Below are 72,089 nucleotides of genomic sequence, written 5' to 3'. Positions count from 1 at the left end.
TATTTTGTGATGTCATTAATGACACGAAACTGATGATCCCGGGCACGAATCTCTTCCTTCAAGGTCAAGAGAGACCTCAAAGTGTTAGTGTGGAATCCCGTTGAATTACGATCAAACACTTATTAATAAATGTTGAAAGGCTTCTTTTAATTTGGCTAAATAAGGGTGGTTTCGCTTTGATTCATCAATTCTATTCTTGATATAAGAAAGAAAGTAAACAAAGTACTTGTGAGACCGGTGTAGCCTGTTGAACAAGTAGGTAGGAATTGATTTTGTATTGGCTTGGATTAATATAAAATCTCAGATAAAAATTTAAAACTGGATCCCTTGGGAAGAAATGTTATGGTGTGTAACAATTTCATGGGAATCACGCAAAAGAAAATTTGAGATTTCATGAGAGTACATTCGTCAATTCATAGGTGAAAACTTGAGCAAATTATTTGTTCACCGTCAATTCGTTGGTGTTGAATTTTGGGTTTCACTTAGCTCGTAGTGGCACGAAACTAAGATCATAAACACAGAGGTTGTGTAACCATAAACCTCAGTGGTAGTTTCTGAGAGTCTCAAGGGTTACGATAATGAAACGAACGTAGTGGAGAAGAGTAATGGGGATGGTGTAAGAAGATATAGTACCTCTGCTGCGAAAATAGGGACCAAGCAGGAAACTCTTAACTCATGTGAGAAAAGAGTGAGGTAGCTGACGATTAGAATAAATAGGTTAGCCTTTTTGGGAAGACAAGGTTTGTGTATACCAGGTCATGAAGGCTATTATTCAAAATCTTATGAGGCTTGGGACACATACAACAGCATGCTTCTAGGGACACTTAAGTAAGTTATCAAATATATCCCCATAAACGAATGAGCACACAAATAAATAAATAAAATATTTTTGGAGTTTTTGAAATTTATAATAAAAAAAAATAATAAAAAAATTAGAAGAAGAAAAAAAAGAAAAAAAAAATAAGACTTAAAAAAAACTTTGGAAGAAGAAAAAAATGAAAAACCGAACCCGAACGTTCGATTGGTTTCGGTTGGGAAAAAGTTGAAAAACCGAACCCGAGCGTTCGGTTGGTTTCGGTTCTAGAAAATTTTGAAAAACCGAACCCGAACCTTCGGTTGGTTTCGGTTCCACAAAATTTTGAAAAACCAAACCCGAACCTTCGGTAGGTTTCGGTTTTGGAAAATTTTGAGAAACTAAGGAATTTAGACATGCAAGAGATAAATACTTTTAACATAAAGAAAAACAAAATTGTACAAGAAATATACAACACAGAAAAACTACCTTTGAAGTAATGAGCGAGTCAGATGGTTGAACCGAACCCGAACGTTCGGTTGGTTTCGCTTCTTACGTTTGAGGTTGAGAGGTAGTGTGAGGCACTGACTCTGATTCCATCATACCTAGCCCTTGCAATATTTTATTGAATGATGCTTCTGGAAGAGCTTTGGTAAAGACGTCAGCCAGTTGATCAGTGGTTCTTACGAAGTGAACTTCGACATTTCCATCTTCCACATGATCTTTGATGAAGTGATACCTCAGTGCTATGTGTTTGGTTTTAGAGTGTTGCACTGGGTTATGACAGATCCTAATTGCACTTTCAGAGTCACAATATAGTGGGATCTTCTTCATATTGAGTCCATAGTCTCGAAGTTGACTCTGGATCCAAATCACTTGTGATGTGCAGGATGCAGCGGCAATGTATTCCGCTTCGGCAGTAGACAGCGACACACACGTTTGTTTCTTGGATTGCCAGCTGACCAACTTCCCGTCAAGGAATTGACAGCCACCAGTTGTGCTTTTACGGTCGAGTCCACATCCTCCAAGGTCAGCATCAGAATAGGCTTGAACGAAGAAGCCTGAGTTGGATGGATACCATAGACCTAAGGAGGCGGTTCGCTTGAGATACCGTAAGATGTTCTTCACTGCAAGCATGTGAGGTTCGCGTGGGTTTGCCTGAAATCTAGCATAATAACACACAGAAAACATGATATCAGGCCTGCTAGCAGTTAGATACATCAGTGAGCCTATCATTTGACGATAGAGCGTGATATCGACAGCCGGTTTGTCTAGAGATGGGTTAAGCTTGGTGCTGAATGCCATTGGGACTTTGACTTTTGAGTCTCCCATCATGCCAAACTTCGCTAGGAGAGTCTTCGTGTAAGCTTCCTGATTTATAAAGATGCCTTCGGGTCCCTGTCTTATGTTTAAACCAAGGAAAAAGTTAATAGGACCCATTGAGCTCATTTCAAACTTAGTCTCCATCAGCTTTCTGAATTCAGCTGTTAAGCTGGGATTCGTGGAGCCAAAAATGATGTCATCGACATAAATTTGAACTATCATAAGGTGGTCACCTGCCTTTTTGCGAAAGAAGGTTGGGTCAACCGAACCTTGTTTAAATTTAGACATCTTTAAAAATTTTGTAAGTGTTTCATACCAGGCTCTCGGAGCTTGTTTGAGGCCGTACACAGCTTTATCCAGAATATAGCAATGATTTGGATACTTTTCGTTCACGAACCCAGGAGGTTGCTCCACATACACAGTTTCTTCGAGTTCTCCATTGAGAAATGCACACTTGACATCCATTTGGAAAACCTCAAAGTTTTTGTGAGCAGCATAGGCCAGGAATATTCTAACTGATTCTAGCCTAGCAACTGGAGCGAAAGTCTCTTCATAGTCTATCCCTTCCTCCTGACAGTATCCCTTAACCACCAGACGAGCCTTGTTCCTTATGACATTACCTTCCTTGTCCATTTTGTTCCTAAAAACCCATTTGAGACCAACAACCGAAGCATCTGGAGGAGTTGGAATGAGGCGCCAGACTTTGTTCCTTTCAAATTCGTTCAGTTCGTCTTGCATTGCTTGAACCCAATCAGAGTGATCGAGGGCAGTGTTCACTGTCTTCGGTTCAACTTATGATACAAATGAGTTAAACATACAAAACTCAACCTTTGAAAATAAGGATGTCTGTTTTGCCTTCAGTTGAGATCGGGTCAGAACCTTTTCAGATACATCACCAACTACTTGAGAGATAGGATGATCTCTGGTCCATTTGGTAAGAGGAGGATAATTCGGATCAAAGGTTGGGTCTAGTTCAGCGTTGATCATTTCTTCTGGCTCAGATTGGCTATCGTAATCAAGCGTCATATCATCATGCTCCCCCTTAATTGATGAGTCTTGAGAAACATGAGGTTCAGGGGTTTCTTGTGGTGCTGGGCTTTCAGGCGTTGAAGCACCTTCGTTTGGAGGGGCATCTTCGGTTGGAGAGGCACCTTCGGTTGAAGTTGTAGAGTTTGGCTCCCCCTGGACTTGTGAGCTTGGCTCCCCCTCAACATGAGAACTTGGCTCCCCCTCGACTGAAGCATTGTTGGGTGGAGATTCATGAGTGGACGATTCTCCTTCATGCATTCTTCTTGCAGCATCTTCGACAATCTGCTTCATATGATCAACTTTGTTGTCAGCTGCACCTGCTTCTGAGAGAGAAGCTTTTTCCGGTTCGTCAAAGAGTTCCAGAAAATTCTCGTATAAATTGGCGATCGAGACTGTGACTTGGCCAGTTTGAGGAAAGATTTCCGCGGCAGTGTCTTCTATGGCCTGTAGCTTCTTGACATAGCTATCGTCAAAGGTCACATAGTATGTCTCTTCAATCCTTCTTGAACGTTTGTTTAGGACCCTGTACGCCTTGGATGTGAGCGAGTAACCCAGAAAGATTCCCTCGTCGACTTTGACATCAAACTTGTTGCGGTGTTCTTTAGAGTTAAAGATGAAACACCTTGAGCCAAACACATGGAAAAATTTCACATTGGGCTTTCTGTTGTTTATTATCTCATATGGTGTGAGCATGAAGCGCTTGTTGAGATAGGACATGTTCTGTGTAAAACAAGCAGCAGAAATAGCGTCAGCCCAAAAATAAAGAGGTAAGGAAGCGAAACTTAGCATAGTTCGGGCAACTTCACACAAAGACTGGTTTCGCCTTTCGACTATTCCGTTCTGTTGTGGTGTGTAGGGAGCTGAGAAATTGTGACTAATTCCCTTTTTTGCAAGAAACTCTTCAAACTCCCTGTTCTTGAATTCAAGGCCATTATCGCTCCTGATGTTGCGAACGACATTCTTGAGCTGGACTTCGATTTGCTTGATAAACACTTTCAGCTTTTGAGTCGCTTCAGATTTAAGCTTTAGAAAGAACACCCACGTAAATCGTGAAAATTCATCAACGATAACAAGAATATACTTGATACCACCGATGCTTTCGATAGATGAAAGACCACACAAATCGATATTAAGTAATTCGAGTGGTTCAACAACTTTTGTGTTGATTACAGATGGGTGACTTTGACGACTCTGCTTCCCCATTTCGCATGCAGCACACAAATGCTCTCTGTCGAACTTGAGCAATGGAAGACCCCTAACATGACCTCCAGTGACAAGTCGGTTGATATCCTTGAAATTGAGATGAGAGAGTCTTCGGTGCCACAACCAGCTTTCGTCGGATTGAGCTTTTGATAACAGGCATATGGCTGGGTTTCCTTTGATGGGTTTTATGTTTAGAGGAAACATTTCACCCTTTCGCTCTGACTTTAGAATCACTTTCTTTGTCTTTTTCTCTATGATTTCAGAACCTTCATCATCGAATGAGACTTTGAGACATGTACCTCCAACAAGCTGAGATACACTGATGAGGTTGTGTTGGAGTCCTTCCACATAAGCCACCTTCCTTATAGTGAAGTCTCCATTTGTTATCATTCCATATCCCTTTATGATGCCGAAAGAGTTATTTCCAAACTTGACGTTGCCACCATGTGCAAGAGATCTGTATTCCCTGAGCTCCTCTTTCCTCCCTGTCATGTGACGCGAGCAGCCACTATCAATGTACCATTCTTCGTTAAACTGCTCGTCACTTATAACCTGCAAAAAATTAAGCAGATTTAGGAACCCAAAGTTTCTTGGGTCCATGCGAGCTTTTCATGGGAACGGGAACAGTAAGAGAGATGTCAACTAGATATGTTCGTTTTATTAGAGTTGTTTCATCTTTCTTTTTAATGGTAAAGACTTTTATTTTGTTAGGATTGGGTGGGTTCGTTTTGGACTCTGGTTTGGATTCATTGACCTTCTGCTTTCCCTTTTGTTCAGCTGATGAATGAGATTTTTGAGAACAAGCGGAATTATCTTTAGAGTAAGATGGAGATGAATCGGTGGAAGTAGAGGAATTAGAAGAACGAGAAGAATTAGAAAGAGAGGATTTGGATGGAGAAGACTTCCTTGCTGGTGACTCTAGGTGACCCTTTCGCTTTTGATCATTGGAGGGACTGACCTTAGAGTCTTGTTTTCTTTTGACTTCAGAACCGAACCTCTGCGTTTGGTTGGAGTTGTTCTTGGAACCGAACCTTTGGTTTCGGTTGAAGTCTTTTTCAGAACCGAACCTTTGCCTTCGGTTGGTATTTTCTTGTGAACTGAACCTTGGCTTTCGGTTGTTGGAACATTCAGGCTTTCTTACAGGATTGTTTTCATACTTCAGATTCTTGTCTTGGTGTGAGTAGTATGCATTCTGGGAGTGCCAAAATTGTTTCCTTTCAGAAAGGTTCTTCCTGTATCTTTGGTTCCTTTCAATCTTCCTATCCCTCATCTGCTTAGGTTGATGATGAACATTAGCTTTCGTTTTCAGTTTCTCCTTGGCGGGTTCCTTTTGAACTTCAGGAGTTTTACTTTGAGCCGAGGGAGCAGAGGGAATATCCGAAGAAGATTCAGTTTGTACTGAGGGAGTAGAAGGACTGTCTTCTTTTGCTGAACGATCATCCTCCTGAGGAATATCTTTCGTACCACTGGTGCTTGGCTCACTGAAATTATCGGGCTTATTCAATGGTTCAGGTATGTATCTCCCTTTTCTCATCCAGGAGGTCCTTTCAGATAGGCCAACGGTTTCGTTTCCATTATCTATTGGAGCTTCCCAGAAGTACTCATCACAGCCATCAGCATTGTCTTCGTTTACAATATCTGTGAGCTCAGCTGTTTGATGTTCGGTTACTCCAGTCACTTTGTATACTTGATTCGGAGTGGTCCTGACCTTTTGATACACAACTGCTTTCTCTACTAATTTCGGGGACTTTTGTTGGGACAATCGAGCGAACTCCACAGAATTTTCAGAAATTAGATTTTTGTGGTTTTCAGTTTCGCTTTTAACAAATTCTGAGCAGTCAACCGTATCCTCTACAGAAATTTCACTCATGTTTTCGACCTCGTTAAGCTCAGATGCATTTTCAACATCAATTTTGTTTTCTGAGCTTACGTTGGCGTTTAAAGAGTCAAATTTTTGTATAGTTTCGGTTCTCAGTTTAAGTTTGTCATTTTCGTCCAAAAGATTTTTGAGCATGTCCTTGTGGTCTTTGGATTTAATGAAGGACTCAATTTTGTCCAGTCCATACATGTAGGTCGGATTGACATCATCAGACGATATCACACTCTCACAATTATAGGCTTCGGCATCGATTTCATCCTCCTTAAACTCTAGGAAGGGTAAAATCATGCGATGGATCTTTTGGCCTATTTCACAATCTAAGTGAAGCTGAGTAATATTGGAATATAATCGTTTGGCAATTAAACAAAAAACATTTCGTTGTTTTAACAATTTTAAATTGTCTCTCTGTAAATAAATGTTTTCGTCTTTAACTTTAACTAATTCCGACTCTTTTAACTCAATCCACATTCGCCGCTCCTCACTCTTCGACGCCACCCTGCTTAATTGATCAGTCAGGTTAGAATTGGTGACACGAGTTTGAGTTAAGCTACTATCTAAATGAGAAATTCTTGTATTAACATTTTTTAGTTCTTTCTCATATGAGGATGGTGGTACTTTAGATGAAATAAAAACAGATTGTACCTTCTTTATCAGTTCATCGAGCTCATTGAACTGCTGGCTGAGTGGTTTGGCCGTAAAGCACATATCCTCCTGTACCTTCGGTCCATTGCTTCCTCCATCGGTGTTGTATCCCCTCATTTGAGATACGTCAGTCACCATGAAGCATTTTCCTCCACTGCTTTCCTCCTTAGCCACATAAGCCTTTCCATGGGTAGGCTTCCTCACTTCATCATCTTCTGAGTCAGTAGACCAAACTTCAGTGCTACCAAACTCATCATCATTAACCGAACCCTGCACAATAAGAGCATTAATAGAAGGGTTAGCGGTAGACTTCTTCTTTCTCAACTCATCCAGTCTCTTCTGCAGCATGGCTTCCTCATCATTTCCATCGTCCTTTTCAGCCATCTTCTTAAGAACACAGTCCTTAGCATAGTGGTTCTTGCCACCACAGTAGAAACAGCTTACTCCGGAATCGCCATCTGCCTTCGGTTCCTTCTTGGGCTCCTCAGCCTTCGGTTCATTATTCACCTTTTTAGAACTGTAACTCCCCTGCCAGTTTCGGTTTTTGTTGCTGGGGAATCTCTTCTTTATGAACCTCTTGGGATTGGACACCATCATGGCATAATCCTCAGATGTGAGGTCATATTCTTCTAAGTTGAGGTCTTCATCCTCCATCACAGCTTTACTTTTAGATAGGAGGGCCAACGAACCAAGACTAGAAACAACGTTCTTCTCTTGCAGCATAATCTTCTCCTGGGACTTGAGAATACCCACCAGTTTCGCCAAAGAGTATGATTTAAACTGCTCATGGGCTTTGACTGTGGAAACCACTGCTCTCCATTCAGACCTTAATCCATTCAAGAAAGTAACCTTCTGCTCGATAAGCTTCCTTTCAATATCGTGTTTGATCATCTTGCTGAGAAGATGATTGAAGCGATCGAACGTTTGGGTCACTGTTTCTTCGGTCCCTTGCCTGAATTCACCAAACTCAGATAAGAGCAAGGTTTGGATAGAATGTTCAAGATCCTCGTCTGTAGAATACAATTCACGAAGTCTATCCCATACTTCCTTTGCCGTCGTACATGAGCTAACCAATCTGAATGTGTCGGACTGAAGGGCGAATCTGATCAACCTTAACGCCTTAATATTACACTGGAATTTGTCCTTTTCATCTTGTGCAATATCCTTCACATCCTTCAGCAGATCGTTGTATTCCTTTTGCGTCTTAATGATTCTGGACGTTGCTGAATGAGAAAACGGTCCATTGATGATAGCTTCCCATATGAGGTACCCATTATCCTCCGATCCAATCACGTAGTCTTCAAAGTGATGCGCCCATACTTCATAGTCATGGGTGTATAAGATTGGAATCTTTGTCGTCGAACCAATGCTGTTGGAAATATTAATAGGGTTTGATTGCGTCTCGTCCATTATGATCGTAAAAACCTGTTCAAAGATCAGACTTGTAATAACTCAGATTAGGGCAAAACAATAAATATCAAGATACGTCAATAATGAGATGACGGCTCAATAAATATTATTAATTGCGGAAAAACCCTAATGGAAATCTTTTTCACAGTAAAGATGTGTATCGATTACACATCCTCCTGCTCTGATACCAATTGATGGGATTAAAACAACCTTTAATCTATGAAGATCAATTAGATCTTGAACAAGTATATAAATATAAAACAGTAAAAACTTAATAAAAAGAACAAGACAAGATTGAATCAAACGAGTCGAATGATTAAAACAAAATCCTCAGAAGAGCTCGATTAAGAACATCAACTGTAGAGGATTGGTAGGTTACAAGAACGATTAAAGAAAACCTTGAAATTACTATCGTTAAGCTCTCTATCGTTATTCTCTAAATCGTTAACCTAATATGCATGCAAGCATTAACTTATATACAATACATAAAAGGCTCTCGGTTGGACAGGCCCAAACCGGAGTGTACATGGCTAAACTAACGAGCCCAAAAGACGCAACATCAAAATAAAACTTCAGCCCAACACCAGGGAAACCAATAGTCCCTAATGCTCGAATGATCCTACACCCAAATATTTAAGTCCAAAGATAGATGCTCCAACTAATGTCTCAGCAATGAGCTACTTCCCTTGGCGCTTTCTTCCGCAAATCAATAATGGTTACTAAAACCACTGAGTCCTAGCAAAGTTGAATAACCATCCTGTGGGACCCTGTCCGTAGACCTCCCATAAAATACCCTTCTTCCCAAAGTACTCTAACAAATCTCCCACTCTCGGCTCTAGGAATCATATCATTCAGGGTCTCGCACCTTAACTCACTCAACAGATCGATCATCCACAGTTGAACTGCAGTAGCTGAAACAGCCTCTGCCCTAAACTGGCCACAAACTTCTCCCAAGACATAGTCTCCAATCCCCATAAGTGCAATAGATCGCGCAATCAATCCTTACTGCTCGAATGCAACAGATCCAAGGCAAATTGAACCTCATAAATACTTATACCACATCGACCCACCTGTGCTCACCGGCGCTGAAATAATGTTGCCTATCCCTGCTACCAACTGACCCGAGCTGGAACACAACCTAATCCTAGGGTCCTAAGTCTGCTCCCTCCTTCGAGCTCGAAAACTGAAAGGGCACAATCCTAGCCCTATAAAACGACATTCCAATCCACCAATTAACCATTTTACTTCCAGCTGCAAAACCCCAGCTGAACATAATCATCACTCCTTTCCGAAGTCCTTGCGACTCACATTCCGGCCTCGAGCAAAACCCCCGAAGCCTCAAATCTAGAACTCATGTTCTAGACTCTCCCAATTAACCCGCGAAATGTAACGAGTACAGAATATCTCCCTGATCCCAAATAACTGCATCCCTCTGCTCATCAGAAAATTTACCAGTAACAAGTCCCGGTGCTGGAAAGCTCGACCAGCTCCTCTCCCTGCCATCGTTACAGCTGATGCGGTAGCCGTCTCAACAAGAGCTGCATTGCGCTTGTAGAAATACTCAACCATGGAAGTCTTGAAAGACCCAAACATCTCCGGAATCTGTCGACGAACGATCTCGATTACCTCCTCCCGGATGATCTCCCTGACATGATCCTCTAACATTATTGGCCTATCCCGGCTACTAGCTCTCGATCCTGATTCGGATCCGGTCTCAAAAAATCTCGAAAAATCCATACAATAACAGGGAACCAACTTCCAACTAAACCCTAAGGGTTGTGACTTCCTTGCTATGCGTATGGGTCTTGTGCTTTCAGTAGTACGGGCCCATACTACCTTCCACACCTACACATATTTGTCTCAAGTATCACCACAACACCCTAACAATATATATGCTCATGGTGGTTGCTCAACCTCACTCTTAGAGGAAGGCTAACTGTCTCACAACTGACCTACTGGTCCCACACAACACACCCACCCATGAAACTTCCACCAACCCTGCAACACTAGTGTATGCTAACCATACATAACGCTGGACCATATAGATTTTTGAATATCTACCCTATGCCCTAATCAGAACGTCAGGCCAAATCGAACATTCTCGGGCTATAAGATCTTAATTATGTACAACCGTGATACATACACAAGTAACTACAGTAATGATGTCAATCTCATATAAGGAAAACCCTAGTCTAGCAGGCATCATGTAATCAGGAAATTCTATCATGCAATTCCTAAAAATCCCTAGCCTAGTACTAGCAAGTTGTTCTAACATATCAAATAATCAAATAATTGTATGGTATTTTGAGGTTTACTTATTGGCTCAGACTGATCGTACACCCTGCATCCTCCTTTATTTATTTTGAAAACCATTTAAAACCATTTTGAAAATCTTTCCTCCAATTCACACGAATGTTCCTCTAATTCAGTCAAACTAAGGCTCTGATACCAACTTGTAACACCCATAAAATTCATGCCAAATATAAACTTTTAAAAACATTTCAAATCTTTTAACCCCTACAAAAGTTGTTTTCAAAATGTATCATATCAGAGTATCCCATAAACAAAGTCATAAAAAGTGAGGAGCTGTGCGATCAGGCCTTTACCTTGCCACGATCTCCTGATATACCAGAAACAATAAACTGAAACTATAAGCCCGAAAGCTTAGTGAGTTCCCCCAAAATATCTATACCCATAACAATACACATATAATCATAAACAACATATTATGGGTCCAGTCAACCATCGGGTTAGAACACCCTAGCCCGCAACCAACAGGTTGGAATGCCCATGTACTATGAGTCCAATCTGTTGGAATAGTGTCTAAGGCTGCAACTATATTAGGCAAGTATTTGACCCGGTTGTGCATGGTCCTTTTGGGTTGCCTTCACCATAGCAACTTGACAGGATGATTTATTATGAAAGAAGAAATATTATTAATATATTATGAGAATAATATAAGGAATAATAATATTATTATTTGATTAATATAAGTCATAAATTAATTAGGAATTAATTTGGTGACTTAAAGAGATTAATTGAATAAAGGGGTATAAATTGTCAATTGTATGATAGTTGTACTTTGGGCTATAAATCCCTTATGGATAATGGTGGACGATTTCTAGGGCTTAGGATAGGCTTAGAATTCGTTCAAAGGCTTATCAATTAGGGTATTGGATTGCTTAGGGCCTAAGTTATCCAATTAGGGTTTAAGGGTGAAACCCTATGAGCCTTACAAGTATAAATAGACCCCAAGGGTTAAGGAAATCGGCACTTGTGCTTTAGAAAGAAACCATGGCTGATTTTGATCCCCTCTTCTCTCTCTCTCAAATCATCCTCTTGCTAGTTGGTGTTTGTAAGCCATTAGAGGAGTGACAATTGTGACTCTAAAGCTCCAAGGACAAGAAGATCAAGCAAGTGATTCAAGGTAAACTTCTAATTCTGATTTCTTATGTTATTATACTCTATTAGTCATTAGAAGTCTTGGATTCAATGCATGTTTAATTAGAGAAACCTAGATCCAAGCATTAGGGGTTTGCATGTGCACATAGGAATGTTCATATGGCTAAAACCCATCAGTGGTATCAGAGCATAGATTGGTTTCTATTGAATTGATGCTTGTTAAATTCGAATTTTATGTTTCTATCTGATGGACTCGGCGAGCCCATAGTGGACTCGACGAGTAGGCTCGACTCGGCGAGTCCATTGGGGTACTCGGCGAGTCCAAGCGTCAGAAAGAGCAAATATCGGGATTTCTTGATTATTATCTTTGAGATACTTGCCTTTATCATATTAGATCAATATAAATCCGAGTTTATGATATATATGAGTATATTCTTGATCTAATTGAAGATATTTATCAATTAATAAAATATTTATTTCCTTATGTGATAATTGATTAATTATTTTGATTAAATTGGTAAATTGTTTTGCAAGAAATTATTAAATAAATCAAATATGGATAATTATGTGATTAAATGTTAATTTAGATTATTTGTTATTTGATCCCCTATGTTTTGAAAAGTTTAAAACTTGCCCTCAAGTTTTGAAGTTTATGTTCTGTGATTAAAAGTTTAATTTAGACAATTTAAATTTCAAACCCTAGAATTTTACAAGTTTAAAATTCAACCCTATACTAATATAATATTACAAGATTAATATATATATATATATATATATATATATAATTAAAATGCTAGTCTTACCGTTAGTAGGCCTCATTCACGAAGCCGGTCTATAATGTGGGTATAAGGTTGTTGCCTATAAAATGGCGCTTAATGGGTGTACACTCACACCCACCGCTTGCTTGATCGGTGGAGGGTCGTTAGCCGAACGGGTAGGATAGGGCAACCTCATCTCCTCATTAAAAGTATAATATGAAATACAAAGTAACTACATGTTTTTCAAAATTCCCAATCCTAGTTACTTTAGGAAAAGTGAATTGATGCAATCCCATGAAATTACACTTTGCACCCTTGCTAAGAAGTTAGTGGAGCGTGTGTGGTTTACCGGCACACTAATTGGTTCTAAGCAAAGGTGGCAAAGGGTGATTCATTGTTTATCATAGTTCGATGGAGCGTGTGTGGTTTACCGGCACATCGAATAGGTGATTGTTACAATGAAGGCACCATGTGAATTTGCATGGTAATTCACACCCACTTTGTGATCCTCGGTATCCCAGTCACAAACGAGAGGGGCATATCGAGATTTAAACATGCCATTGAAAAGTTTCAATGAATCTCATCCAAACCTAGGAATTCTCAATACATTTAGAACTTAAAGTTATGTTTTCGTGATGGAGAATTAGTGAATCGTCATTCACTTACCTTCAAATTGTTTGCATGTTAGATTACGGCATCCCTTTTCTAATATGTAAATATTGTTGTTGGATCCTAGCCCTAATTTTTCTTATTGGGTGATAATTAGGGATTCAAATTCTAATCTATCTTTGTCCTTTCTATTTGTAGATGTCGAACACGAACAACGCTGCTGCTAGTTCGTTTACATTGATGAGCCTTTGTCAAAAGGTGACTTTCGATGGAACAAACTTTAGCGAATGGATAAGATACATTCACACAATTGCTCGCTATGAGGAAAAGGAGTATGTCCTCGGTGAGAAGCTCGAGAAGATCAACCCAGAAATCGCTACTCCGGCTTAAATGACTGCTTTTGAGACTCATGTACGTGATGCAACGAAGGTTCATTGCATCATGATAGCCACAATGAACACCGAATTCCAAAAGTCCTATGAGGACATGTATCCGTACGAAATGCACCAAGACTTGTTGGAGAGATACCACCAAAACGCGAGGCAAGAGCGTTACGAGATTTTCACTAACATGATTTCCACCAAAATGGGTCATGGAGAATCTCTTACCGTGCACCTGCAAAAGATGCAAAGGTATGTCGATCGTCTTCGCAAGTTGAATGTTGACTTTGGGGAAGACTTGGCGATCGACATGGTACTTCACTCTTTGCCTCCGTGTTACAAACAATTTAGGATGACCTACCACATGAACAAAGAAGAGGTCACCCTAAGTAAGCTCCAAGGTCTCCTTAGGGTTGCTGAAAGCAACCTCAAGGACAAGTCTGTTGCACCCACTCCCAATCCACCCGCTGCTCCTGTTTTGGCCATTGGGCAAGGAAGAGCCAAGAAGAGGAAGGCTCCATCTAATAGCCACCGCAAGGGAAAGTCCCGAGATGGTTCCTCTTCTAGTGGAACCAAAGTTGATCCTGCTAAGCCTAACCCTAACCCGAAGGAGGCAGAGTGCCACCACTGCCACAAAATAGGGCATTGGAAGAGAAGCTGCCCAGACTACCTGCAAGCCATAAGGGAAGGAAAGATCAAGTCGTCTTTCGCAGGTATATACACAATTAAATCTAACGATTCATCTCATGCTATTTCTTGGGTCCTTGATACTAGTTGTGGTTACCATATTTGTTCTGAATTGTAGGGACTAAGAAGAAATAGGGATGTGGAGCATGGAAGAATAAATCTAATCATGGGGAACAGAAGATCGTCGCCTGTGACCAAGATTAGAGTGTATTCTTTAGTGCTTAGGAATGGTTTATGTTTAGATTTGAACAATTGTTGCTATTCGCCAGAAATGGCAAGAAACATCATTTCATTTCATGGTTTGTTTAGACAAGGTTTTAGATTTTCTTTTAATAATGAGAATGGTTCTATTCTTTCTTATCTAAATGGTGTCTTATATTTTGAAGCAATACCGTGTAATGGAATTTATGAAACTGTTATGATTGTAGATAACTTAGGAAATGATGTTTTATGCATGGATTCTTCCAATGGTATGGATAGAGCATCCTTGTGGCATTGTCGTCTTGGACATGTCAACAAGAAGCGCATAGCCCAACTCCAAAAGGATGGAGTGTTGGTGTCATTCGACCTTAGGGAAGATGACACATGCGAGTCTTGTTTGCTTGGAAAGATGACTAAGTCACCCTTCACTAGTACGTGTGAAAGGGTTGAGGGTCTATTGGACCTCATACATACTGATGTATGTGGACCGTTTAGATCAACCACGAAGGATGGAAACCGCTTCTATGTGACTTTTACCGATGACTATAGTAGATATGGGTATATCTACTTAATCAAGTAAAAGTCAGAAACGTTTGAAAAGTTCAAAGAGTTCAAGAATGAAGTGGAGAATCAATTGGGCATGAAAATCAAGATGCTTCGATCCGATCAAGGAGGAGAGTACCTAAGTCTTGAATTCCACGACTATCTCAAGGAGTGTGGAATAGTTTCACAATTGACGCCACCTAGGACAACGTAGTTGAATGGTGTGGCAGAAAGGCGTAATCGAACCTTGTTGTACATGGTTCGCTCTATGATGAGTCGTGCTTCACTACCTATCTCATTCTGGGGGTATGCCTTAAAGACTGTTGCCCATATCCTTAACCGAGTCCCTACTAAGAAGGTTGCCAAAACACCTCACGAGATGTGGACAGGGAAAGCTCCCTCGTTAGCACATATCAAGGTTTAGGGTTGCGAGGCTTTCGTAAGACGAGATACTCACGACAAGCTCGAACCTCGTAGTGAGCGATGTATTTTCATCGGCTACCCGCAGAAATCCTTTGGATATCTCTTCTATAGACCGAAGGACAATGTTGTCTTTGTTGCGAGGAGAGGAGTTTTCCGAGAGCGAGAAATCATAAGCCAAGGAGACAGTGGGAGGCAAATCGAGCTTGAAGAGATTCAAGAGTCGATAGATGAAGGAACTGTTGGATAAGGTGTCTAAGTCCATAACTATTTCGGGTGTGTACTTGACCCGACCCGGCATGGTCCATTTGGGTTGCATGGCACCATGCAATTGGATAGACTAAATGAGAGAAATAACACTTGGAGATTATTAATATATTATAAGTTCTAATATATTAATAATATTATTTGATTAGTTTGATCAAAGAATTAACTTGGAATTAATTATGTGATCAAAGGATAACTAATTAAATATATGGGTTGATTATGTAAATCATTCATATCTTGTATAGTGGGCTAATAGGCTCCATGGATTATCAAGTCGGGTTCTACCCATAGGATGCTCCATGGGAGTTACAAACCCATGGGTCATGGAAATGAAGAGTCATGACACATTAGGGTTTACATGGTGTAACCCTAGATGTGTCAACACTATATAAGGATCCCATTCTCCACCAAAATCGGCTAGACATAAGAAACTAGAGGGCTTGGCCGATTTTAAGAAGTGTGTATTATCTCAAAGGTCTTTCCAAGAGCATTTGGTGTTGTGTGAAGCATTTTAGGCATCACACTTGGGGTGCTAGGCTCACAAGGTTTCAAGGAACATAAGCAACAACAAGGTAAGTTATTCTATCTTTCATTCAAGTTAAAATTGTTCCCCATGTATGCTAGATAGGAATATAACCTTGGAAATTCAACTTTGCATGATAATTAGACAAACATAGATCCAAGGTTATTAGGGTTGCATGTACACTTAGGAAGGGTTAGAATGCTCAAAACCCATCAGTGGTATCAAAGCCTAGGCTTGTTTGTTTGTTATTTGTGCTTAAAAGTTGAAGAAAGTCAAAAAACTTGTTGTCTAACTGCTGGACTCGGCGAGTCCATGGGGGGACTCGTCGAGTTCACTTGAATCTTCAACCTACTCGGCGAGTAGGTTCATGCACTCGGCGAGTAGGGTCGACAAAGTGCAGATTTTCGACTTGAGTTGCTGGAAATGGATTAGAAACATTACCCTAAACTGTTTTGGTACTTGAAAACTTGTTTTAGATGGTGTAATGTCTTGCTAATTCATTTACAACAACTAGTTATCAAAATTACAAAGTTTTAAGTGTAGTTTTGATTCATGAAAATGCTTATGTTCATGTTCTTGTTCTTATGATGTTTAGATGATCATAGGAATTATTTGTAACCTATGTGGTAGTTTAATTCTTGATCATAATGTGTTTTAATGGAGTCCATAACTTGTTCTCAAGTTATGGAAAACCAAAAGTCACTTGAGTTAAAAAACCATTAAAAGAACACAAGAGTTAGAAAAATGAAGAGTCTTCATTTTATTACTCTATTAAACTCATAAGTTACAAAAAATGAAAAGTTTTGAAAGTTTACAAAACTTGCCCTCAAGTTTTGGAACAAGTAAAGTTAAGTTAAAACTTTAGTTCCAACCCTTAGAATTTTAAAAGTTAAAATTCAACCCTTATACTTATATTATTATGATTTAATAATTATATATATATATATATATATATATATATATATATATATATATATATATATATATATATATATATATATATATATATATGTATGTATAAGAACAAAGTCGTCTTACCGCTAGTACGCCTCATTCACGAAGCCGGTCTATAAGGTGGGTATAAGGTTGTTGCCTATAAAATGGTGACTTAATGGGTGTCCATTCTCACCCACCGCTTGCTTGATCGGTGGAGGGTCGTTAGCCGAACGGGTAAGACAAGGACTTATAAATTCTCATTAAAATTATGATGAATATTATAAAGTAACTAAATGTTTTATTAAATTCCCAATCTTAGTTACTTTAGGGAAAATGTGAATAAGGTGCTAATCCATGAAATTACACTTTACACTTTGTTTAAGTCGTTGGTGGAGCGTGTGTGGTTAACCGACACACTAACTTGGACTTAACAAGGTAGGTAAAGGGTGACTTAAGGTTTATTATAGTATCGATGGAGCGTGTGTGGTTTACCGGCACATCGATTGAGTGATAAACTTTAAGGGTACCAAGTGATTTGCATGGTTACTTCACACCTCGTTTTGTGATCCTCGGTATCCCAGTCACAAAACTTGGAGGGCACACTCGAGATTGAAACATGCCTTTGAAAAGTTCATTGAATCTCAAAGAATCTAGGAATTTCTAAGAACCAATCAAAAAACCTAATATTTAATATTTCGTTTTTCGTGGTGGAAATTGGTGAATCGTCATTCACCTACCTTTCAAATGTGTTATAGCTTGGATTACGGCATACCTCTTCCAAGTTATAATATATTGTGATTGGATCCTAGCCTTAATATTACATTTGGGTGTTTTATTAAGGACTCTCCTAATATCTAAACAAATCTTGTCCTCTTCTTTCATATGTCTTCAAACAATGCTGGCTCTAACCCTAACAGCTCCTTTACCCTTATGAACTTGTGTGGGAAAGTCACCTTTGATGGATCCAACTTCAATGAGTGGATTAGAAACATCAGGATGATTACCCGCTACGAGGACAAAGAATATGTCCTTGACAAGGAGCTTAAGGAGATTGATGAGACCACTGCAACTCCTCGGGAGATCGCTGACTTTCAGGCACATGAAAGGGATGCTACGAAAGTAGCTTGCATCATGATGGCCACGATGACAGCGGAACTCCAAAAGTCTTATGAGGATTTCTACCCTTATGAAATGCACCAAGATTTGATGGAAAGATACCATCAAAGTGCAAGACAAGAGAGGTATGAAATCATTTGCTCCATGATAACAACCATGATGAAGGACGGGGAATCCGTCACGAGCCACATGCAGAAAATGCAAAGGTATGTGGATCGTTTGCTGAAGCTTAATGTGAACTTCCCTGAGGATCTTGCAATAGATATCATTTTGCACTCCTTACCATCGTGCTATGATCAATTCCGCATGACATATCACATGAATAAGGAAGAGGTCACACTCAGCAAACTTCAGGGACTTCTCAAGACCGCAGAAACAGGTCTTAAGGGGAAGTCGGTTGTTAACACTCCTACTCAAAACTCTACTCCGGTTTTGGCAATCGGGAAAAGTCGAGGGAAGAAGAGAAAGAGCTCTTCTAAGGGTACCAAGGCTCGGACCCTTGATGGCTCTTCTTCAAGTGGAACCAAGAAAGGTTTCATCACTCCTTCTTCTGACCCAAAAGAGGCTAAATGCTTCTATTGCCATGAAAAATCACATTGGAAGCGGAACTGCCCAAAATACCAGCAAGATGTGAAGGATGGGAAAGTTAAACCCAACCATGCAGGTATTTACACTATCATTTCTAATAACTCACCCCATTCTAAATCTTGGGTCCTTGATACCGGGTGTGGTATTCATATTTGCTGTGACTTGCAGGGACTAAGAAGAAGTGAGAATGTGGAGCAAGGAAGAATAAACTTGATCATGGGGAATAGGAAAGCTCTACCTGTTACCAAGATTGGAGTTTATACTTTATCGCTAAGTAGTGGGTTTAATTTAGATTTGAATAAATGTTGTTACTCGCCAGGAATGGCAAGAAATATTATTTCCTTTCATGCTTTGTACAAACAAGGGTTTACCTTTTCATTTAATAATGAAGTTGGTTCTATTGATGCGTTCTTTAATAATGTTCTTTATTTTAAAGCATTACCTTGTGATGGTGTGTATGAAGCTGTATCTGTTGTAGATAACTTAGGAAATAATGTTTTGTGTATTGATTCTATGAATAATAATAACTTGGATAAAGCATCATTATGGCATTGTCGTCTTGGACATATAAGCAAGAAACACATAGGCCAACTCCAAAAGGATGGAGTCTTGGAGTCATTTGACCTAAAGTCAGATGATAGTTGCGAATCATGCTTACTTGGAAAAATGACAAAGTCACCCTTCATAGGTTCGTGTGAGAGGGGTGAAGGTTTGTTGGACCTTATACACACGGATGTGTGTGGACCATTCAAACATGCCACAAGGGATGCTAATCGTTATTATTTGACTTTTACTGATGATTATAGTAGATATGGATATGTCTACTTGATCAAGCATAAGTCAGAGACTTTCGAAAGGTTTAAGGAATTTAAACAGGAAGTCGAGAATCAATTGGGCAGGAACATTAAGATGCTTTGATCCGATCGTGGTGGTGAGTATCTTAGTTCAGAGTTCCTTGACTATCTAAGGGAATGTGGGATAGTCTCACAATTGACACCTCCCAGGACACCACAGTTGAATGGTGTGGCTGAGAGGCGTAATCGAACCTTGTTAGATATGGTTCGTTACTATGGATTCCATATTACTGCAGAAGGAGATACACTTATCAGTGATGAGACACTGATAGGTTTGGATGAACCTAACAGTTATGCGGAAGCCATGGCAGGCCCTGAGTCAGCCAAGTGGAAAGAGGCAATGGACAGTGAAATACAGTCCATGTATGAAAATCAAGTTTGGAACTTGGTTGAGAATGTACCAGGTCGTAAGACAGTAGGGTGCAAATGGGTCTTCAAGAAGAAGACCGGCATGGATGGAAATGTACACACATATAAGGCTAGACTGGTTGCAAAGGGTTTCTCTCAAATTCCTGGAGTGGACTATGATGAGACCTTTTCCCCAGTAGCCAAGATTAAGTCTATTCGGGTTCTGTTGGCCATAGCTGCATTTCATGACTATGAAATATGGCAAATGGATGTCAAAACCGCTTTCCTTAATGGAAAGTTGGCTGAAGATGTTTACATGAGTCAGCCAGAGGGTTTTGTCAGCAACGAGTACCCTAATAGAGTGTGTAAGCTTGAGAAATCCATTTATGGATTGAAGCAAGCACCTCGCAGATGGAATCTTTGCTTTGATGAAAAGGTCAAGGAATTTGGCTTTTCTAGGAGTGAAGATGAGTCTTGCGTGTATGTCAAGGCTAGTGGGAGTATAGTTAGCTTTTTGGTGTTGTATGTGGATGACATACTACTCATAGGAAATGACATCCCAACTCTGCAGGAAGTTAAGTCCTGGCTTGGGAAGTGTTTCTCTATGAAGGACCTAGGAGAAGCTACCTATATTCTAGGGATAAGGATCTTGAGAGATCGGAGTAAAAGACTAATTGGACTTAGTCAGAGTACCTACTTGGATAAGGTGCTGAAGAGATTCAGCATGCAGGATTCCAAGAAAGGAGAGTTACCCATCCAGAGTAACACCAGATTGAGTAAGACACAAAGCCCTAGCACTGAGGCTGAGATAGCAGAAATGAGTCGAACACCTTATGCTTCGGCTGTAGGATCGATCATGTATGCTATGACGTGTACTCGACCCGATGTAGCTTTTGCTTTGAGCATGGTTAGCAGGTATCAGGCGAACTCTGGCAAGGCACACTGGACTGCGGTAAAGAATATCCTCAAGTACCTACGGAGGACTAAGGACTGGGTTCTTACCCTCGGTGGGAGTGATGACTTGAGAGTTGTAGGGTATAGTGATGCTAGCTTCCAGACTGATAGGGATAATTTCCGCTCTCAGTCGGGCTGGGTCTTTACCCAAAATGGAGGAGCAATCTCTTGGAAGAGTTCCAAGCAAGAGACAGTGGCTGATTCAACTTGTGAATCAGAGTATATTGCAGCTAGCGAAGCGGCAAAGGAGGCGATATGGCTGAAGAACTTCATTGGAGACCTTGGAGTTGTACCAGCCATCAAAGAGCCAATGGAGATTTTCTGTGATAGTGAAAGTGTTGTTGCCTTAGCCAAAGAACCAAGGGATCACGGGAGATCTAGACACATCGACATAAAATACCATTTTATCAGACATCGAATAGAAGAAGGACTCCTCGTGGCAAAGAGGGTATCATCGGATGAGAACCCAGCAGATCCCCTCACGAAGGGACTGACTCGGGTTAAGCATCTCCAGCATGCTCGGAGCATAGGGCTGAAGGATGATATTAGATTCAATAGTTAGATAACCCAGAAATTTGTAAAGTGTAATTGACATTAGATGATGAATAAAAGGAGTTTTATTTATGAGTAAAGTGTTGCTATCTCTTGTCGATCGTTTACTATATTTCTTTTGCATGTTTTGACTTCCAGAATAATTTTGTTTGGTATAACATATTATTCAAACCTCCACAGTCGGTCATATGTCGGAAGTAGTTATGAATCAAGACTGTCATGATGGGTTGTAGAGGTCTAAGGTGTTGGACAAGGCTACAACAATCATGAGTGCTCATAAGTTCTGAGTATTGGACTCAACCCACGCTCACTAGAATCACTTCATGGAATTCTATCTCGAGTGATCGTGAGACGGTAATATCATATAAGTCTTCAAACCTAGAGATATGATTTGTTACTTACAAGTTGGTTATGCATTGACTGTACGAAAACGCATTGGTAACTCGATGTTATAAAACGTGCTTTTGTGTGTAATTCAATGAGTGGTAGAACAAACATATGAGTCGAAGTTTATCTGTTCCTTCTTGGATTAGAAGCTGATATCTGGGCCCCTCGATGATTTTGTTTTGACCTATGTACCGGGCCCGGTCAGAACTAAGTTGATGTGTTCAATTAAGTTCTTTGTCAAACAAATCGGAAATCGGGAAACAAACTGCTGGACAATAAGTAAGACATTGTTACATGTATTTGTCCGGCTGATATCTAGAACGGAGGATTATATGATCCCTTATCTTAAATGGCGTACCATCATCTTCTCAGTTCCGAGAGACCTTGAAAGAGCTACGATTGCCGGTCGGTTCCTGAAGTACTAGAGATATAGTTATTAGACTTATCCAAGTGGGAGACTGTTGGATAAGGTGTCTAAGTCCATAACTATTTCGGGTGTGTACTTGACCCGACCCGGCATGGTCCATTTGGGTTGCATGGCACCATGCAATTGGATAGACTAAATGAGAGAAATAACACTTGGAGATTATTAATATATTATAAGTTCTAATATATTAATAATATTATTTGATTAGTTTGATCAAAGAATTAACTTGGAATTAATTATGTGATCAAAGGATAACTAATTAAATATATGGGTTGATTATGTAAATCATTCATATCTTGTATAGTGGGCTAATAGGCTCCATGGATTATCAAGTCGGGTTCTACCCATAGGATGCTCCATGGGAGTTACAAACCCATGGGTCATGGAAATGAAGAGTCATGACACATTAGGGTTTACATGGTGTAACCCTAGATGTGTCAACACTATATAAGGATCCCATTCTCCACCAAAATCGGCTAGACATAAGAAACTAGAGGGCTTGGCCGATTTTAAGAAGTGTGTATTATCTCAAAGGTCTTTCCAAGAGCATTTGGTGTTGTGTGAAGCATTTGAGGCATCACACTTGGGGTGCTAGGCTCACAAGGTTTCAAGGAACATAAGCAACAACAAGGTAAGTTATTCTATCTTTCATTCAAGTTAAAATTGTTCCCCATATATGCTAGATAGGAATATAAACTTGGAAATTCAACTTTGCATGATAATTAGACAAACATAGATCCAAGGTTATTAGGGTTGCATGTACACTTAGGAAGTGTTAGAATGCTCAAAACCCATCAGGAACCTCTACCGCTGGCACTCAACCCGAGGAGGAAACTCCGGTTGAACCGATTGAGGAGTCCTTACCTCTTAGACGATCCGAAAGAGTTAGAGTTCAACCCCAGTTTAATGGTTTTCATATTACTACCGAAGGGGATACGTATATTAGTGATGGTACACTAATAAATCTAGATGAACCTAATAGCTATAAGGAAGCCATGGCAGGCCTGGAGTCTGCGAAATGGAAAGAGGCAATGGACAGCGAGATCCAATCCATGTATGACAACCAAGTTTGGAATTTGGTTGATAATGTGCCCGGACGTAAGACCGTTGGGTGCAAATGGATCTTCAAGAAGAAGACCGACGTGGATGGAAACGTACACACATATAAGGTGCGATTGGTTGCAAAGGGCTTTACTCAAACTCCCGGAGTTAACTATGATGAGACCTTCTCACCAGTTGCGAAAATAAAGTCTATTAGAGTGATGCTAGCTATTGCCGCATTTCATGATTATGAGATTTGGCAAATGGATGTCAAAACCGCTTTCCTTAATGGGAAGTTGGCTGAGGATGTTTACATGGCTCAGCCATAGGGTTTTGTCGATCCGAAGCATCCAAATAGAGTGTGTAAGCTTGAGAAGTCCATTTATGGACTTAAGCAAGCGTCTCGCAGATGGAATCTTTGCTTCGATGAGAAAGTCAAGGAGTTTGGATTTGTATGAAGCGAAGATGAATCATGTGTATATGTCAAAGCCAGTGGGAGTATAGTAAGATTCCTCGTTCTGTATGTCGATGACATACTACTCATAGGAAATGACGTCCCGAATCTGCAGGAGGTTAAGTCCTGGCTCGGGAAGTGCTTCGCTATGAAGGACCTCGGAGAGGCTTCCTATATTCTGGGAATATCGATAGTGAGAGAACGAAGTAAGAGACTAATAGGACTTAGTCAGAACACTTACTTAGATAAAGTACTAAAACGTTTTAGTATGGAAAACTCGAAGAAGGGAGAATTACCGATACAAAGTAATGCTAAGTTGAGTAAGACTCAAAGTTCGAGTACCGAAGCTGAAATAGCAGAAATGAGCCGAGTTCCATATGCTTCCGTTGTTGGCTCAATCATGTATGCTATGACTTGTACTCGCCCTGATGTAGCCTTTCTTTGAGCATGGTTAGTAGATATCAAGGGAACCCTGGCAGAGCCCATTGGATTGCGGTCAAGAATATCCTTAAGTACCTTCGGAGGATGAAGGAATGCTTCTTAGTCCTCGGAGGGAGTGATGACTTGAAGGTGCGAGGGTATAGTGACGCTAACTTTCAGACCGACAGGGACAACTACCATTCGCATTCTGGCTGGGTCTTTACCCTGAATGGAGGATCAGTAACTTGGAAAAGTTCCAAGCAGGAAACCGTAGCTGATTCAACGTGCGAATCAGAGTACATTGCAGCGTGCGAAGCGTCGAAGGAGGCAATATGGTTGAAGAACTTCATCGGTGATCTTGGAGTTGCAACCGCCATAAAGGAGCCCATGGAGATTTTCTGTGATAATGAAGGAGCGGTTGCCTTGACCAAGGAACCGAGGGATCATGGTAGATCTCGACATATCGACAGAAAATATCACTTTCTTAGACATTGTGTAGAAGAAGGACAACTCGTAGTGAAGAGGATATCATCAGAAGATAACCCAGCAGATCCGCTTACGAAGGGACTGAGTAGGGTTAAGCACTTGCAGCATGCTAGGAGTATTGGGCTGAAGGATGATATTAGTATAGATTAGATAGTATTAGAAACGTGTAATAGATAAATGTAACTAACATTTGATGATTAAATAAAAGAGTATTATTTATGAGTAATGTTACTGTCTTATGTTAATTGTTTAACTATTGTTTCTCTTTGCATGTTTTGACTTCCATAATAATTGAGTTTATTAAGAATAATCGAATTATTCAAATTGTCCACAATCGTTCATATGTTGGAAGTAGGTATGAATGAATATTTTCATGAATTGGTGTGTAGATTATCTAAATGGTATTAGACATAGCAAAAGTTTGTTGCAACATTCATGAGTGCTTATGAACTAGTTTTGAGCATTGGAACAAACCCGCGCTTGCTGGAATCACCTTATGGAATGTGATAAAAAGGGTAATCGCAAGACGATAATATCATATAGTCTTAAAACCTAGATATATGGTTTGTTATTTGTTAATTGGTTGTACATTGATAATGCGAAACCGCATCAGTAACTTGATGTTATAAAACGCATTGTTGTGTATAGTTGATTAATGAATAAGTAAATGCATATAAGTCGAAGTTTATCTGTTACTTTTATCCTAAGAGGGTAAAGGCGATATCTCGGCCGCTCGGTGATTTGATTTGACTTATGTGTCGGGCCCGGTCAGAACCGAATTGATGTGTTCGATTAAGTTCTATGTCAAATAAATCGGAGATCGAGAAACCAAATGCTAGACAAATTGTTCCATAGAATTGTCAGCATGATATCTAAACAGAGGACTGTACGATCCCTTATCTGAAGGACAAGATTGATTAGATCAGAGTTTGACAGCGTCTTTGAGAGCTACGATTGCTAATCGGATAATACTTGTGTATATAGTTACTAGACTTATCCAAGTGAGAGACTGTTGGAATAGTGTCTAAGGCTGCAACTATATTAGGCAAGTATTTGACCCGGTTGTGCATGGTCCTTTTGGGTTGCCTTCACCATAGCAACTTGACAGGATGATTTATTATGAGAGAATAAATATTATTAATATATTATGAGAATAATATAAGGAATAATAATATTATTATTTGATTAATATAAGTCATAAATTAATTAGGAATTAATTTGGTGACTTAAAGAGATTAATTGAATAAAGGGGTATAAATTGTCAATTGTATGATAGTTGTACTTTGGGCTATAAATCCCTTATGGATAATGGTGGACGATTTCTAGGGCTTAGGATAGGCTTAGAATTCGTTCAAAGGCTTATCAATTAGGGTATTGGATTGCTTAGGGCCTAAGTTATCCAATTAGGGTTTAAGGGTGAAACCCTAGGAGCCTTACAAGTATAAATAGACCCCAAGGGTTAAGGAAATCGGCACTTGTGCTTTAGAAAGAAACCCTGGCCGATTTTGATCCCTTCTTCTCTCTTTCTCTCTCAAATCATCCTCTTGCTCGTTGGTGTTTGTAAGCCATTAGAGGAGTGACAATTGTGACTCTAAAGCTCCAAGGACAAGAAGATCAAGCAAGTGATTCAAGGTAAACTTCTAATTCTGATTTCTTATGTTATTATACTCTATTAGTCATTAGAAGTCTTGGATTCAATGCATGTTTAATTAGAGAAACCTAGATCCAAGCATTAGGGTTTGCATGTGCACATAGGAATGTTCATATGGCTAAAACCCATCACAATCATCCTCGGGATGGAATACTCACGGCCCACAACCAACAAGTTGGAATGCTTAGGTCTATTGGCATTCACACAAAGCAGATAAGCCTCAACTACCAAACAAACATGTGCACATATAACAGATAACCAAATAATAGTCTATAGACTAACAAATTGATCTAACGTATCATAACTGCACATAACATCCTACCTACTAGGATACTGATCTAACGGATCATAACATCACATACCATCCTATCTACCATGATACTGATCTAACGGATCATAACAACACATACCATCCTATCTACCAGGATGCTGATCCAACGGATCATATCAACATATACCATCCTATATACCAGGATACTAATCTAACTGATCATAAAACACATACCATCCTATATACCCGGATATTGATCTAATGGATCATACAACACATACCATCCTATATACCATGATACTGATCTAACGGATCATACAACACATACCATCCTATATACCAGGATACTGATCTAACGGATCATACAACACATACCATCCTATATACCAGGATACTGATCTTAAGGATCATACAACACCCAAGCATATAACACATCAGGATGACAATCCAAAAAGGGCCGGCCTTGGAGCCTTAGACCCTTGAGTATAGTGCGGAAAACTCACCTCGAATGCAGAAGCTTCCTGAAAGAAATCCTTAGTTGATGCTCTGACCACTTCCTGAGCTATCAATACCGATTAATATACCCAATTAGCAATTAGGTTCCATACTATAATCCTTAATCCATGCATGGGTGTAAAATGACCATTCTACCTGTGACCTAGTATGATCCCAAGACCAAGGCCCAAATCAACAAAAGCCCAACACTATAATGTCCATAAATTCCATCAATGGCCTAATTTTCCAAATTCGACCCAAACCTCTACGTGGGTCTTGCAATGAGGCCCAAATCCTTCTTTTCAGTCCAATCCACCTAGCATCCCGATGGTCCAATAATAATCCAAACACTTAAGCCCAAAACGCTAAAAAAACACTCGTGGCCCAAACCATGGCCCAAGTTTCTAAATTGGGACCAGATCCTTTCGTGGCCTTTTCTGTGACATCCCCAATTTCACGGCCAGAAAAGACCGATTTGTTTATGCTTTGTTTTTAAAATCAGAGTAATCGTTTAAAGAAAACGGTTGCGGAATTTGTTCCCAAAACAAAAGATGATAAGAATTTATCAAAGCATTTCTTTAAGAAATGAATTTTCATTATATAACAAAATCTCGGGACGTCATGTTCCGATACAGACACATAAGCATAAACAGAACTTACAATTATTTACACTAATGATTTAAATCTCCTTTAATCTCTCAGTGAAATATGTCTTCGTATTAATACCTGTGATACAAAGAAAACTGAGAGGGTCAGGCTTGGGAGCCTGGTGAGCATATAGGGTTTTCGACCCACAATAATATAATTATTATATTCAACCATCAAACAATCAACCCAATTACCCATCCCCATTATCTTTTTTATTTCTCAAGGTTTTACCCTAAGAATTCAACTATCCTTCATTCATTCATTCCTGAGGATTGACCTAAGGAATTGGCACAAAATCCATTGCTACATAAGGCGCATCTACCAACATCATCCTTTAAGCGCCTCTGTCATGATTACGTCATACACTATGAGGTGCGGTTGCTAGGTTTATGACATTCTCTTTTAGGCTCATCTGCCGACATTATCCTATAAGCGCATCTGCCAAGATTATCCTATAAGCGCATCTGCTAGTATTATGACATTCTCTATTTGGTGCATCTACCAATATTATTCTTAATCATCTTACATACCTCATCATTTACCTCATCATTGTATCACATACCAACTATCTCATCTACCCATGTTCTACCCAACATATTAGTAGATATAAAATACATATACAGTTTAACTCATTTAAAAACCATATAAAACATCCATTCCACACTTATCTCAAATAAACAACAGTATATAAGGACATAGCATGTATTTCATAGCAAATACTTCATATTTATGTGTTAGAAGAAAGTAACCACACACTCACTTGATCAGAAGATGATCGGACAACACTACGGCTTGTAGAAGTAGTATTCTTCGGTAGATCTGGAAGATCTACACAAAAATTGGCTTCTCGCGGGCAGAGCTTCGGCTCAGAAACTTTACTTATCGGGATCTTCGGGGCTTCGGGACTTGCTTCGACTCTCGGGATCAATACAGGGGCTTCAGGATATTTCTTGCACGCAAAACGATGCAAAAACGAGAGAAAAAGAAGAGAAAATGAGCAAAGAACTCGGCAGCCTCGACTTCCTTTTATAGGGGTTGGATTCTCGATTTATGCTAGGCGTAAATCCAGGTACGCTGGGCGTAACCCGGATAAGCCCCGTGACCCCCCCCCCCTTTGGATAATATCGGATTTTATAATTAAATTTAATATTTTAATTATTTAATAAATTTCAAAAATTTATATCTCCCTCATACGAACTCCGTTTTTCGACGTTCTTTATATCCACGCGTAGGTGAGAATACGCTCTACAACTTTCGTTTAGACTCCGTCGGCTAATTTTGATTTATTTTTATTATTTATTTTTAGTAAGCCGGGACAAGAAAACTCCGTTATAAATTCATAACTTCTTCATCCGACGTCCGTTTTCGTCTGTCTTTTTACCGTTGGACTACTATCGACGAGATCATAGATTCTCATATATATTGTTTCGGCTAAAAACCGCTCGATCTCAAATCGAGTATTCGAGCTGCATACCGTTAAGCTAAAACTTCGGAAAATCATAACTTTTTCATACGAAGTCAGATTTGGACGTTCTTTTTATGCACGCTCTCGGTTTAATGTATTCTACGACTTTCGTTTAGATCGCTAAGGCTAAATATCGCTCTAACATAAATTCACTATTTACGTCGCGCTGTGTCGTCCCGGTTCTGTCACGAAACTTCGACAGGTCATAACTTCTTCGTTATAACTCGGATTTCAGCGTTCTTTATATGTGCGGAATCCTTGTAACCTATACTAAAACTTAGTTAAGATTATTCATTATAAAAATATTCTATCAAAAAGTCATTTTTGACGCTTATCGTCTCTAAATTGACTAGCCCTGATCTACGGGCATTACATTTTCCCACATCATTAACATCCCACAACCAGATGACCCAACGGGCCCAAGATAAAAAAGCCCAACAGTTGGCCTACACCGAAGTCAAATAAGCAAAACCCATTCTGACTGAATACCCAAGGCGTACTCAGTTGTATGCAGCGCGTACTAGGTTCATGGCTTGTACGCTGCGCGTACCAGCTGTACGCCCATCGTACTCCTCTATTAAGTCCTTTTTGCTATTAAGCACTTAATGCTTCAAACCAAGGGACCAAATTACAGATCTGGGTTCCACTTAACGTCTTAATCCATAAAGTCACTGACTTGGTGACTAATATGGCCCACCTGAACCCAATACTCAAAGTATAGCAATCTACTTCAATGAAAATGGCCATAACTCTTGCATGAATCCATTTAGACTTCCAAGATGGCAACTTTCTACCTTAGGGACTCAAATAGCACCAAGGGTGGCAACCCTAAGCCTAAGAATCGGAAAATCAAAACTTCTTCATACGAAGTCAGATTTGGACGTTCTTTTTATGCACGCTCTTGGTTTAATGTATTCTACAACTTTCTTTTAGATCGCTAAGGCTAAATATCGCTCTAATGTAAATTCACAATTTACGTCGCACTGTGTCATGCCGGTTCTGTCACGAAACTTCGACATGTCATAACTTCTTCGTTATAACTCGGATTTCAGCATTCTTAATATGTACGGAATCCTTGTAACCTATACTAAAACTTAGTTAAGATTATTCATTATAAATAATCTTCTATAAAAAAGTCATTTTTGACGCTTATCGTCTCTAAATTGACTAGCCCTGATCTACGGACGTTACATTTTCCCACATCATTAACAACCCACAACCAGATGACCCAACGGGCCCAAGATAAACAAGCCCAACAGTTGGCCTACACCGAAGTCAAATAAGCAAAACCCATTCTGACTGAGTACCCAAGGCGTACTCAGCTGTACACAGCGCATACTATGTTCATGACTTGTACGCTGCGCGTACCAGCTTGTACGCCCATCGTACTCCTCTGTTAAGTCCTTTATGCTATTAAGCACTTAATGCTTCAAACCAAGGGACCAAATTACAGATCTGGGTTCTACTTAATGTCTTAATCCATAAAGTCATTGACTTGGTGACTTATATGGCCCACCTGAAGTCAATACTAAAAGTATAGCAATCTACTTCCAAGAAAATGGCCATAACTCTCGCATGAATCCATTTAGACTTCCATGATGGCAACTTTCTGCCTTAGGGACTCAAATAGCACCAAGGGTGCCAACCCTAAGCCTAAGAATCGGATTTGAACCATAAAGATTCATCCTTTGGACCCAAAAGGGACCAAAACCCATAAATGATAGATCTAAGAGATGAATGATCAAGTTCAAAGATTTATACATTCATTAAGCTGAAAATGAGTCACAGAAGCCAGATCCATAAGCTTCTCCTTGATCCCCCATCTTTGCATCAACTCCACCTTATTGGAAATGGACCAAATACTCCAAAAATGGACTCCATGAGCTCCAAAATGTCACCATGGATGATTAAGGATGATTTCTAGGGTTTAGAGCGGTGGAGGCTGAAGATATTAGGGTTAGGTTATGAGATAAGGTGTTTAAATAGGGTCCAATACCATAAAATAGGGTTTTGATCTAATTGGCGTACGCCCAGCGTACTCCGAAGAACATTCACGACCATCCTGGTCAGTACGCCCATCGTACTCCAAGGTACGCCCAACGTACTGCCTTCTTCACTAGTACGCCCCGTGTACTCGGCTAAGCCTGAAAACCACGAAACTACCGAAGGCCATAACTTCTTCGTTATAAATCCGATTCCGACGATCCTTATATCCATAGAAAGGTAACGAGAAGCCCCACACTTCTATAAACTTTATTTAACCTGAAACCCAACTGAACTAAAATCCAAAATTCATAAAAGAAGTCTGAAACACTACATTCCCATTTTACCCTTGACCCCAAAGTGCAAATCGAGCTATTGGGTCACATACCTACATTACCCACATCCAAATGGGCCTAAATCTTACATTTTTAAAGGACATAATCCTTATGATGACCGCTCTTAGGGCCACGACCTCGATTTAGGACTTTATTTGAAACAGGGGCGTTACACCCTACGTACCGAGGAACACCCAGCATGCCTCCGCAGGTATGCACTGCGTAATCGAGGACTAGAGGCTATAATTAGAGGTGCGAGGGCAGCCTCATTCTTCACACCTTAAACCACTTCTTTATCTCTCTACTCTCTTTCTAGCCTTCCTAAAGCCCTAGTAACCTCCCTAGTGTTTGAGGAAAGCACCAAAGCGCCCGAAGGCTCCGAGAAAAAGAACTTTTCGGCTCGGAAAGTTTCGCCCTCGCAGAGCCCGATTTTCAGCCAACCTTCCGGTAAGTGAGCTATGCTTACCGTACTTTAAGTATAGCTTAGGTTTAAATTTATTATCGTTATTATAAACTTATATGTTATAAAATATCATATTAAAAGGTGTTTTTATAATATTTTTTAACTACTCGCGGTACGGGGAGTCTGGTTTGAAGGGCCGCATAGAGTTGTTGGATTTTAGAAGTGCTGTAATGCCAAAATGGTCCTGCCCTCCGATGTTTCATGTATGGCCCCTATCTGTACATATTGGTTGAAAATTATTTTTTAACACTTATAAAATGATAACGCTCGTAATTACTCATGATAGATATTAGACTAAAATCTAGTAGTGATATTACTATGTTTCATCGAAGGAAATTATATTGTTAAGAAGCAAAGCAATGTCCAAGTCAAAATCACCACTTTAACAAGTGAGTTAATATTTACTTTCATCTTACACATAGATATGAAGTCTTTAAAACAAATTACGTGCTATGTGTGCATATTATCCGTGTTCCTGATATTTGTGTTGGATGAATGATTTATACATGTTTTAAATGATTTAAATTGTATATGTATTCTTTATCTACGAATATGTTGGGCAGAACATGAGTAGATGAAACAGTTGATGTGTGATGAAATAAAATGATGAGAGCCATCTATTTTTAAGATGATCCAGTCATCTAGCGGAGTATATATGAAGACCACAAACTATTCTAGATAGTCCAGAGGAACGCTAGCAGGCTCACAACCTGTAGGTGTTTGTGCATGATGTGTTCACCTGTGTCCTCCACCCCCTTATGTTTTCCTTACAGACATTTATTGATGAGGAACCCCCTTAGCATTAATGTCCATCCCGATGAAAATCCTTAGGCTAGGTCCCTTGAATTAGATGTTGTAGGGACAGAAAGTGAGGATAACAGGAATAGGTAATCGGGTTGATTGATGTGATGAAACTAATAAACATAATTATTATGGGGTGAAACCCCTATGTGTTCACCAGGCTCCCAAGCCTAACCCACTCAGTTTATTGTATTACAGGTAGTGGCACAAGAGCATAGTTGAGATGATCGGATGAGGGATTATGGATTATAGGCCAGTAGAAATAAATAAATGTTGTAAGGCCTATGTTGTTTCACTTTATGCTTTTGATATGTATTGACAATGACATCCCGAGGTTTTTAATATAATGAAATACATTTCTTCGGAAATGATTTGATAAAATCTTTATCATATTTTTGGCAAAAAAAATCCGCAACACTTTCTTTTAAAAGTATACTCTGATGTTCAAATAAAGCATAAACAAATCGGTCATTTGTGGTCGTGAAATTGGGGATATCACAAGAATCATCACCCTTTTTGCAAGACTTTGGAGGTATCAAGTTCATACCTTGGCTTGTAAATGCTTAGATCTCTTTATGGCTTGATTTGTTATGCTTTTGGTCCCTTTTTGGGTTGATTGATGATCGAGTTAAGACGTTTGAAGGACTTATTCCTTTAGATCTGAGCTTATTAGGAGTCCCTTAAGCATAAAGGTGCCAATTTTATGGGGTATTGGGTCTCATGCATGCATTAAGTCATCAATTAAGTCCTTTTTAAGCTTAAGAGCTTTATTTATCCATGCATGAACATAAAGTTAGCAACTTTACGTGATAATCTGACTTAGGGAAGTTTGATTTACATTTTGGAGCAATGTCTTAATCGATTAAGGGTAAAAATTGAGTTTTGGATTAATGAGTGAGTACGTTGGGTGTACAAGCAGGTATGCTTAGCGTACAACCCCTCAAGCGAGTACGCTACACGTATGTGATGAGTACGCCCCACGTACTCAGTCTGATGGGCTTCATGTTTTGAGCTTCGCGTTTGGGCCATTATTTTGGGCTTAGATGCTCGGGGTTTTATTAAGTCACCTGAATAAAAGTGTTTTGGACTAGGAAAATTGGTGGGCCTAGGGGTAAGGCCCATGTAAGGTTTTGGCCCCAATTTGGAAAGTTGGGCCATGTATGGGCCTTGGATGATTACTTGGTTTTGGGCCTTAGTCTTGGACCAAACTAGGTAAGGGTTAAAATGGTCTTTTACCCTAAGTATGGATTGATAGTCATAGATTGGAATCCAAATGTTAGTTGGGTATTATTTGATATTCATAGGTCAGGGATTTTTCGGATCAGTAGCCAGGGATTATCAGTGTGAGGTGAGTTTCCTCATTGTGTTTAGCAGGTCGAAGGCACCAATGTTGGCCCATGATTATGCTATGTAAGGAGCTAGATGTACGCTTGACTATTGCTTGTGTTATGTATTTTGTATATCTACCAAGTGGGGCACGATAACCATTTGTATGCTATGTATCTTTGTGATTATTGCATGTGTATGTGTTTATTTGATATATGTTATATGTATGTTGGGGCCCCAATTTGTATACCGAACGGGGATCGATGCCGGGCGGGGCCTATTATGTGTTTATTATGTCTGGTATGTGGTATTTTGGGGATTGATACATTTGTTTATCTGGATTTGTATGACAATGTTTTAGAATACTGGTTTTATTAATTTAAAAATGAAATTTTTGTGTCTAATTTTTGGGACTTCTCAACCAAGATGGAAATGGACGACTATTTCGCATTCATGTGAATCTTTATTTGACTTTGATAACATTTAGACTGACACAAAAATGATGCATAACAATACTATGGTGTTGGCATTTGAGAGACTTGTCATAGCTATTTGACTTTGATAATGCATTCAACCGATCATCTTTATTAAAAAAATCATGCAGATAACAAACACTTGCAACAATCCATTGGTTTCATCAGCAGTAAACTAATCTTAGCCAATTCCAACTAATTCCAGTACTCAGAAGTAGACCTGCAAAATAATTTTTTATAAGACTCAAAATTATTTACCTTTTTTCAACAATATATAAGCAAACCTTGAAATAAAGAGATAAATTCAAGATTATAAGCAAACCTGGTAATCCACCAACAGTTTCAGAGCAGTCACATGAAAGAAATATGTGTCTTGAGTAACCATGCCAGTTCCTAAAGCCTACATAACGTAATTAGCCCCTTTTTAACTAATTTCTTCTTGTTAAAATATAATCATATCAGATTTCTTTTCTGATATCTCCTTATTTGCCTCATGATTCAAAATGCTTGAAATAAAAAAAGATTAATAAAGAACTTGAAAAACTAACTAACTTCATGAGAATACCCGAAAAAATGAATTTTATTTTTATGAGGTTGTCTTTTGAGTTACAGTGGTGTATCATATGGAGACAAATGAGAGAGATGAGGCATTAAGGGTGACAGACGGGTTATGGTTGAAGGAGGCAAAGAAGTTGTAAATGGTAATGAATGAGGAGGGTATATATATATATATATATATATATGTGTGTGTGTGTGTATGATTTTACATACCTACAAGATGGTGAGAAAGTGACAGAGACGGACTGGTGGTGGCGGTGGTATAATAGTTATTCAACTTTTAGATCTATGGTAATGAAATGGAGATGCAGAGTAGGATGACTATTATAGGAAAGAAGACAAAGGGGAAGACGATTGTACTGAAATGAACTTACATGCCTTTGATTCTCAAGTTGGGTATTAAGAAGATGATCTGGTGGTGGAAACCACCTACAATAAAATCCCTAGAAACTTTGGAATCACCATTAATGAATGACGATCTCCCTTTATTTTTTCAGTCAATACCCTTTTCAAAATCCCAAACTCATATCTGATCATCACATCAATCCACCTACACTTTTTTAGGTTTAATAAAAAATCATAACAAAACAAAACCCTAAATCACAATATACTAAAGAAAATGTACCTGTCTTTGATGGATCTACCTTCAAATATTCCAAAACGCAACATCGGCTATAAGGAAGATAAAAAAAACAGAGTTGGATTCGTTGGATTTGTGTTAGATGTAGGTTTTGTGGAGAGAAAATATGATAAGAATACGTGAGAGAGAGAGAGAAGGAGAGAGAGAGAGAGAGAGAGAGAGAGAGAGAGAGAGAGAGAAACGAATGCAAATGACGGGTTAGAGGGAGTGTGCGGGAATATGCGAGATTTTCAAAAAAAAATGGTTTGTGCTTTGTGTATTAACTCCAAAAACATGGTGGTGGTGATTTGGTTATTGGAAGCACAAAAAGATGCAAACCTGATTTGGCTTTTTTTTTTCCGGCAGCAACAAGCGATGTTGAGGGAAGTGGTGAATGATCTGATGGTGGTGGTGAACGATTTCTTGGGTACGCTTGTGATCAAAATGAGAGGGGGTTCTGTATAAAGTGTATTTAGTGTTGACCGATTCAATCGGTTGAAGATAAGGTGACAGATTCAACTTTGACCAGTTCGTTTGGCATTTGTTTAGTTTGAGATGAGATATATAGGGATAAGAGTGAGATATAATAGGGCTGAATCAAATGTATGAGATATTTAAAGATATTTGTGCATTGAATAATTATAATTGATGCTTCAACATTTGTACTACTTTCCTAAAATAGATAAATGCATTTTAAGGGGTGTGTGTATATATATATATATATATATATATATATATATATATATATATATATATGTATTTTCCTAACTTTATCTATTAACTCCAAAGCGAATTTATGCTCATTTGTGGTGTAGTGAGTTTTGTCTTGCATTAAGATTTTCATGTCATTAGCTTTTTGTTTTCAAAACTTTTTTTCTATAGAGAAATCTAAAAATTTGTCTAATCATGCATTTGGACCCTTGATCTCTGTTCCCATCACTTTCAACTCATTCGAATCTTTAGATTTACGTTTCTCTTTGTGTTTTACTCCATCCCTTCCCATCTGGGCAGGAAGGTGCTGTAATCTGAATGGTATCATCATCGTTGAGGTTGATTCCAACATGAGCATTTGATGTTGTGTAGTCGGATTTATATGTTTTTACGGTTTTAAACCACCACTAGCATGTTGTTTGAATGTTTTTACTTATTTTCATTTTTTGTTATCTTTGATAGCATTTCAAAATTCAATAAATGTTAATGACTTCTTGTTTTCTTTCAACACACACTTAGTGTTGTCTTGAAAATAATGTCATCATTTTTTCTGCTTTGTCATTGACATTTCATGTTGTTATACAATTCATTATACAATATGACTTTCTTGTTTGTCTTCCCCCATTTGGAGTACACTTGGTCGTTCGTATGATATTCTTTTTGCTTTATTTCTTTTGTGGAAACATTTAAGAACTCACCTAAAAATGATCATGTTTTTTGTCGTTGCGCACTTTCACATCCTCAGATATACCGACCCATGCATGTGCCAATGTCATCATTTCTACTGGTTCTCAAGGTTTATTCGACGACTTCCCTTTTTCATTTAGGTATCTCATTTGGTTGAGTTTTTCGAGCGAATCGGGTTCGGATTTTGTTTCGACTTGATTTGATGAACAAATTTGTGTTAACTATGAAACACAAAATCAAAGGGATTAAATTCTTTTTCGATTAAAGTTTTGGTTTTGGTTGTGAATATGGTTATGTATAATATGGTTGTGGATGTTGTTGTGGATATGATTGTGGATAATATGGTAGCATACTACCATAATGGTAGACGAGTGATGAGTAGATTTATCGATCAAATGAAAATTTGGGGTGTTTCTTGTGGATGTTTTTTTGGTTGTTTTGAGTGTTTGAAGAAGACATAGTTTTGAATTCTAGAGATATGGAATTAGTATTGTAGAGAGATAGAAAAAGTATTTTTAAGTGTGGTAAAGTTAGATGGTTGAAGGTATTATTTACAATGTAAAAAAAGGGTCATAAAGGTTTAAAGATGAGAGGGTGAAAGGAAGAGAGAGAATGTGTGGAATGGGGAAGCCGAGCTCAGCCTAGGCTGCACACCTGCAATGGTGTGGGTTGCAGTCTTCGTGGCATACCACAGTTGATACCATGCCCACTCCTAAGAGTCTAAATACCAATGTAACACCTACGATGTAAGTTCCCTATAATTAGACTGTATGAATCACTTTGTAGTTGTGATAACTTGAAAAACATACAAAATTAGATATTTTACGGAATAGGTTCAAAGTTTTAAGAAATATAGCTATCATCATAAAGCAGTCAAACAAGTAACTTAATCGGTTAAATAATAGCACTTAAGTCATAGTAAGTTGTTTTGAAGTTATTTCGTTATGCAAATCATTTTCCAGAGATTGTGCACAAGATAATTACGAAGAGTTTCACAAATAGTTCTCCAAAATTTGTTATAAAACAACGAATATTATATAATGGAAACTATTCCTTATATGTTCATGAAACGTCATATCACGTTTTATAAAATACATGATATTGTGATAAACATGATAAAATGGGATTACTGGTCTCCCATCTTTGGTCACTTTTGGGATTAACCTTACCATTAGATTTTTTTTAGTAATAATATATATTAGTTATCATCATACAATGGGTGAGATGGCAAACGGGCAACAAGTCGTGCCGCTAAGCCTTTTTTGTATGGTAAAACTAATTCTTTTGAAGACTACATCCACAGATTTAGGAGATATAACATTGTTATGCATGACCCGTTATACTGTATTAAGAAGCTCCACTACATCTGGCACGAGGAAACCAAACGTATCAAATGCAAATGGTATGAGCACATGTTGATTTTCCATACATGATTTCTCATGTTTGGTAACTTTGCATGTAACAACTTTTAAAGCAGCCCGTCCGGCCATGAATTCCCCAGCCTTAAAGTCCACAAGAATGGATACCTCTATAAGGTCCACACATGTATGTTTCCCTCCCACCCATCCAAAAATTAGAACGTCGGTCAGTCTAAGGGTTGGCCTCCATTCTGATGGGTTAGTTAAGAAATTCACAGTGAACTGAATGCTCTCAAAAAGAGTCCAAACATGTCTTGCGACACACCAGACATATATTGTCAGCTGAGAATATTGGGATCATGAGTCGATATTTGAGGATAGTAGGATACTCCACAGGAGACATATGTTGGCCAAGCCAATCTATATGTATAGCTAGAAGAAAATCTTGAGCAGGTGGTGCACGTAAGCACTGGAAAATCGTTTTCTGCTGAGCCGTCATGTCAATATGCACTTCCATATCTTCGACAATTTTACGAAAAATGGCACTCGTCAATGTATTATGGAATGTAAGGGTGTCTTTAGTAGTATAACTGCTAAGGTCAATATCCGAAAGCTTGTTAGGAAGAGAAGCCAAGACACAATCATAATCAGAATTCATACCATATATGTCGCTATCCCGTAACATGTGGTCTTGCAATACCCAAGAGTGGACCATTGAGATAACAAAAGCATATGAGGTAGCATCTACTGCCGAGTATAAACTCAAACCACCAAATCTAATAGGTAAAGAATCAATTCGCCACTGTATGTCGCCAAAGGGTCACCACAAACCACAATGTCCTTAATCGGCCGTGCAACCCATTGTTAAAGAATAATGCTACCTCCAATGACAAATAAAGTTATATAAAAAAAAGATAAATTTTTTTCATAATTTTATGTATAACATTGACAGTATAAGAAACCAAAATAATGATATTAATAAATTCAACAAATGGAATACATGAGTCCGGCCTTCCACCAAAGAAACTCACACGCTATTTGGTCTAAATGGACCATTCTATTCATTCCCATTACCAAATTATATAGCCAAGCCAATAGACCCCATATGCCCCACACCCCCAACCCCCTATAAATATGAGTATATGACATTACCCCTCTCGCCTTTCTCCCAACCACCATCAACACTCTCTATATATAACAGCATATACACATACATGTTTACACACACACACACACATATATATATATATATATATATATATATATATATATATATATATATATATATATATATGAATGTGTATACAGGGAAACATGTATACTCTCATAAGAGAGTGTGAATGACAATGTGAGAGTAGATATAGAAGCCGAGTGTCATGTGATCAAATAGCAGGAAATAATCTGTAAAGCTCAGGAGGGATAGCGCCTACGTATGAGTATATCGTGTGTGCTTACATATACGAATAATATCAACGGAAGACGCTATCTATCTTGAGTCTCACGGATTTTTTTCTACTCCATCTTTGTGATAACGTTGGTGATGACAAATTATATCAAATTATCATATCTTAGTATCTCCTGTTGCTTCTATGTTCAAATTCTTATATTTTTTATTTTAGTATAATCTCTCTCTCTCTCTCTCTCTCTCTCTCTCTCTCTCTCTCTCTCTCTCTCTCTCTCTCTCTTAATTTTTTGGAGTTTTTTAACTTTTAATTTTTAATTAGTTTTACACATTAATTTAAAGTTAACAGCTGCTTCTCCTTCTGTATAGATGAAAAATACAAGTTCCGGTTACCAACTAATGTTTCCATACATGCTAGTCTTAATTATATAAAACTGTAAAAACATGATTTAGACTTATTTATTTTATTAAAATTTTCTCATAATATTTTTGCAGATCACGTTGTTCAAATCTACTTGGTGAATAATGAATAATGATACGAATTAATTATTGAAACTTTTTTCATATATAAACGAAGGACACAATTTTCTTCTCGTCGGTGGTTTTCTGTATTTTATTAATAAGCGATAGATATATAATAATGGCCACGGTTATAATTATGCATGTTCGGGTTGCAGGTCGTCTTTAATGAATTGTGGATGTGGACTCCTTTCACAACTTCGTTTGGATCACGTCTTCTTTAGTACTGTATTTTTTATTCCCTCTACATCTCAATCGAAATTATTTTAGTTTTGTCATAATGTGTATACACTACAATTAAATGACGTGTATTTATAGACTAAGACAATGAGACTTTATTTTTGATCAAAATGGGACCATCATATATATAACATTAATCTCTTTCTCATGTTAATTAGCTTAGAGTTAATCACGTTTAATTTATAATAATCGTTATCCAATTGTCTTTCTTTTGTTATCGGATGTTTTTGAGCATATTCTTGAGGTGTACGAAAGATAATCTATTAATCGATAATTAGTATGGAAATTATAAACTTGATTTTAGATGTTGATAAGATAAATCTTTTTTTTACATTATTTATGGTACATAGGATTGCATATGAAAATGCAAAATCTTTACTATTATATAAAGTATTTTAGATATTTTTTAAAATTTAAGAGGTACCATACCAATTACATTATGCACAATCAATTTATGATTATAATTCAATACACATATTTTCATTTTAGGTATATTGTATTAAAAATCCAATTTTCTTTTTAATTTTAAGTAATATCTTAGACTTAGATGAAATCCAAATAATGATTGTTTAATACATTATCATTTTATATAGATAAATAAACCGTAAACTTTTGTTTTTACCTAAAATATCAAAATATAGATACAATAAATAGACCTGGCAATAGGGCGGGTTTGGAACGAATCGACATTGATCCAAACACTTTTAACAAATTTCAAAATCCGATCTAAACCCGCTCCGTAACCCACAGGGTTTTGAATAATCAAACACATACCCTTATCCACCGAATCAACAGATATCCAAACCCGTTCCGTAACCCGTAGATTTTTTTAATAATAAAACACATTTTACTTAAATCATAAAATCCCATTTATTAAATAAAACCAAGTTTTGATTTAGAAAACAAATTATGTACTCGAGGACTTTCTATTAGAATTAAAATCATTATTTTAGTTACTTCCGATTGGTTTTTGACCGTCGATTGCATTGATAGAGAATAGAAATTACAAACTTTCTTCCGGTTGAATGAATAACCTTATTGATTTATAAATGAAATTGATGATTACATGATGAAATATAAATGAAATGAAATCATGAATCTTGGGAGAAGAGTAGAAGACTGGAAGTCTAGAAGTTGAGTCATTGACTCCTATGTAAAAATAATTTAGTCTTTGGCCTTTTCTCTTTGGATTTCTTATTGGAATTTAATGTAAACTTTAGGCAATATAAAATATAAATTTATATTTCTAAAATTTATATGGGGCGGGTTATAAACGGAACGGATCGGTGCTGATCCATACCCGACCCTTTTAATAAAAGGGTTAGCGGGTACGGATCGTTAACGGGTAAACGGATCAAAAACTATGCTCCAAACTCATTTAATTGTTAACGGTTTGGATCGGATCATAGTCAAAACCCGCTCCATTGTCAGGCCTAACAATAAATAGAGATGTAACTAAATTAATAAAAATTGATATCTAAAATCCCACCGTGATTTATTTGGTTTTAAAAAAACCAAATGTTTAAGTTTGGTTTAATTTCTTTATATATATAAACCAAGATAAATCAAGAGGAAACCTCATGTACAACTTCAATTCATTAAAAAAATGTATAAATTCATTTTACCGTTATTTAATTTTGTTAAATCTTAAAATATTTTTTTGGAAACGGTAAACGAATTAAGTGGAAGCCTACTCGTAATATTTCAACGAGCACCCCAGATTCGAGCTTCTTGGCTGGGCAAATTCAGCCCCCATAGGAATTTTCAAGGAAAAATTCTCCATATATGGCACCACAAGAGATAGTTTAAAGAAATCATTTGTTTGTTTTTTGTTAATATTTTCGTAACAAGGTCACTTTACGAAATTATATTTTATTATTTTTTTTTACAAAAAACGTATTTCTTTATAACAAAAAACATATTTAATGTATTAAACCAAAAACACTCTTGTTGAAAGAAACTCAATCTTCAAATTGTCGAAATGAAAACTAATCATCGCCTCTGCATTTCAAATTGCGATGAAAATCAACAAATATTAGAGAGAAACAAATTCAAATGTAGGTATTTATCTTTCAGAACCAGTATTTTTACATGACCAATTTTTTGTTGCATTGTCTAGAGGGATCTCACATGACAATATAAAAATATTAGTGAAAGCTAACAAAATATTCAAAGGTGATGAAGTCCATACATCACATAAGGTGTAAAAGAAGTGTTTGTGATTTATATTGTATAATATGTCATGTGTTATTACATTGAAAGGTTTCCAAAACAAATTATCCGCTGACTTTTATATGCCAAAAGAAAATTATCTCTGTCGCCGTTTTGCGCGGGTACACGCCTAGTAAAGTTAAATGTTTATTTGTACGTTTTTATCATATATGACTGTTAAGAAACAAAACTCAGTGGTACTCAAGTACGAACCATAAGAAACAAGATCAGACCTGTAACTTTGAGACCCAAATCTCTATATTCCATCGATGGTGAATTACATAGCCCTAATATTACAACTGAAAAATTCTAGAAAACTGAAGACTAATTTCTCCAAAATAGACGGAATACTAAATCAAACTAGTTGTTGTTTCGTAGTAAACAGGAATACTTATTCAAATGAGGAGCCGAGATAATTGAGGAAAATCACATTTAAGGTAGAAACCTTTATAACAAAGATTTTTCTCGAAGGCATGGAAAAATTGCTAAAAATTATCTTATCAATGAGAGATTGTATGTAATTTTTATTATTTGTCTTGTTATTTATTTTAGCAAAATGAAATTAATTTCAATTCACCCTTGTAATGTTTTATATTAATAAAATGTTATTTGCAAGTGATGTCGAGCTTGGGTTGATGCATCAGGTTTTATACTCATGTGGGTTGTGAGGTTGGGAGTTCTATTCCCTTAAACTACCTCTTATGGTGTTACATATTAGAAAATTTTCCCTAGAAATCTCTATGGGGGCTGGGTTTATCATGTAGAGGAGTACAAACCCGGGGTGCTCATTGAAATATTGCGAGTAGGCTTCCATTTAATTCTTTTGCCGTTTCCAAAAAAAAATAATGAAATGTTATTTGGATTTAATATGTAATGTTTTTTAATTGTGTATATATTTAATTAGTTTTTTTTATTATTAATTTCAGGTATTTACTGAAAAATAGATATAGTAAATATGGGGAGAAAGAGATGATACTTTTTATAATAAATGTTTGCTTTATTATTAAATTTGAAATTGTTATGGAGACTATTTAATATTGTTGATGGTCCGATTTTATAAATAAAGATTTTTTTATCTAAGACTATTTTCTGATCTTTTTAAAAATATTTATGTTGGAAATAATGTGAAAAATGTTGGAGTCCAACAAAGTCGGAACCAAAAAGGGCATGGAACAATTAAGTTCGTAAACTTCCTCATTGTTGGATAAGGAGAAATGGTTATGTGAAGAAATCAATAAAAGATCGCTTAAACGAAACCTTAAAAAATAGAGTTAATGTTATGGAATTAGGCCAGTAGGCTATGAAGCTGTTATAAAGACACCTAAAATGTTATTTTGTGTATAACATGATGAGATTGATTGAGATAATATTGTATGGAAACAAGTACTGAGGCAACTCCTTACTAGGGGATCGAGATGCGACTTGAAGAAACATTATTCAGAGTTGTTTTGTTTGTGCATGATTATGGGAGGTAATTGTAACACCCGCAATTTCAGACTAGACGTTTAGAGTATAATAATAATAATTATACATTTTAACGAACAATTAAATCCTTGATTAGGCAATTATTCTTCAAATGTGTTCGAGCCAATAAATAATTATCGTATACACATGAAGTGGACAAATATTAAGATTATATAATATTCGTAGAAAACCTTAATATAAAATTTATCATTAAGCGATAAAATAACATTAAAAATAAAATGTTATTTAGGATAAATAATCTTAATGAAAGTTTTCGTAGTCGTTATGATGATCTTGTGGATATAAAGGACGCCCAAATCAGACTTCGTATGAGAAAGTTATGATTTATCTAAGTTTCACGTGCAAACTGATATGACAATGTAATATAAAGAACGTCAAAATCTGACTTCGTATAAAGAAGTTGTGATTTTTCAAAATTTCGAGTACGACATAGTACAATAGTGTGCGACACAGAAATCAAAATAAAACTCAGTTGATTGTTAGACAAAAACATCTAAATAAAAGTTATAGTACTCTTCACTATTAAGACGACGATATAAATAGCGTTGAATACAAAGTTCGTATGAAGAAGTTGTGAATTTCGCAACGTTATTTACGGTCTAAGCATTATCGGACCGTAAAACAAAAAATAAATTAAAAATTATCTAACAAAGTCTAAATGAAAGTTGTAATACTCGTTGATAGCTATGCGTTGATAAAAAAAATCATTGAAAATGGAGTCCGTATACAAATAGAAAAATATTAAATTCAGGCCAACTTGAGGCTGACACGTGACACCACCAGAGGGCGACATGTGTCATCATCTTAAACAACCCTTCCTCCCCACGAAATACACCTGATTTGCAACATGTGGAAGGGCGCGACGCGCCCCTCCTAATTTTCTTAATATAGTGGTGATTTCGTGCTCATTTGTTTTGGATTATAGTGTATAAACTCATAACTAAATTTGTATAAACTTGTAAATGGAAGCAAAGTCCTTTTTAGGTTGCCCTCTTAACAAGAAATAGCTAGAAATAATATTAGGAGAGAGAGAAAGAGAGAAATGATTTGTTGATATATTATGTGATTAATATATTAATTAGAAATACATAATTGATCTATTAATTTGTTTTGTGGTCAATAAATTAATATGAGATCAATAGTTAAATAATTGATCTGTTAATTTATATGATTAATAAATTAATAAGAAATCAATTAGAATTAATTAAATATTAGTTGGAATTAATCAGAAATTATTTTGGGATTAATTGGAATTAATTAAAGGTGCAAGCGGTGAATTGTAATTGTTCAATATTTGAACAAAAGAGGTGATTCTAGAACCATCCAATGATGGATGGTTTGGGGAGTTCTTCTAGGGTTTCCATAAGCCTCTTAGATGCTAATATAGATATGATTTGAATTGGGATTAAATCCATTATTTAATTAATTCAAATCTAGTTTACCTGCAAGTTACCTAAATTATAAATATGACCCATTGGGTATCAATTTTCATTCATACCTTTACCTAAAAGCTTAGGAACAAAATTTATATCCCCATCCTCACTCTCCTTTTCATTCTATGGTTTCTAGGGTTTTGGTTGTGAGCCATCAGATGCATCATACTTTTGACGCTTGCTTTCTGAAGACAGACAAGGAAAGGAATAAGATTTATTTGCTATAATAAATCTAAAGGTGTGTAACCCTAATTCTTGTATTATATTTGGATTATATTAGGGTTCATCTAAAATTTTGTTGTTCATAGTATGTTGCATTCAAAGTGTATGACATAACTCCTTTAGGTTATATGTGTCCTTAAGTGTTAAGTGAAATTATGCAAGCACATAATTTTGTTACCAATAAAACTCATCAATGGTATCAGAGACTAGGTGTATGTAACATTAATTTAACATTAGTTGAACTTGAACAAAACCGATTGGAGTTTGATAGAATCGTCATTTTGTCGCAGCTCCACAACGTAGGCAGTTCTCTACCACGTCGTGGAGATCTTCTGATCCGCGATTTTTCTTCTACCACGACGTGGGCAGCTCTCTGCAATATCATGGGGAGCTTTTATTTAGAGAATTTTTTCTTGCTTAATTCAAATTGATTAGGATAATTTGTTAGGTTAATATTATTTTAATTGTGTAAAATCTGAAAATTGAACCTAGTAATCTATAATCTTAATCTTGTATTTATGAATTATCCTTATTACTGTTTTAATAATATTTAATTATTTTATTAATTAAAAGACTAATATTAAAATAATATTAGTTTTAAATTGATTAATTAATTATATGATTAATTCATATAATTAATATTTAACCTTGTATTTTGAAAAGTTTTAAAATACACCTGATATATATATATATATATATATATATATATATATATATATATATATATATATATAAACGTTAATTACTATATGTATAAGATAAAGTCATTCGAATCGCTAGTAAACCTTACTCACGAAGCTATGCTATAAAGAAGGTATAAGGAAACAACTTATAAAATGATTGTTGAATGAGTGTTATTTTCACCCACCGCTCTTTTGTGTGGTAGATGGTCGTTAGTTGAATGGATTCAATAGGACATAATCAGATTAAAAGTATAATCTATAAAGTACTAGAACCTTCTTTTACAAATTTCACTATAGTTACTTTAGGAAAAATATGAAAAATATGTTAATCCATGAAAATAGACATCGTTTCTTATGAGTCATTAGTGGAGCGTGCATGGTTAACCAGCACACTAATCTGCGACTATAAAGTTTAAATGATGCTACAACTCGAAAATTATTGTTTTTGATGGAGCGTGTTTAACATCCCAAAAATCATGACAAAAAATTTTCGTTTTAAATTATTAAATAAACCATTGTTATTGAATGTTGAGATTACGCATTGAATTTCTGTTAGTAGATCCATAATCGTATCAAATCATCTCATCCAAAGTGTAAACCATAGTATCTCAAAACATCACACCCAAAAACATATGTCAAAATATCAGAGTAAAACACCCCAGGCTAAACATCGTGGTGTGTGCAATGTGGTCATCTCGAGCTCTTCCCCTTGCTACCAGAAGTACCTTAAACCAAAACTGAAAACTGTAAGCACGAAGTTTAGTGAGTCTCCCCAAACTACCACATACCATACATAATAACATATCATGGGCCTTGCCCGCTTCATCGGGCCCTGCCCAGCATCAGACAATGTCCGGCATCGGGCCCCGCCTAGCATTGAGCAAAGCTCGGTATAAATATAAACACATCAACAAATACACATAAATAATCACATAACATAATCATATAAACATTCCTCGGCCCCGTCCGACATCGGAACGAAATCCGGAAGCATATAAACATTCCTCGGGCACTGCCCGACATCGGATCGGAATTCGTAAACATATAAACCTACATTGGGCACTGCCCGGCATCGGACCTTGGTCCGGACATACTAGCATACATATACAGGCCGACATTGGTGCCTTCGACCCGTTCATACATGAGGAAAATCACCTCAAATATCAAATGATAACTAAAATGTCTCTGCCCGGGATCAGCTCTACTCGCTCCCTGAACCAAAACAATCCCCTTAGATACCATCTCATGCTCATAACCCCTTAGGGATAATTATGGTCAAAGTCTTAGTCAAGTCAAAGTTAAAGTCAACGCTCCGGGTTGACTCAACTCGTCGAGTTATCCTCCAACTCGGCGAGTTGTTATACATCACAGAGTCGTGATTTCGTGTTCCAACTCGTTGAGTTCTTCCCTATTACAGAATCGGGATATTTCGAACCAACTCGTCGAGTTCCTCTATAAAATCGTTGAGTTCTTCAGTTTGTTAACCCATCTTAATGCATTAAGCCCTTATTCTTCAAACCCACACCCTATACTCTATATCTAAACTGGAAATGACCCTATGAGGGTAAAGTTTCCACCTTTACCCACTAATACTCTTCCTAAAAGGGGTTTAAGCTCAAACCTAACCCTAAAGGCCAAAGTCTTGATCTGAGGACAACCAAAACTACACAATAGATGAAATCATAGATATGGACTCTAGGGACTACATGATCACGTAAAGCCTTAAAATTTATCCATATGCATAGCCTAAAATCATCAAAGGACCAAAATGATGGTCTGGAGATTGCATGGGACTTCCACGGCCATAAAGTTGGCACCTTTATGCCATGGAAATCCTTCTAGACCTCATATCTGAAGTATAAACTCATTTGGGACGTCCAACTCCCAAGGATAATGAAACTTGGATCAAAACCACTCAAAGTAGCCCCAAAAGAAGATCTAAACAACCACAAGGAAAGGTTCAAACTTAATACCAGAAAAATATGGAGAATGAAGCTAGGATTCTGGATCTACAATTCTTCTTGTGTCCTCAAGCTTTTCCTTCTTCCAATGGCTTCAAAGCACCCACTAAAACACTTAGAATGGATCATAAATAATCACAATAGCATTAGGGTTTCTGGATTTAAGGTTTGGGACTCGGAGGCTAGAAATGAGGCCAATATGGAGGGTTTAAGATGCTTAAATAGGTTGCAAACCCTGAAAATTAGGGTTTCACCTCTGCCAGCCTACTCGTCGAGTTGAGGCCTCTCAACTCTTCGAGTAGGTTACTTAAATTACGCAGACCATATGGTCTCTACTCGACGAGTTTGGGTCTTCCAACTCATCGAGTTGCTCTTATAAATTGAATAATTACTAAATTAAATATGTACCTGGAACTAGGCGTTACAACTCTCCCCCACTTGTCTCAGACTTCGTCATCGAAGTCTGCTACCTCGAATATGGGTAATGTTATCTTAATTCCTCTGCTGGATCCCAAGCCCACTCTGACCCCTTTGCAGTGCATCCACTACACCATCACTAACTGCACAACCTTGTTCCTTAAGGTTTTCGTCTTCCGGTCTAAAACCACCACCGGTCTCTCAATGTAGTTCAAGCAGTCATCCACCTGAATATCCTTTAAAGGCATAACTGCGGAATCGTCCACTAAGCACTTCCACAGCTCAAAGACATGAAAAGTATTGTGGATTTGGCTGAGCTCTACTGGAAGATCCAAATGATAAACAACCCGGCTCACCCGAGACAAAACCCTGAACGGACCGATGTACCCGGGGCCCAGCTTGCCCCGCTTCCTGAACCGGATGACACCTTTCAAAGGTGACACCTTCAGGAGGGACATATCCCTCACCTGAAACTCTAGGTCTGAACGGCGCTTGTCGGCATAGCTTTTCTGCCGACTCTAAGTAGTCTGGAGCCTGCTACGGTACTGTTGGATCTTCTCTGTGGTCTTGAGTACCACCTTAGTACTCCCCATGACTCTCTGACCGACCTTTCCCCAACAGATTGGGGTCCTACATTTCCTCCCGTAGAGCATCTCGAAGGGAGGTCGATCTATGCTAGTGTGGTAGCTGTTGTTATACAAAAATTTCGCTAACAGAAGATATGTATCCCAACTCCCTCCAAAATCTAATACACACGCACATAGTATATCCTCTAGAGTCTGAATCGTCCTCTTACTCTGCCTATCCGTCTGAGAGTGAAAATTGGTACTAAAGCGAACACGAGTGCACATCTCGTCATGAAACTGCTTCCAAAATCTGAAAGTGAAATGGACGTCTCGGTCTGACACAACCGAAACTAGCACTCCATGACGTGTCACCACCTCGCGTACATAGATATCGGCTAGCTTCTCAGCCGATATACCCTCCTATATCGGAATAAAATGAACACTCTTGGTCAACCGATCCACGATGAGCCAAATCGAATCCACTCCACGTGCGGTCCTGGGAAGCTTCATGATGAAATCCATAGTGATATCTTCCTATTTCCACACGGTAATCTCCAATGGATGCATCTTGCCATGAGATCGTTGGTGTCCGACCTTGATTTTCCTGCAAGTTAAGCACTGCTCCACATACCTTTCTATGTCCAGCTTCATGCAGGTCCACCACTAATCAGGGTGAAGATCCCGATATATCTTCCTCTCCCCAGGATGGATGAAGAATCTCGACTTGTGAGCCTCATCCATCAAAACCTCGCGTACACCGCCCCAATAAGAAACCCAGACCCTCTGATGCAGGGTCAACAATCTATGGATGTCATAATCAAATGAGGCCACCTGGCCTACGATCCGCTCACACTTACGACGCTCTTCCTTCATACCCTCGATCTACACCTCCCAAATCTGTTATAGCACGGAGTAATCACTGTCATCCTCAGACATATATCCCAAATCGGAGCAGCCACTGCCTTGCGACTAAGAGCATCGACCACCATATTGGCCTTCCTCGAGTGATAAAGGATCTCACAGTCATAATCTTTCACCACATCAAACCACCGACGCTGCCTCATGTTCAGATTCGGCTGATCCATCAGGTACCTCAAGCTCTTGTGGTCCATGTAAATGGTACAATGAACCCCATAGAGGTAGTGTCACCGAATCTTGAGGGCGGAAACCACAACCCTCAGCTCCAAATCATGCGTCAGGTAATTCGCCTCATGAGGCTTCAACTGCCTCAAAGCGTAAGCTATTATGTGACCCCGCTACATCAGCATTGCACCCATACCCATGATCAAAGAGTCACAGTAAACCAGGAAATCGTTGACCCCCTCCGGCAAGGTCAAAATCGGTGCTTCGCACAACCGCTGTCTGAGAGTCTCGAAGGCGGCCTGCTGCTCAGGCCCCCAGTGGAATGTCACCGACTTCTTGGTCAGTCGGGTCAAGGGAACAACATTCTTGGAGAAATCCTGGATAAATCTCCGATAATAACCCACCATACCAAGAAAACTCTGAATCTCATATGGAGTCCTTGGAACCTCCCGCTGCATCACAACCTCTATCTTGGCTGGATCGACCAGAATACCCTTCTGGTTGACAAGGTGGCCCAGAAACTGCACCTCGCGCAACCATAACTCACACTTAGAGAACTTTGTGAAAAGTCTCTCCCTTATCAGTGTCTCTAGCACATCTCTCAGGTGCTCTTCATGTTGCTCCTGAGTCTTGGAATAAACCAATATATAGTCGATGAAGGCTATCACAAACCGGTCTAGCATCGGTCTGTACACGCGGTTCATGAGATCCATGAACACGGCAAGAGCATTGGTGAGCCCAAACGGCATCATCACGAACTCACAGTGACCATATTAAATCCAAAAGGCTGTCTTCCGCACGCCGACGTCCTGACTCGCATCTGGTGATAACCCGATCGCAGATGAATTTTGGAGAACCAAGATGCACCCTGAAGTTGGTCAAATAAATCATCAATCCTCGGGCGGGGATAACGGTTCTTCATTGTTACCTTACTTAGCTCCCGGTAATCTATACACATCTGATGTGACACGTCCTTCTTCTTCACAAACAAGATCGGGGATCCTCATGGAGAACCACTCGGTCTGATAAATTCCTTGTCTAACAGCTCCTGCAGCTGTGTAGACAACTCCTGCATCTCGGGAGGAGCCAACGGATATGGTGCCTAGGCTATCAGAGCCTCACTGGGAACTAGGTCAATCCTGAACTCTACCTACCTCTCCTGAGGTACCCCAGGCAAATCCTCTGGGAACACATCCGGGTACTCCCGTATAATCGATACATCATCCACGGTTGCCTTACCCTTATCCTTGGTATCCATAACATAGGCAACATATCATGCGCAACCCTGCTTAAGGTAGCGCTTAGCCCTCACTGCTGAACACAAGTCGGCCCATGTTGTGGCCTCTTGCCCTAGATCTCCAACCCTCCCCCACTTGGGGTCCTAACTCGTACTAGCTGCTACTAGCAGTCGATCACTGTCCCATTGGGGGTCAACCAATCCATCCGTATGATAACCTTATTCCCTCTCATGGGAATGGGGACTAAATCCATGGAAAACTGCTCATCAAACAACTGCAGTGTACATCCCTGATGAACCCTCATAACCCAAACGGTCCTATCATCTGCTATCTCTACGTCAAGTGGACAGTCCAGCTCCCTTGGAGCTCCCACAAATCTCTTGTTGAGCACGATCGACACAAAAGACCGGGTAGACCCTAAATCAAATAATACCAGGGCAGATATATTGTTCACAAGGAATGATCCTGTAATGAAACACATAAACATAAGCAATAAATCAATATAAATAAAGAGATAAGGAGAAGATACATACCCGCCACCACATCGGGAGCTCCACGTGCCTCCTCAGATGTCAGCTGAAAGGCTCCACTTTTTGCCACAGGCGCCTCTGACCGGTCCTGTCTGCCATCCGTAATCCTCAATGTAGCAGGAGCGGGTGCCGCCACTTGTCCTGCTGCTGCTAAACTCGGGCACTGGGACTGTTTGTGTTCCCTTTGATTGCACTGGAAGCAAATCAGATCTGATATTGTGGTGGTGGTGGTGGTAGTAGTAGTAGTACAATCCCTGCTAACATGACCTGTTCGGCCGCACTTAAAGCCTCCCGAACTACTCGCCATGTACGTCCCCTCGTGCATCTTGCCGCACTTGCCACAGCGACTGCGACCTTGCTAGCTCTTCGATAGGTGATATGATACCTTGGGCTTCTTTCCCACACTCCCTAACTAAACCCCCTCTAGTTTTCTCTTCTTCTCCATCTCCAAATCCAGATCCCTTTCTCGAGACCTCGCAAACATGTCCTCCAGCGTCTTACAGCTGGATCGACTCACAAACTGGCGGATATCACTCCGCAGCATCTCATGGTATCGGGAATTTTTCATCTCCTCGTTCGCCATGTACTGCGGAACAAGAAGGCCCTCTCCTTGAACATGGCGGTGATCTCAGTCACCGTCTCTGTAGTCCGCTGGAGATCCTAGAACTCCCTAACAAGTTGTTGTACCTCAATCACAGGTGCAAAATCGGCCCTGAACCTGGCCGAAAAGTCACTCCAGGTCATCACATCAAGAGTCGCATCATCCCCAATAGCATGTCCAACCTCCTCCCACCAATCGCGCACCCTGTCCTTCAGAATGCAGGAAGCAAGTCGGATCCTTGTCCCCCTCGGGACAACGGCTGGTGCGAAAGGTGTTGGCGACATCAGCTAACCACCTGTTGCTCGCAATGGCGTCCCGAGCCCCATGATAATATAGAGCTCAACAAGCTCGGAACTCCCTGAATGTCATCGTATGCCCCCAACATGGCCGCCATCTTGGTGCGGAAAGCATTCAGCCTCTCATCAAGAATCTCCAGGATGCCCTCCTTGACCGTACGGAAGATCACAAGAGTCTAGTCCAAAATATTGCACGTGATCTCAGATGAAATGAACTCCCTCATCTGATCATCGAGCTGCCCGGCTCCAGATCCCGAGCCTGATCCCTCACCGGCGCCAGAGTTGCAAATTGGTCTAGTGCGTAGCGTCACCATATTGAAAATACACCATAACAAACATCAAAATACTCACCAAACTCGAGGGATCACCATTACTACAAGTTCCCTGGGTTCATCTCATCCTTCCTTGATTCGAGTACGGACCCTCTGCTTTCAGTAGTACGGGTCCATAATACCTTCCACATCTATTCGTACTTTCCTCAAGAACTTCCTTGACTCCACCAAGTCCCTTCTACTACTACTGCTCTTCGTGCTAATCTAATCCTAGGCTTGCCCTAGGGTAATCTCTGACCCACTCTCCGCCATTAGCTACATAAGAAGTCCCTGCTATCTCCCTCTTACTAGCTCGTGGATATCATTACATATCACTAAGACCAAATAATTCTTCGAACGAAAGGTCCTACCCTACAACGGTTAGATTCAAACAATAGCTGGGATATAGAGCTAAACCTAACCTTCAGAAATTATTTATTCATCATAATATGTAACTTAACATATTTGTTTACTAGTTAGTTAAAGATAACTAGAACTCCTAAAAGCAAAAAGCAAGCAACATTCGAGCATTGAGTAAACCAAACCAAGTATATCCTAATCAGGCCATCATATCACTGACTAATTAGTACTAGCATGCAGTTCATAAAGCTCATACACATATAACAGGCATACAAAGCATCCTTCCTAGATCCTTATCCCTAATCTAGCATGTAGTTCTCATAAGCATATCATAACAAAACAAACATGTAGGGCTAATTTGGGAGAACTTACTTGAGCTCGGCTGATTACATGCACCACACCCTTTTCTCTTTTCGAAATATTTTTTATAAAAATGGTTTTCTTTTAAAAATTTATACCAAGTCCTTAGTTTGAGTTCAGACACACCCAAGAGTGTGCCTGAATCCCTCAAACCAAGTCTCTGATACCAACTTGTAAAATCCCAAAACATTGACCAAAAATTTTCGTTTTAAATTATTAAATAAACCATAGTTATCAAATCATATCATTTAAAGTGTAAATCATAGTATCTCAAAACATCACATCCAAAAACATATGTCAAAAAATCAGAGTAAAACACCCCAGGCTAAACATCGTGGTGTGTGCAATGCAGTCATCCCGAGCTCTTCCCCTTGCTACTGGAGGTACCTGAAACCAAAACTGAAAACTATTAGCACAAAGATTAGTGAGTCTCCCCAAACTACCACATACCATACATATAATCACATAATAACATATCATGGGCCTTGCCTGCTTCATCGGGCACCGCCCGGCATCAGACAATGTCCGGTATCAGGCCCCGCTCGGCATCGAGTAAATCTTGGTATACATATAAACATATCAACAAATACACATAAATAATCACATTAAATAAACATATAAACATTCCTCGTGCCCCGCCCGACATTGGACTGAAATCCGGAAGCATATAAACATTCCTTGGGCTTTGCCCGGCATCGGACCGAAGTCCAGAAACATGCAAAACCGACACATGCAAGAATCACGAAGACATCAAGCTTACAAACATTCCTCAGGCATTGCCTAGCATCTGATCGGAATCCGGAAACATATAAACCTACATCGGGCACTGCCATAAATCAAGAAATGAAGAATAGCGAAGTTCAGTCCATTAAGGAGACCTAAATATGATTTTGGTTTGTCCTAAACTTTTTCTTATGACTTTAGGTTGAAAGTTAAAGTTCTACGTCGATGGGATCGCATGCACCTTCGAATCTAGGTGGCATAAGATTTTGCTCTAATTCGTGAAAATAGTTATGAAGAAACACTTTTGCTAGTAGATTTTAAGGATCTGATGAAGATCAATACAAATATTGGTTATATTAATTGCATTATACAATTCACAATATCATTATGACATCCCTCTTCATATTTCGAATTGTGAGGAATGTCAAGGAATTGTTTAAATTTTTAGGAGATATGTTTATCACGTCTTGAAAGGGTTTGAACACATACATTATCTGGATAAAGTGCACAAGCTTAAGAAGCCTAATTAGAGGCTTGAAGATGCATCACTAAATAGGAATCTTCACTTCCATAAGAAAGTCAAATGGTATTGATTTCTAGAAGTCCAGTTGATTTCTGAGTACATGGCACAACCAGTGGGAACATAATTGTATTGTTGATATTACATGTTAACAATACTATTCATAGGGAACAATGTCTCTAGTTTGTAAGTTGCAAAAGTTGGGAATTGTTTCGCTATAGTGAACTTAAGGGAGAGGGCACTCATACTTCATTACAAATCTAAAGGTTTAGATTCTATAGCTTAATAGAACTTTGTCAAAATCATAGATGAATAATGTGTTGAAATGTTTCAACATTAAAGATTCTATATGGAAATATTATAGCAAGAGATTGAACAGATATTAAATCCTTATATAAGATATAATGAGTCGAGTCTCATATGCTTCGGATATAGTATCAATTGTATATGCTATAATATTCGCTCATTCTAATTTTTCAAATGCTTTGAGCACTGTGAAAAAAAGGACTAGAATTTTAGGTGACTAGAGTTATTAAACAAACTATCAAGAACATTCTAAGGTTTAGTGAAAATTGTTTGCTTGTAGACAGTTGGAATTATGGTATTGTTTTAGAAGGACCATAGTGACACATTCTGGATTAAGATGATTCTTGGTTAGAATTGATAGTCATATGAGAATACGGAAATGATTCCATAACGGGAGATGGGTATATGGAAATGTTTCCAATATAAGGATTGATTATAAAATCTATATGTGATGCAAGAGAAGTGTTCAAGGAGTGTTCCTTGAATTTGAGACTTCATAACCATTGAATTGTTCTAAGTAACAAGTTCTAGTGGAACACTCTGTAATATCGAAGGCTTGGTTTCTATGAATTTAGAACATAGACATCTCAGAAGAACAATGCATGTAAAGAAGAAATTCCACTACATCTTAGACAACGATGAGAATTAGGAATTGTGAAATGAGCATCATTGGAATAATTTCCAGTGGTCTGTTCACAAAGGAAGGACCATAGAGAGGTATAGTATGCATGTTTAGAACATGGCATGATTGATGTTACTTAATTAAAGTAGTTAGTTGATTACACAAAACCATCTACAATGAATAAATTCACAATTGTTATGGTGATTAAATAATAGAGATTTATTTATATTCAAAGGATTTGATACCATAGTCATTAGTTTATTATTGTGTTTCTATTTGCGTGTTTTACTTCCTGAAAAATTTTATTATTCAAATTCCACAGTCGTTCATACTTTTGGAAGTAAGTAGTGAATCAAGACTATCATGAATCGATTATAGATTGTCCATAGAGATTAGACATTGCATGGGGTTGCTATAATATTCATGAGTACTTAGAAAATTGAGATTTTGAGTATTGGATAAACCCACGCTTAGAGATTACTTCATGGATTTTGTCACGAGTAATTCTAAGACAATAATATCTATTATTCTTAATGTAGAGATATATAGCTCATAGTTTGCGAATCATTTGTGCATTAGGTTGCCCAAATGCATCTTGTAACAAGATGTTATAAAGGGTCATTACATGTATGATTTGGAGATTAAAACGACATGACTATATAGCCAATGCAGTTCGTTCCTTTTGCCCAAATAAGAAAAATCAATATCTTTGGGCCCCTCAGTGATTTTAGTTGATCTATAAGAACCATGACTAGTCCGGACTGAATTGATGTGTTCAATTTTCTAGTTTGAATTTTTGATCACAAATCGGGAAATCAGGAAACAAACTAATGAACATGAGATTGGTCATTTAATCCATGACTCTGTTCATATATATCTTGAAGAACGAAGGAATAGTTGATAACTTATCTTAGGGCCAACGTTTGATTTGAATCAGAGTTCAGAAGTAGCTTTGGAAAGTACTCTTTGTTGTTTGGTTATACTTGCAGTTATCGTTATAGACTTATCCAAGTGAGTGACTGTTGGATTAAGGTGTCTAAGCTCATAACTAAATTAGTATAAACTTATAAATAGAAGAATATTCCTTTTGGGTTTGCCCGCATAGCCAAAAATAGCTAGAAATGATATTAGGAGAGAGAGAGAGAGAGAGAGAGAGATAAATAGAAATAAATAAATGATTTGTTGATATATTATGTGAGTAATATATTAATTGGTAATAGATAATTGATCTGTTAATTTGTTATGTGATTAATAAATTAATATGAGATCAATAGTTAAATACCTTATTTGTTAATTTATATGATTAATAAATTAATAAGAAATAAATTAGAATCAATTAATTATTAATCATAATTAATCATGAATTAATTCAGGATTAATTTGAATTAATTAAAGATGTAGGGGGTGAATTGTAATTGTTCAATAGTTAAACAAAAGAGACAATTCTAGAACCATCCAAGGGTGGGCGGTCTTGGGAGCTCTTCTAGGGTTTCCAAAAATCTCCTAGATGCTAATAAGGAAATGATTTGAATTGTGATTAGATCTATTATTTAATTAATTCAAATCTAGCTTTGTCTGCAAGTTACCTAAACTATAAATAGGACCCCTTGGGCATCAAATTTCGTTCATACCTTTACCTAAAAGCGTAGGAACAAAATTTATATCTCTATCCTCTATCTCCTCTCATTCTAGGGTTTCTAGGGTTTTGGGTGTGAGCCATTGGAGGCATCATAATTTTGATGATGGTTTTCAGAAGACCAACAAGGAAAGGAATAAGATTTATTTGCTATAATAAATCGAAAGGTATGTAACCCTAATTCTTATATTATATTTGGATTATATTAGGGTTCATCTAAAATTTTGTTGTGCATAGTATGTTGCATTCAAAGTGTATGAAACAGGTCCTTTAGGTTGCATGTGCCCTTAAGTGTTAAGTGAAATTCAGCAAGCACATATTTGTGAAACCTATAAAACACATCAATTTGTTGCTTAATCTTCTTCCAATAACTTTCTAACTTTCCTAAGGACCCGAGGCCCAATCTTAGTAGTTCTTAAGTGTTAGTAGCGAACCTCTAGAGCACCAGAGAGCCCTGAGAAATAGAGCTTTTGGTTTCGAAGTTATGCGTGTGTAATATCTGGTTTTTCGTCAAACAACCTATAAGTTGAGTTATGCTTACCGCACTTTAAGTATAACATATATTTATGTTCGTAAACATTATTATGAACTTATAAATAAGATTTATTAGTAATATCAATCGTTATATTGATCGGTCTATTTACGGGAATGATGACAAGGCTAAATCAGTGAGGTGTTTCAAGTGGATTTTCCAAACAGTATATCTTTATATACCAAATAGACCCTACCTCCGATACGATCTTACCTGTTTGTTTCTTATCAGCTATAAGTCAGTATTTATTTTGGGATTACTGATAAATCTGAGAAAATATTATAACGATTTAACTTTATAAATACGAATGAACATTAAGGCTTAGTAATATTTGTATTTAGGTCGTTTTAAAGGGAAATCTAAAGGGTCAGTCAAACAGTTGACTTTCCTACGAGACTTCCACCTATACCAGGTGAGTGCATAGTTACTTTCATGAACATGATTTTAATACAACATATTTATTAAAAAGTATTAAATATATGTTGAAAGTTTATACATGAATTAATTGTTTATTATTTGGATTATGCTTTAAACATATATTTGATGAAATTCAATGTTTTAACCATATATGGTTATATACGTGTTAAGTGTATATATGGTAGTATTACATGATAATCTTAAGAAAAGTGTTATTACTTAAAAATATTAATACATAATAATATCTGATGTTTTGTGTTAGATATATACAATGAACTATGACAGTGTTGTCTAAATATGGTTAGTATTGGAAAACTTAATCTCAGGGATATTATAGTCTCGTCTAGTTTTAAACTAAGATGTATAAAGGATTTTTAGATCTCGTTAAGTTTGATAAAAGTGTATTCCTATATTGTATTGCAATAGTATGGTATAAAATAGGAAAACGGTTTTGAAAGTTGATTATAAGTATTATGATCTTGCCTAGTGATGCAATAAGACTTCTAAAGAATGTTTAGTTCGAGTTAAGTTGGAAGATTATTAGTTATACCTTGTATTGTAAAGATAATACATATACACTATATTTGTATTCATTATAGATATTGTAATCTTGTTTACTTATACCCTAAGACCTAAACGATGATTTTTAGTTCAATTAAGTTTTGATATTGGGTAGCATCATATTAAGGGTACGTGTGAGATGAGAACGGAGAGTAGAACTCTATTCAATGATATTGATGATTTGGTGGGGTACGGGAGCATACTGGAGTACTATATTAGTATTCCCCCTCCTCTTTTTAGACAACCAGAAATGATATGTCTATTTTAGATAGCCGAAAAAGGGTGAGTCAGTATCAGACCATTAGTATGTGTAACACCTGACATGTCAAGGTAAGTTCTTATCTAATATTCCTTTTTATTTTGGTGGATTAATTCTAAGTATGTTGGGCGTACGAAAGGTATGTCGGGCGTACTTGGAAGGTGGCATGTGTTGGGGAAGCCCCTGGTACACTGGGCATACCCATGCGTACATGGGTGTACGTCCGTTAGGGGAAAACCCTAATTAAGCACAAGTCCTTCACCCTATTAGCCTCTATTGTCTCTTGAGTTATACCTCGAAATCATAATCCATTTTCCAAAGAGAGTGACCTTGTATGTGTGTTTTGTGTGTCTATGGTTCATATTGAAGAAGAAGAAGACTTGTGGAGAAGCATTGTACAAGGGGGAGCTTGTAAATCTAGAGATTATTCACCCTTTTATAGCTTATTGAAGGTATAAAGCTTCTATCTCAGTCGTCGCATATTTTGAAATATTGATCCATGATTGTGCCAACACTAACACTTCTAGGGATTCCCATCTTTTAGCCGTCGCCTTCTATTTTCTTTTACTTGTTGTTCGAGTGGGTTGAGTTTCTTGAACGGATTTTGGTTCAGAATCAGAAATAAGTGTTCGTGATTGTGATTGTGTTTGTTGAACAAACTCAAATTGAGACAAAAAGTCAAACGAATTAAAATTTAGGTCGGGTTGTAGTTGTATTTGTGGAAGTGGTTGTGTTGGTCGTTATGGTTGTGAGATTTATTATGGATAATACAGAAGCGTACCGTCATAGTGATAATACGGAAGCAAATAAATCGGTTGATCATACAAAGGTCTTAGGGTTGTGATGTTTTTAGTGAGTGTTTTTTCGTCGGTAGACTTTTTGAAAGAAGACATGTTGAGAGGATTTGAGAAAAGATGGTAAAATATTAAGAAATATGAATAAAATTTTCTAAAAAATAGTATTCATATATAGGGTTATTAAAAAATTTTGAATTTGAAAAATGATGTTTGTAACGGCCAAAAATGCTACAACCAATCAAAACTTGCAGCCAAAATCAAACACTGTGGCCAAAACTCTACACAAACCGCGTCCGGGGACGATATTCCACTTCCACGGTGGAAAAACCACGGTTGGAGACCATACTATTTCCCCTCGAGAAAAAAATAAATAAAAAGGTTGTTGTCGCTGGTATGGGAAATCAATCATTACGGGTATAAAAAAGATGAGTTGGAATTGTCAGGTGACACGTCTCGCATTTGGTATATGTTTAATGCAGTAATGATTTTATACTCTGAGGTCGAGTACATGTACTGTCATATGGCGGCTTCAATACAGCCGACTCTTAATTAATTCCTCCTTTTGAAGTTTTTTATTTCCGTTTTCCAGACCTACACCCAACTAATAACACGTACTCTCGGATGTAGTCATATTTTATATGTAAATAAAAACTTCCCTTTGCTTTCCCTCTACGATACGCACATTGCCCTACATGAGAATTTACTTTTCCATAATTTTTATTTCATTTTTTTTTAAATAACAATTAAAAACTATATTATCAAATATACTAATCAACTTTCTTTTTTAGTTAAGTTTTGTTTAGTAATCAAGTTTAAGTTTAGGGATGTTTTGTACGCCCTAATTAGTTTAGTTTTAAGTTTTCTGAGTTTTGTATGTTTAGTAAATCAAAAAATCAATATTTAGCTTAATTTTTTAAAAGACTTTATTGATTCTTTTAATTAATTCAAATATATCATTTATTATTGTTATTATTATTATTATTATTATTATTATTATTATACTATATTAATAGATATGGTCACCAGAAATACTATATTTCGTATGTTTTAAGATTTTGCCACAATACTTTTTATAGTTTGACAATTTTAGTCCATATTTTATATGTTTCAAGATTTTGTCACGATACTTTGTATAGTTTGACAATTTAGTCTCTCACATGTTGTGATTATATATAGGTTCATGTCTTTTAATATTTGTCACTTTAAGTCTCGTTATTTTGTATGTTTCAACATTTTTCCACAATATTTTCTATAGTTTGACAATTTTAATTCCTAATATGTTAGAATTAGAGATTGGCCACATGTCTATTAATATTTGTCACTTTAAGTTCCTTTGACCATTTTGGTCTTCTTTTTGTCCCTTTTTTCGTCTTACTACTTATATTTCATTACAAATTCGCCACACGTGTCTTAATATTTCTCACTTTCAGTCCCTTTGACCATTTTTAGCCTTTATTTTGTCCATTTCCCATCTATCGATTTGTGCTTCTGTTTTGAGCTTCGTTTTGTTATCTTTTTCTCATTGTCATCCTTTGTGAATAAAACCAAACGCATCTCATCGCCACAAAGGTGACCCGTGATTCACCACGAGCCCACCCACTAGTATATATTAATTCCCATGCACTTGATGAATAGTATACTTTAGACACTTTAGGTTTTTGCCGTATTTCTTTAGCCATTTTGACACTTCTGGTCCTTGTAAAAACTTTTATATTTTAACATATTTAGTCCCTGCATCAAAGGTTTTATATTTTAGCAAATTTAGTCCCTGCAAAACCTTTTGATAGATTTAGTCCCTATAACAAAGGTTTTATATTTTGGTAGATTTACTCCATGCAAAACCTTTTAGCAGATTTACTTTCTACAAAACCTTTTGTTAGAGTTAGTCCCTGCAACAAAGGTTATACATTTTGACAGATTTAGTCCTTGCAACAAAGGTTTTACATTTTGGCAGATTTAGTCCCTGTAATTTTTTAATTTATAGAAAAGGTGTCTGTAATTTTTTTCAAAAACAATCCATATATATATATATATATATATATATATATATATATATATATATATATATAAGATTTTTGTATTTTGGCAAGTTTGACCCTGATGCGACCTAGGCTCCAACCACTTAGGCTACTAGTAATAATCACCAAAAGGAAACTTGAAAGGTCACAAGGAAAGGAAAACTGTCAGCCGCCTCTTTGGGAGGAGCTCCCAGAAAAACGCTCCGACGGTCAAGTCAGTAGAGTGAATGAGTGTGGAGGCTAAGGATTCAGGAAGGATCGCTTACCCATCAAGGCAGTGTGAACATCCTTTTATACTGAGGATCATCCTCGATCCGCATGAGGGACAAGGACCTACGATCTCGACAAGATCTGTCGTCCTTATTGGTGGATCGTGTTCCTCGTAGTGTCAGAGCTAACGATTGGCCCAACTGATAATGCTCTGGATGTGCTTTTTGTCGTCTGGCGTCGTTATCTTTGGACGGTACCGAAGGACACGTTTGGCGAGGGCGGGGCTCTTGTGTGGTCGCCTCGCTAGAGTCTATGGCGACTAGGGTGGCCGAGTCGGCCTTGGTCAGGCCTCGCTGGGAATTCCTCGTCAGTGACTCTCTTACTTTTGGCCCGCTCTGAGGGGCGTGTCATCAAGTCCCCTAGTCCAGTAGTCATAGCATATGCTAGCTAGCTATGATGTTCTGGACTTAACTGTCAGAATACATGTCGTGCTTTCGTTTGGACGTCGCTTCGTTTTCGGTGATGTGACCACTCGACGTGCGCGGCGGTTACGTCAGCCATGCTAGGGATTTTCGTAAATCCCGCTTTTTTCCCTTTATAGTTTGTAAGCATATTTTCCCCAATTCTTATCTTCTCTTCTCATTCCCTTCTCTTTTTCTTTTCTCCTTGCATTTCCTTTATGGATTCTTCCATGAGTTTGATCCCCAGTTCCTCCAAATTCGCCACTCTTCAAGAGGCTTATGGCCTTTCTCCGGCCGACGGAGTGGAGTTCCCGGCTGCTGGAGCTTCGATCACTTTGTTGCCGCCTGGGAAGGTGGGTGTTTATCAAAAAACCTTCGACGTTGGCCTTCGTCTTCCACTGACTGATTTCCAAAAGGAAATACTCCGACGTAGTGGATGTAGTGTTTAGATGTTGACCCCTGGTGCCATCCACAAGATAGTGGCTTTTGAAATGATATGTCGGGCTAATGACATCATTCCTGACTACTTCGTCTTTAAGTTCTTCTTCCGGTTTGCTGCTACTAACGACAAGTACACTTTTTCTGCCTGCCGGGTGGTTATAATCTCGTCCTTGACAACAAACCACCAAAGAATTGGCAGGACAAATGGTTGTGGGTCAACTAGGAACTGCTTGGCCGGGAATACCATCGGGCAAATGCTCTGTCAGATGTTACTCCCAAACTATTCCCTCATAACCAAGCGACTGCTGACTTCTTGCGCACTCTCTAGGTGGACATGGACACAATGTTTGAGGCGTTACTTGCTAGGGTTGGGATGAGTCCTAGTTGGCGTGCCCGGAGGGAGATTTTTGTCTTCTACACTGTCTCTAATGGTGAGTTGTTTTTGCTTCTTCTCCTCTTCTTACCCTTTCCCCCTCCCCCCTTTTTCTGGGGCAGGGGATGATTTATACTTGCTCTTTCTGCTCTCTCGTTTCATCGTTATTATTTTTCCTTTATATTAGATCTTTGTTTTGCAGGTATGGAATGCTTTGTTTCCATGGATTCTGTTCTGCAAAAGCGATATCAGGGGAAGTTGGAGCATCGAGTGGTGCCTTTGTACGAGACTTTTCCTCCGCCTCGTTGCTTGAGTGTCTATGTTGTGGTGCCTCCACAGCCCGTGGGGAGCTCTACTGCGTCGGGGAGCCAACCGGTTTCCAATGCTGCCTTGAACCCTGTCGTGATACCTCACCCGTCAAGTGAGCTGCCCACCGATGGTGTGGTGGATAGTAAGGATAAGATCATTGCTAGTGTCTGCCGAGCTGCAGAGAAACAGAAATCTGCTTAGGCGATAAGTGGGCCAACGCCTAGTGGCAGTTTTAGTCAGATTAGTCGGCGTGTGGTGCAACGTCGTGGGCTTATGCGTCTACTTTATGCTGCATCACCACACTCCAAAGATTTGTTGGTGATACCAGATGATGACGTTCAACAGTTTGAGGGTATCGAAGGGGCGTCTCAATAGCCCATTGTTCCTATTCCAATTGCTTTGAGTCCTGGTGTTAGTTCTCAGTCTTAAGGGGATAGTGTTGAACGGTTGCTCCACAAGCCTGCTATTGCAAAGATCCCTCATGTTGTTCCTGTCTTTATCCTAGGGTGGAATCTTCGTCCTGATTCACGCCTGTCCGTGCGTTCTTCCGCCTTGGAGTTTACTCATTATACCCTTCCTCCTGCTACTGTCGAGGATATGGACTCTATGAATAACGCCGCCCTTGCTCATAACCTTGCTTATGCTGCTGTGCAGTCCATGACTTACTTGGATGCCATATCTCGGTGTGTACAACGCCTCAGTGATTTGGAGCATGCACACTTTGCCTTGATAGCGAGTGAAGCGAGTCTAAAGGGCAAGGTGACAGACCTTGGTCCTACCGGTCATCGATTAGATCAACAAAATAAGTCATTGGTGTCGGAGAAACTGGTGTTGGAGGATATTCGGAGCACTTTGGAGTCTCAAGTGGAATCTCTAACCCAAGCGAATGAGGGTCTAATGATACAGAATGAGAGCGTAAAGTGTGATCTTGTTGACCGTGAGCGTGAGTTGGAAATGTTGAGGGTCGATCGCAGTTGGTTGCTCCAGGTTGGACGTGTACGAGTGATGGATAAGCTCATAGAGCATCCTGAGTTTACCGGGGGTATCAGTTGCATTCACCACACGACATTTGTTGCGAGTGAAGAATTAGGTCGGGTTGGTTTAAAGGCGCAAGTTGATACCGGGACTTATGATCCCTCTGCTAACGATTCTCGTTTGAGTCACTCCTCGACCCTAGACGATGCTCTCCTGGATTTTGTGACTATGGACTTTGCCGGTTTACTTGGGTTGGGCCTGCTGGATGTAGATGGGGTGAAAGCGTTGTGTGTGTTTGATGAAGGTGAGGATGTGGGAACAGGTCTTGTTGAAGGAAATGTTGTTGGAGTGGTTAAAGGTGGTGTTGGTGGGCTTGGAGCTGATGATGTTGGAACTAGTGTAGGTGGTGATGGCGTCTGAAGTTGTGTAGTGCTACCCTTCGGGGTGTGAAAAGATTTGATCAAGCTTGCTTTTATTTTGTTTTGTTCTTGAACAATTTGTGGCCTCTAAGTCCCTTTATCCTGTTATGTTGAATGACTTTGTTTGTTTTTGTTTTTTTTGAACAATTTGTGGCCTCTAAGGCTTTCATCATGTTATGCCGACAGTGTTTTGTCATGATGGCTTTATTTGTTTACTTTATGTTCCTTGTCTGAAATTCCAGACGTGTCGAACCATCTTTGTAGGTTTTGCTGTTTATTATGACTCTATTCTGTCATTTTGTTGTGTGTGCATGTGGATCCACTAAGTATCCTCTGTGTTGTGTTTCTATCATACATACTCATTGTGCACAATATCTCAAGACTAGTGCATTTTCTTTTATTTACGTAATTCTGATACATGCTAGTTTCCTGCACTATAATTCCCTATCGGACTGATCTAAGCGTCCGCCTGTTGGTTAGGGTGATCAATCCGGCCAAGGAATATTTCGTTATCTTCTCTTTTGTATAGGAGCTTGTGGTCTTTTCTCAAAATTGGAACTTCCTCAAGTTCCTCGCATTCCATGTTCTTGGTATTTGTCTTTCTTCGATTGTTTCCAGATAGTATGACCCGTTGCGGTGTGCTTCCTGTAACGACCCAAAAATCAAGGGTAAAAAATTTATTTTAATACCGCTAAAACATTGATACCATTTATTTCAAACATTTCAAATCATCATTAAGTAAAACATTTTTCAGAGTTCACCCCAAAATCATTCATTGCGGAAATCATAGGTGTGTGCACTGCGATCAATCCGAGCCCTTCTTTTCCAAAATGATGATACCTGAAACCAAAACTGTGAACCGTAAGTATATAGCTTAGTGAGTTCCTCAGAGCATACCCCACACACAAACCACATATCATATTAGCTATAAAAGCTATCTCTACCACATAACACGTATCACATTAGCTATAAAAGCTATCTTTACCACATACCACATATCATATTAGCTATACAAGCTATCTATGCCACATACCACATATCATGTTAGCTATGAAAGGTATCTCTACCACATCACATTAGCTATAAAATCTATCTCTACCACATATCCATGCATAAGGATACCATGGGATCCCCCACATGGTCTTACACTTAAGCGTCATGGGCTCCCCCCATGGTCTTTCTTTGCTGGACAGCCATGGGCTCCTCCACATGGTCTTACATCCAAGTGCCATGGGCTCCCCCTAGGGTCTTTCCCTGCTGGACAACCATGGGCTCCCCCACATGGTCTTACATCCAAGTGCCATTGGCTCCCCCTAGGGTCTTTCCCTGGTGGACAACCATGGGCTCCCCCACATGGTCTTACATCCAAGTGTCATAGGCTCCCCCATGGTCTTTCATGTAAATATCACATAGACAAACAGCATAACATATAGCATATAACCAACGGGCATACCACATATCTCTACATCAACTAGTGTACCACATAATACAAAATGGGTCGGCCTTGGTGCCTTTGACCCATTGGTATGGTGAGGAGACTCACATCGCACTGCTGAAGTCCCGCGGATAAACTCTAGTTGCTGGTTGACAGGTTCCCGAACTGCCAATCATCAAAACGACACCTAATTAATAATTGGGTTCCAACACAACCATAATCTACACTTGGGGTAAATGGACCATTTTACCCCTAACCTAGCTTGGTTCAAAACCAAGGCCCAAACTCACACCCTGAAGGCCCAAAAGCCCAAAGTCAACCAAGGCCCAACATCCCAAACCTCTACATGGACTTATTTTAAGACCCAACAAATTATTCTAGCCCCAACAATTGGCATTTTGATGTCCTAATAGCTAATAATTCTCAAGGCCCAATTATGGCCCACTTATGGCCCAATTTTCCAAATTGGGCCCAAGCCTCTAATGGGTATTATCCTGAAGCCCAATAATTTCCCTTAGTCCATAAATATGTTCCCAATTGGCCCACAAAGGCCCACAGCAGCTTAGTCCAATAAATGGCCCAACAAGCATCCAAACCCAATTAGGGTTTTTTTTCACATAAAATGACGATTAGGGTTAAGTGTTCCTACTTAACCCATTAAGGACTTAATCCATTAAGTCCAAACATACAATGAAATTGGGCTTGAGTCCCGATAAGTCCAAACCAATAATCCCAAAATTAGGGTTTTCTAAACCCTAATTAGGGTTTTCAACCCAATAGGCCCAAAACTAAGTCCTTAGATCAATTAGGGCTTCATTAGGCCCACTGGGTCTCATAAGGCCCAGTAGGGTTTCATAAGGCGGGCACTAACCACTACCACCTCGGGTAGTGGTGATCAACGGCGGCTCACGGCTACGGCCACCACCTTACGGTGGTAGTTAAGAGTTTCTTTTATCATTTTCGTATCAGTTACAATATTACAAATCAAAAAACCGACTAACACACACACACACACTAATACAAACACACACACACATAGCCACCCTAGTGGTGGCCGGCGGTGGCACATGGTGGCAACCACCACCTCACGGTGGTGGTGGTGGCTTCTTGGTTTTCAGTCAAATAAAACACAAACACGCCCTCATAACAGAAATACACACCCTAAGCATGCTTTTGCTCGGAAATAAACACAACTACCCACCTCACAGTGGCATATGGAGGTAGCAACAACGGCACAGCGGTGGCTCACCATGGTCTCGTTTCTCCGGCTTCACTGATGAGGAGGAGATAACACGGTTGTGAACGACATCAATACCCATGAACCATGAAGCTCTGGCCACCTCAACTGACCCACATCAGGATTGTGACTCAACTCCTTTTCCGGCAGCAAAACGACGACAACGACAATGCCTGGTGGTCCTCCGACAGCGACAAGGGTATCCGACTCGGTGGTTGACGACGATGCTACAACTTCAACAGGTAAGGAGGCGGAAGTTAAGCGGATGGCAGCAGCTGAAGTGGTTCCATAGCCCTCCTGTTGGCGTTCCTCGCCCCGACTTTGGTCACCAAAGGATCTCCCGGGCAGTAGGAGGAGGCACGGTGGTCAGATTCAGTGATGCAATCAGTGGCTGAGGAGGGTTCCAATGGAGGTGGCGGCTATCGAAAGTGAAGAAGGAGGTATGAGGGTGACGGCTGTAGAGGTTTAGTTAGGGTTAGGCTTTCGTTGGCTTATATACCCGACGCCATCCAAATTCATTCCCATAATAACAACTATGGTCCTTCCTTGTTTATTTCCTTTCAAAAACAAATCCCTAATTTACCATTTAAATCCCCCGCCTTCTGAAAACCTTTCCAAATCAAGTCCAAAATGTTACCAATCAGCCCCTGCTTCCATAAATCCTTACATATTAAGTCCCAAATAATACCAAACACCCCTAACTTCTAAAATCCTTCGCAAAACAAGTCTTGAAATTACACTTTAACCCCCGAATAATCCAAATTATAACATTCGGCTCCCCAAAACCAACACTCCACTAAATAATATGGATTTAGGGCGACTATTCGTTCATTAATTTTATCTATTTATTTATTAAATAAATAGAATGTTACACTTCCACCACCTTGTATCGTCCTTCCCATGTCTGGCTCAATTTTCCGCGGGGCTGTGCGTGGCTGACTTCGTTCTTCCAGAGAACATAATCCCCGACCCGGAAGGCTTTATCCCTAACTCGCTGGTTGTAGTATCTTTCTGCTATTTTTTTTGTAGGCGGCTTGGCGCATGCTCGAGCGTTCTCGCCTTTCTTCCAAGAGGTCTAAGCTTTCCCTTAGGCTCTCATCGTTTGCTTGCTTTTGGCAGTTTTTTGTTCGTATTGAGCCTATCATTATTTCTGCTGGTAACATTGCCTCAGCTCCATAGGCCAAACTAAACGGTGTTTCCTTTGTATTGGTCCGTGGTGTGGTTCAATATGACCAAAGGACTTTCGGTAGCTCATCTACTCAATTACCCTTCGCTTTTCCCAACCGCTTCTTAATTTCGTGCACTAGCGTCCTGTTGGACACCTCTGTATGTCCATTGGCTTGGGGGTGTGCTATGGACATGAACCTTTGTTCTGTTCCTCTTTCAACACACCAATTTCTGAAGGGGTTCTCAGCGAACTGCAGCCAGTTGTCACTGACAAAAACTTTGGGGGTCTCAAACCTCATTATAATATTCTTCCACATTAACTTAATCATTTGTTTTCCAGTGATGCATGCCAGTGGTTAGGCTTCTAACCATTTCGTGAAGTAGTCGACTGCTACGACTAGGAACTTTACTTTCCTCAGCGCCTCTGGGAAAGGACCAACGATGTCGATTCCCAATTGACAGAAAGGCCACGGACTAACTATGCTTGTCAACTTGGTTGGGGGTACTCCTTATGCCGGTGAGAAGGTTTGGCATTCCACGCACATTCGAGTTAACACGACTGCATCCTAATGTATGTCCAGCCAATAGAGCCCCATCCGTAGTACTTTGCTTGTGAGTGCCCATGCTCCTTCGTGTGCTCCAGCTGATCTCGCCTGGGCTTCTCTTAGGGCCTTTTTCCCTAACTCGCCATTTATGTATTTGAGCCACGGGGCCGTGTAGCCTTTTCTATACAACGCTCCACCCAGGATCGCGTACTGGGGGGATTGTATCCTCGTTTTTCATGCCTCTCTGTGGTCATCAGGAAGTATGCCGTGTTGTAAGTAATCTATGATGGGCATCATCCAGTTAGGTTGCCCCGTAGACAGAGAATCGACTTGGCGTTCGTCGATACTCCTTTCTTTTAGCACATCCACCAACACCTCCTTATAAAGATGCCCAAAACATGTTGATGCAAGCTTGCTGAGGGAATTTGCACATCTATTACTTCCCCTCGAGATCTGTTTTATAGTGAAGCTCTTGAGCGAGCTCATAATACGTTGGACTGCTTTGATGTACCTTTCCATCCGTTTATCATTTTCTTCCAATTCTCCTGTAACTTGGTTGGCCGCCAGGTGTGAGTCGGTCAAAGCTATGATCCTTTCCGCTCCCATTTTATTGTCAATCTGAGGCCGGCTAACAAGGCTTCATAGTCAGCTTTGTTGTTGGAGGTGTAGAAGTCGAAACGCAAAGCGTACGTGATTTCTTCGCCTGTGGGGCTGGTCAAGATTAATCCTACGCATGAGCCTTCCTTGCTGGAAGCTTCATCCGTGTAGAGGGTCCACTACTGGTCGATCTTTTCTTCTTGGTGTCTTTGTTGTGTCGTGCCGGTCATTTCCTGCTGGAGTTCCCCTACGATTTCCAACATGAAATCTACCAACGCTTGTCCTTTGATGCTTATCCTGGGATGGTAGCTAATGTCGTGCTCCCCTAGTTCAATGGCCCATTTTGCGAGGCGTCCGGATGTCTCTAGCTTTAGGAGCACTTGCTTGATCAGGCAACTGGTTAATACTTCTATCTGGTGGGACTGGAAATACTGACGAAGTAAAGTAGATCGGGAGTTACCGCCCTTGCCATTCGACCACTAGTACCGACGAAATGGCATCCTTTGATGCGGACAAATAGACTTGCATTGTCTCGCCTGGTACTGGGTTGGCTAGGGTGGGGAGTGTGTGTAATGCCTTTTTTATCTCCTGTAGGGCAAACTCGGCATCCGGTGTCCATCGAAAGTTGTTCTTTTCTATGCACCCTTTAAGCGTGTGGAATAGGGGTATGGCTTTCTCAGCTGCCTTAGAGATGAATCGATTGAGCGTCGTGAGTTTCCATTCAGCCTTTGGGCGCCCCTTAGCGTGTTTGGCGAGGGTATCTCTTCAAGCTAGCTGATTTTGGCTGTGCTTTCCTGGATTCCCTCCTTTGTCACATAATACCCCAGGAACTGCCCTCTTCTATCCTGAAGGTGCATTTTACTGGTGTAACGACCTAATTTTCACGTCCTAAAATTTCATTTTTAAATCAATACTTTGGAAAACATTTGCGAATAAACATCGTTTGATCATAACATTGCATAAACATATTTCGTGTCTGAAAACCAAAACATAAAAACAACCATAATGTCAGAGTACAAAATCCCAGAATAACTCATGGTGCGAAAAACAATGTGCGTGTATGATGTGCAGCTACCGCGCCAGCTCCTTCCCCTTCGACGAAGAGGCATCTGAAAACAAAACTATAAACTGTAAG

At 38.8% G+C, this 72,089-nt stretch overlaps 1 long non-coding RNA gene across 2 annotated transcripts; it reads right to left on the bottom strand.

The window, feature by feature from the left end:
• Positions 1-34,635: 34,635 nt before the first annotated feature.
• Positions 34,636-36,274, bottom strand: LOC145076614 (uncharacterized). Of its 2 annotated transcripts, XR_013692722.1 has the most exons (5): positions 36,060-36,270; positions 35,727-35,773; positions 35,476-35,651; positions 34,866-34,943; positions 34,636-34,763 (listed from the first exon to the last, which is right to left on the bottom strand). It is a non-coding gene; the product is annotated as an uncharacterized LOC145076614 (long non-coding RNA). The 2 variants fall into 2 exon arrangements; XR_013692721.1 differs by having other exon boundaries at positions 34,866-35,651; positions 36,060-36,274.
• Between the last annotated feature and the right edge of the window lie 35,815 nt (positions 36,275-72,089).

The sequence above is a fragment of the Lactuca serriola genome, chromosome 9 (assembly GCF_051521515.1).
Source record: "Lactuca serriola cultivar US96UC23 chromosome 9, Lser_US96UC23_V15, whole genome shotgun sequence".
In the NCBI taxonomy this organism is placed as follows: domain Eukaryota; kingdom Viridiplantae; phylum Streptophyta; class Magnoliopsida; order Asterales; family Asteraceae; genus Lactuca; species Lactuca serriola.
The sequence above is the reverse complement of the archived record's forward strand: the minus strand, read 5'-3'. Positions and strand labels throughout refer to the sequence as shown.